General features: G+C 40.0%; 1 protein-coding gene across 1 annotated transcript; it reads left to right on the top strand.

Moving 5' to 3' along the window:
• Positions 1 to 3,371: 3,371 nt before the first annotated feature.
• LOC148844019 (plectin-like protein) lies at positions 3,372 to 53,497 on the top strand. Its single transcript, XM_088958870.1, has 6 exons — positions 3,372 to 3,616; positions 17,641 to 17,862; positions 41,086 to 41,228; positions 41,358 to 41,458; positions 52,904 to 52,977; positions 53,132 to 53,497. Exons 2-6 carry the CDS (start codon positions 17,685 to 17,687, stop codon positions 53,236 to 53,238), a joined length of 603 nt encoding a protein of 200 aa, XP_088814996.1. The 5' UTR covers positions 3,372 to 3,616; positions 17,641 to 17,684; the 3' UTR covers positions 53,239 to 53,497.
• The last annotated feature ends 3,668 nt before the right edge of the window (positions 53,498 to 57,165 follow it).

Below are 57,165 nucleotides of genomic sequence, written 5' to 3'. Positions count from 1 at the left end.
TAAATAATGGAGTAAAGGGCTGAGATCTAGTGGTTAGGGCTGAATGGTGAGGATTAGAAGCTAGGTGGCGCCCTATGGTTAAAAAGATAAAAAGAGAGTGCCATATAATGAATGATGGAGATTATAAGGAATGGAAGGTGGAGATTTAGCAGATAGGGGCGGCTAAGGTTTGTTAAGGATGAAAAGAATGAATTAGAAGGCGTCGTAGGATCTGTTAAAGAGAAAGGAGTATGCTAATACAGTACGAGGTGCGCCATCATGGGTTTAGCAGATAGGAGGCACCCTCTTGTGCTTAGTTTTTCACAAAAACACCCATTTCTCAGCTGGACTTCATACCAGTTTCCCAAAAACTGCATTTCAACTATGAAATTTCCCTAGTTTTTTACAAGATTTGCATAGAGACCCTCAGAGGTCACAATATTGAATTTAACTGGGAAAATTAAACAATTTAACTATTTTAAAGCTGAAAATAGCACTTAAGGCATCAAAATACAGATTTATCACACCCTCGAACTTAATCATTGCTAATCTCTTAGCAATGCGGCCTTAAAATTACACTGAGTAAATGGATCACTCTCCTTGACAAGATTATCCAAGTATCATGATTTTAGAATTCTTAAACTTTGTATAGACCGGTATTGGGTTTTAAGAGGTAAAACTGTATTGTTTTGAATATTACAAAAATTTGGCTTAAAAATCTTATATACCTTTCCATTTGCGAACTGTCTTGATAAGTTGAGATTAATTTTAAAAATTAGGCATGTATTATTCTTATGCACACTTATTTTTATTGCTACCTTTCACCGTTTGACGCAAATCTCGACACTTGCCTTAGGTGAAGAGACTCGGTTACTAAGTGTTAGGTGATCGTCTTTGGCATTCCCTTTTCCGTTTGACGTGAATCTTGACACTTGACTTAGGTGAAGAGACCCGGTTACTTTCCCTTTTTTTTGCAACACTTTCTCTCTCTTTCCTCATCTCCGACTTAAATGCCATTGTTCCTAATGACATTTACTGTATTGATGCAAAGGGACTTGGGCCAAAGGGAAGAATCAATAGGGTTTTCTTGAGGGGTTCAAAGTCTATCACTTGGTCTCGAATCAAGAAAGGAAAAACTCAACTCCTAAAAGCATAAACACTAAAAACTATGTTGGGTTGCCTCCCAACCAGTGCTAAGTTTAACATATTTAGCCAGACGCATTGACACACTTCTATCCAGATCATTTATGCCTATTTTTTCAACATTTCCACTCTCAAAGACTCTTTCTACATATCGTTAAAGTCTTTGACCATTGACTTTGAATGTGTTTCTGTTATTTGGGTCAACAATTTTAACTGCACCATACGGGAACACTTTTTCCACAATAAACGGATTTGGAGCAGCCTTCCATATAGATCTAAACGAATTCCAAATATGGAATATAAGTCTTTGGGATCTGTCTCAATTTCAACTTTAACATTTCCAACTACGATAGTCTAAGCAATTTATGCACATCTTCAACCGAAAATCACATCCCTAGGATTTATTTGTGTTACTGGAGGAATCAAACCGTCTAATCGAAGAAGGTCTTTGTTTACACCCATTCCTCTCAACTTTTCTATTGACCTATCTCAAATTGCCAGAGAACAAAGCTCCGACGTCAGTGCTAGTTTAACTAGCAACCTCTTATGAAGGAATCTCCAGAAGAAGCCATTCTTGCTGAAATCCATTGAGGTGAGGAAGTCACGTTGGAAGGTTGGGATGGCAAAATTTGTAGGGACAATGTTTTCAAACGACAAAGAAGAAATAGGGGAATGTGTTAGTATTAGATTTGGGGAGGAGATTTTGGTTACATTGGAAAGACTATGAGCTAGGGTTTTCCTCAACGCCATTGATTTACATAAGAACATAAAAAAAAAAACTAAATACAGAAGCAGAAGAGGGAGGTGGAATGGGTTTCCTATTTGGCGCTGCAATTTTCAAGGGTGTATTTGTTTGAACTACATGAACAAGGATAGAGTATTTTATTAGGAGATGGAAAATTGGAGAATTGAATGAATGAGAGAGGATATGATACTTTACTCAACTACGACCTTTCTCTTCATTTTGAGCATGCTCATTCCGTCCCGATGCAGCAAAAAAAAAACCCTAGTTATCTCTTTTGGCACCTGCTACAAGAGTTGTCTTCTCCGTCAATGACACTAATTTATTCAATTTCAACTTTTATGGCGTTGCGTTCGAGCGTCAATTTCAGTTTTTCCGATGGCACATTCGCTTGACATCACCGGCATGAGGCTTTGGCTTTTAGAATCTTAGGTATCTGCAAGTGTGATGGGTAATTAAGTCTTTTTGTCTTCTAATTAACGTTTAGTTAACGTCGGGTACTAAATCGTCACAAAATGAAAGTTCGGGTACTAGATTTTCGCATTTTAAAGTTTGGGTACTAAACTAACACTCGACCTAAAGTACAGGGTACCTATCGGGAATTTTCCCAAAATTAAATTTCAAAATTAATCTATCAGAAAAATTTTCATATTCATTTAAATAACAATTCATTATTGTTATTTTAATAAATCTACCAGGGCCTTTGCAATGCATGGGATGGGGCACTTTTCTTTATCCCTTGCCCCCATAGTCAAGACACTCCACCTCATCCCTGCCCGATCCCTAATGGTGGGGCAGGTTCTAGGCGAGGCACCCATGCCCTCTCGGGGATGGAGAATCCCAAGTTTTTCCCACAATGAGTCAACCACCTAAAAAGAATCTAATTTATAGATATTTTAGAAATAAGACTATGGAAATTTGGAGATATTTTAGGAATTAGATTATGAGAACTTTGGGGTATTTTATAAATTGAATTATGTGATCCTATGATTATAAGAATACGAGAAAAACATAGAGATACTTTAAAAATCAATATTAAATTTATTGATATTTTACTAATTTAATATCAGATTTGGGGAATTATATGCAAACCCTATCTTTTCTTGATCCCATTTTGGAGCAAAAATATTTTCCCCATTTCCACTTTATATTTTCCCAATCCCTATTTAAAATCCATATAAACTTACTTAGTGTGGGGTAGGGTAAGGCCCTAATTTTACAAGAAAAAGAATAATTCCTACAATTATAATAATTTTCTAAACTAATTAATGAATAATAAATTACAATATTTTATTATAATTTCCAAGAATAATTGAAATTGTTGTTGATTAGTAAAAATGTATAATAAATTAGTTGTTTACGATAACAGTAAATTAATGTTAATTAAAGTTTGGAATATATTCCAAATGAAAATTTTTAGATAAAAAAATCGATATATAGCGGCGGATTTTTAACGTCACCAAGTAAAACGTCGCTATATCCCTTTTGAGCGGCAAATGCTGCTAACAGTTGTGCACTTAAATACAGATGCATCAAAAAACAGAAAAATCAAAGAGCCCCGCTAAAGCTTCTCTCCCGCGCAAACGAAACCCCCACCTTCCATAGTCTTCTCTCAAACCCCACCAGCAAACTCCCCACCCCCACCATCAAACTCTTCTCTTTGCCGATTCTAGGTTTTCAAACCTCTCTCCCTCATCTCTCGCCATTCCTTCGGCAGCTGAGAAGAACCGAACTGAACTCAACTCCGGTGAGGTAGGTCACTGATTTCTCTCCCCTTTCATTTTCTTCCTTTCGTTCTTTCTCCCACACTTTTATTTTTCTTTTTTCGTTCGTCCCCTGTTTTTCTGCAGCAAACCAGACCATCCAAATAACTATTCTCGAGTACACATTCTCATCCCTGCAACACCAAGTTATGATTTGATTAAATCCTTTGTAAAAAGAAAACCATAACCAATAAGAAATACAAAAAGAAAAATAAGCAAGACTTAACCAATTTTTTTTGTAAACTTTTGTTATTGGATTATTTCATTGTGGTTAAAATCGTGGGTTTCATGAAGAATTGAATCACTTGCCCATATGGTTATATTCTTCTCAAAAAAGTTATTGCTGTATTTAGCATTTTTTTTTATGTTCAAGACCTAATAGAAATTTTAGATTAGGCTATTGCATTTTCATGCATTTTGTGCTTTTCCTCTTATAAGTTGATATATATGACCTTACACAGTTGAGATTTACTTCTTCAAATCTTAAGAAGTGGATCCTTTACTATTTTGCTTATTAGAAATCAATGCTAGAAATATGTTGCTCGAATCTCATGTCATTAAGAATCTTTGAGTGAATAGATTGGGTTCATCCAATGAAAGTATCATCACTGGTTGATGCAACCCTTGAATTCTTTTTCCATTTCAAATTTGTTCCTTCTGAGTTTTATGAGTTCAGCATTCTAAGGCTCTTACCATGTGAACATGGTGTCTTTTGGTATTATTTCTTTCTTCAGTTTCCATTGACTGCTCCTTTATGCTTTATTGTTTTATTTCTCTTGATAATTTTATTTGGCTTTTTCTCACTTAGCAAAAAAGGAGTTACTTATATCAACCCAAATTATGAGAATTGCCATGTGCTCCAAAGGCATTTTATACAATAAATTTAAGGTTTAGGGGTTTAGGGATTTACCCTTTGGGGTTTAAGGGTTTAGGCATTAGATTATAGGGTAAGGTTTAGGGTTTAAGGGCTTACAGTTTAGATTTAGGGTTTAAATATGAAAATCAAAAGGTGGTAGGATGCATGTCCACCAACAGGGTAGGGTCCAAGTATTGCCCCTTCATGACACCATAGTTACTATGTTCTTTGCTCGTGTGTTAGGTTCATCTAAGCACCAAAATTTAGCTAGGGCATCTCAATCACCAAATCAATCCAGTTGCGTGGCTAATCCAATCATGAGCTAAAAATTGTATGGCCTATATTCATATAAACTCATGCATTAACTGGTTAGGACTGCTTTGCTCTTGCATTTTCTAGAATGTAATCCAAAGAATTAGCCTCTAATTGCTACATCAAGCTAGATAAATTTATAGACCTTTTGGAATGAGCATGAATCAATTTTCTATTTTCTGACAAACCACCTTAAGACTGTTACTATATTTGGCTTCATCTTAGTGTCTTATGGGATACAATCAGTGGAATTTCTACATAAGAATGTAGTGATCTTGGAAAGGATGGTGGTCTACACAAAAAAGGAATAACCAAATCTGATCAGCACAAACTGCTAATTGGGGTTTACCAATCATGGTTGTTGCTAATATATATATATATATATATATATATATATATATATATATATATTGTTGGCTGATTTATTTTTAAGCCGGTTCTTCATCCTGTGAGAAAATCATCTTTATACATTTTTAGTTACACTTAACAAAGCAATTATACCTAACACAAATCTGATCTCCCATGGTTGCGCCCACGTTTTTGGGACTATAGATGGTAAGGTTTTAGTTATAAAGTAAAAACAAAAAAGAGTTGGATGCATTTATGGGATAAATAGGGTTGGATTTGGTTTGAGCTATGCTAAAATGGATTAAATATGGAATTTATTGTGGATCCACTCAGTTCCAAATCCACATCCAGTGAGGCAACAAGGCATATGGCCTATAAGTTTTTAAATATTGACTCGTATTTTGTTGGATGTCACAACTCTGCAGTTTCTATTAAATGGCTTAATACATTCTCTTTTAGTTAATGCGCTATCAATTAAGGAGGTCGTGAGTTCCTTGATGGCTAAAGCTGAATTTGGGTTGAGTAGGACAAATTCAAATATTTTATTCATCAAGTCCACATCTAGTGAGGCAACAAGGCATATGGCCTATAAGTTTTTAAATATGGCATATGGACAGGAGGTGATCTTGAAATAGTTGGATACATTGACGTGGACTGGGCTGGCTCTGTATCAGATAGAAGATCCACTACAGGTTATTGCATCTTTCTTGGAGGAAATCTTGTGACATGGAAGAGCAAGAAGCAGACTGTGGTAGCAAGGAGTAGCGTAGAAGCAGAATACAGGGCCATGGCACACACTACATGTGAACTAATGTGGTTGAAGAATATATTGCAGGAAATCGAGTTATCAATAAACAAACCAATGAAGCTGTACTGTGACAACCGGGTTACAATTCACATCTCATCCAGTCTAGTTTTTCACGAGAGAACTAAACACATAAAGGAGGAGTCTCTTGGCACCTAGGGAATGTTCTTAGGAAATTCAAAAGGCACTCCAGGGATATGCTGGTTCAAATTAATTCAGTTAGAAGTTCGACCAACAATTTGGCAGACAGCTTGGCTAAACAAGGGGTTTAAAGACAGCCAATGTTTTGGGCCTTTGTGTAATTTTTTTGGGGTTTCAGACACCTTTGTCCTCTTTGTTTCCTTCACAACTTCTGGTTGTACTGTTTTTCTAATATTAATGAGATTTATTTTTTGAGTTATTGATCAAATAAAAAAAAAGACCCTAACATAGACTTGCTTGGGTTTGCCTTTTGGTTGTACTGTTTGTACACATTTGAATATGTTTTATATGTTTTGTTTGATTTTATTTTTACATTTTCACTTTGAATATGTCTCATATGTTATGTTTATGTATTTTAATTTGAGCAATTAGGCATTTATAACATTTAGTTTAAAATTTAATTTTGCATCTTTACCAAAATCTGTTTGATGGCTTACAACCTTATTTGTAAACCACTAATCTTCAAAAGACAATTTCTTGAAAGGTGTAATTTACAAAGAACCTTTTGCAACAAACCAATTCAAAATGAAACCAAGCAGCAGACAAAGACTAATAAAAGATGCATACATGACATACAAAAGGCAAACCAATCTTCATGAATTTATTGTAGGCATCATGGGGGTTAAAGCTTTTGCAGTTTGCACCTAATTGAGCTAAGTAGACACTATATCACCAAGAGAGGGATATTTAAGCTGAGATGGATCAAGGTGGGAGTGCGAAGAGAAATAGGAAAAGTGAATTTGTTGTGTGTTTAAGAAAACATTGGAAGATGATCCAAGAAATGGGCAGGTAAAGCACACGGGCTTGAGGAAATTGAAGCTTCTCAGTGGAATTACAAAGAACATGAACATGAACATGACATACTTATTAGGGATTGCCCAGGTTTGCTATTTGTCCATGCGTATCTTGGTCTATCCAAACTGAATCCACAATATTTTTATTTGATTCGCACCATTGAAGTCCTCTAGGTAATAGTGGCCATGCCGGCCTCCAAACTGTTTAGGAATATGTGATTACATTCTCTTCTAGCACCATCTACCCATTGGAATGACAACTGGCAGCTCAACAAAGTAAAATTTGTTGCCAATAGTAGTGAATCCAAGGGAACATAGAAGACTCTGTGATAACTGTGTTCTTTCCTAAGAGAGAGAGAGAGAGATGAGAGTGAGAGAAGAGAAGAGAGAGAGGAGAAGAGAAGAGAGAGAGGTGTTCTATTGAGAATCAAAAGACAAGGGCTGGCGGCACCCATCTTGTTATTTATATTCACTTAATATAAGAAGATCAAAAGTTACAAGTATGCCCCTTGCGGTAATTCCTAATAATAAACAAATAACAAGAAAGAAAAAGGAAACTAGCTGATAGCACCTAGGATGACAACATACTAACAAAGAACAAATAAATAGGTTTCACAACACTCTCCCTCAAGTTGGGCTGATATACAACCCAACTTGTCATACAACTCATTGTGTTGCAAGTATGGAAGTCCTTTTGTGAGGACATTAGCAAGTTGTTCCTTGGAATTGACATAAGGGATGCAAATTTCCCTTTTTTCCAAAATTTTCCCTTATGAAGTGTTTGTCCACTATAATGTGCTTGGTCCTCTCATGTAGGATAGGATTACTGACGATGTTAATGGCTGCCTTGTTGTCATAGTAAAGAGACATGATTTGAACAACTTCAAGCTCCCTTAGAAGATTTTTTAGCCAAAGAACTTCAGCGACCCCATGTGCCATAGCTCTATACTCTGCTTTAGTATTTGACCTTGCTACTACACTTTGTTTCTTGCTTTTCCAGGTCACTAAGTTTCCTCCAACAAATGTGCAATACCCACTTGTGGACTTTCTGTCATCTACAACACCTGCCTAATCAGCATTTGTAAAAACTTCCACTTTTAGATGATTATGCTTACTGAATAGTAGACCTGCTCCTGGATACTTTTTTAAGTATTTAAGAACTCTCTTTGCTGCCTCCAATTGAGGTTTCTTAGGAGAGTGCATGAGTTGGCTTAGGGCCCCAACTGAATAGGCAATGTCTGGACGAGTTATGAACAAATAAATCAATTTCCCCTTTGGAACTGTTTTACATCTTTCAGAGGTTCACCATCACAGTCACCCAATTTATGATCAACATCCATAGGAGTATCTGCTAGCCTTGCGCCTAACTTGCCTGTATCTTGTAATAGATCAAGGGTGTATTTCTTTTGAGAAATGAATATGCCCTATTTTGAGCGGACAACTTCAATTCCAAGAAAATACTTCAGAGGACCTAGATCTTTTACTTCAAATTTAGATGCAAGGAATTGTTTCAACTTTTGTATTTCTTGTCAAATTTCCTATAATGATGATATCATCCACATACACTATCAAAACATGCAACACACTATTTAGGTTAAGGCCATGGGGAAGGATATTGATCCTTGGCTTGCAATGGAGGAGAATGATCCATCTGCAAGCCTCACTTTATCCTTTCCTGACAAAAGACTACAAGTCTAAAACAAATTTGGCTTACTGGTCATGTGGTTAGAGGCTCCTGAATCAATGATCCAAGGGGAATCAGTGGTAGTAGTGACATGGAACGCAGAAGCCACATTACTTCATGTAGATGCAATGAAGTAGGAGTACTGGTAACTGAACTATCCATTTGTCGCAAAGCCCTACCATATGACTCCAAGTGGTCTCTGAAGGACTTCATGAAATCTTCCTTGGGGTTAGAACTAGTAAAGTGGTTCTGGGTAGTACCAGCAACCTGAGTATCTTGGGTTGCCACATATGCTGCACTATTGCTGTATTCAAATTCTTTTGACCTTGCACTTTACTTTGTTCTTTGTTTTGCACTGCCCACTTGGGCTTCCCGTGAATTTCCCAACATGTGTCACATGTATGCCGTGAGTGCCGACAGTGGGTACAAAACAACTTGTCTTCATCATTAGCCTTCTTGGAGTCACTTTTCTTCCCTGTATTGTTATTACCCATTGCGACCAATGCTACTTGTTGCTCTCCCTCAGTTGTAACTATCACACTCTGCATACTTTCTTCAGATTGAACAAGGGCATATACCTCTTGACCGAAGGCAACTCTTTGCTTCATAAGATCTGAACTCTCAAGGGTTCATAAGCAGGATTCAGTCCCAACAAGAAAGCAAAAACCTGCTACTGAGAAACCAGCTTCTTATAGGCCTTAGCATCATCATCATGTTTCCACTCTATAGCCTGATAGTGATCCAATTCTTTCCATACAGAAGTAAGGGCTGAATAATAGGCAGACAAACTATGATTTCCCTGTTTATAGGTTGAAAATTCAGCTTGCAACTGGTAAATCTTGGCATAATGCCTGTGCTCAAAATAGGTGGTTTTGGCCCGTTCCCAAATCTCACTAGCGGTGTCTGCCCACATAAAATTCTTCTTCACATTGGGTTCCATAGCTACAAGGAGCCAAGACATCACCATACTGTTTTTTTGGTCCCACCTATCATGTTCAACTATCTCACACTTGGGTTCTTTCACTTTGCCATTTATGTAACTGACTTTTCTCCTTGCTGTTACATAAAGTTTCACACTTTTAGCCCACTTCAGGTAGTTCTTGCCATTTAAAGGGGTAATTGGCGTGGGAAACATCATGTTTTCACCCCCATACCAGCTGTACTATGAGTTGGTGTAACTCCAGATGATGCTGAATCATAGTTTGCCATTGAGGAAAAGGATGACAAATATACCAGACCATATCCCACACAAACAGAATGCTAAACTCCCAAGAATTTTCATTTTCGGAATGAGAAAAATACTGCTGAAATCAGTCCAGCAATAGTTCGGCCCTTAGAATAGCCCAGTAATCAGTCCAACAACTAGTCTACTAATAGGCTACTGAAAACAGTCTACTAACAACAATGGTTCGACCACAAACAGTCATTAAAAAAGGCCTACTAATAGTTCGACAACAGCACATGATTACAAAAAATATGTACCCCTGTCCAGCGCCTGTACGAAGGTGTAAACCTCAAAACCAAGGCCTTCACAACATAGACCACAGAAAAAAAAGGGGACACATACCCCTGTCCAGCACTTGTACGAAGGTGTAAACCCAGAAATTATTTTTCACAGCATTGAACTAAGAGAGGAGAGTCATTCCAGCATCGCCCCTCTTCTACTAGGGTTTCCTTGGTGTTAACGACCAAGGAAGAACCCAAAGAACAACAACCACAAGTATTTTGACCGGTCCGATTAGAATTCTTGGTCTTCCACGTCCAAGAGGTTAAGAGAAAAAAGAGAACTGAGATTCAGATGAGAAAAATACTTCTGAGCCCGGAATTATAGCTCTGATACCATGTTTTCTTTCCTAAGAGAGAGACGAGAGTGAGAGAAGAGAAGAGAGAGAGAGGTTCGACTGAGAACCAAAAGACAAGGGCTGGCGGCACCCAACTTGTTATTTATATTCACTTAATATAAGAAGATCAGAAGTTACAAGTATGCTGTTGTCGGCAATTCATAATAATAAACAAATAACAAGAAAGTAAAAAGAAAACTATCTGACAGCATACTAACAGAGAACAAAAAAAAAAGTTTCACAACAATAACAATCTTATGAACAGTCCATGTGGTACATGTGAAGTTGGCTACAAATTGACCCTAGCTGCTGCATGCAGTAGAAGCTAGAAGCCACATTCCTCCAAGGAAACCTTGAGTAGGGATTGCTTTGAAGCATGAGAAGACTGTTGAGTTGGTCCGGTTCGTTTTTATTTAGTTAGGAAGTTGTTGGGCTTTAGGCCCATTAGTTTATGTTTTTTTAAGTTGTGACTGTTCAGCTTTTAGTAGCTGCCCTACTAAGGGCATCCTTGTAATATCTCATCTTTTTAAGTTAAGTATAAATATAATGAGAGGGGGGCGGCTAGGGTTAATTTCACAATCCTAGTTGACTTCCACTCTCTTCTTCTTCTCTACTGCTGAAATCTTCATCTTCCTCCTCTTTCCTTCACAAGAAACTCGACTAAATCTGCAATTAGTGATCTCTACTTGGTATCAGAGCAGGCCAAAGGTTCCTTGAAATTGTTCTCTCATGCAGGCCTAGATCGACTGATTGCATGGTGACTTAAGAGGCTGATCGAAGCTCTCAGGTAAGCCCTGTTTTTATATTTTTTTGGTGGATCTGTGTGCCTTGTAACTGATCTAGGGTTTCTCCTCAAAATCAGGAAAAACTAGAGAAATGGGAAGAGTCATGTTTTTGTTGGACTCTTCAATTTTGACATAGGAAGTGGCGCCCTAATTTTTTAGAGTTCCTTGGAGTTTTTCGTAGGGGGCGATTCAATTCCTGGCTGATTTGGAGGCTTCTAGAGAGGGCGGCTGCCTCTTCTCTCTCTTCTCCCGTCCCACAGAAAAGGAATCCTTTGTGGGAAGAAAGTCTAGGACACCAGAAAGGTGTTGGTTCCAAAAGGTGTTTTGTTTGATCTTGCTACAAATTTCAGTTATTTTCTTTACATTTTTTGAGAAGCATGGATGGCCACAGAGTTGAAAATTAGCCCGAGAGTGAAATGAGATCAGCCAGAGGAGGTGCAGGAGACCCTTTCGGGGCTGAGACCATTACTACAATTAGGTTGGATGGTGCAAATTACTTAGAATGGTCACAATCCGCAAAGATGGCCATTGGTGCTCATGGGAAATTAGGGTATATCACTGGTGAAGAGGTGAAACCCAAAATTAGCAACTCCCGGTGGGTATAGGAGAATTATATGGTGATGACTTGGTTGTGTAATTCCATGTTGCCACATGTAAGTAAAAAATTTTTATGGGCAAATACAACTAAGGAAATATGGGACGGGGTTGTAGAAACCTACACAGAGGGAGAATGTTGCTAGGGCTTATCAATTGAGAAATCAGATTATTGCTACTAAGGATGCAACTACCTATCAGAAACATTTAGAGAAGTATAGGGTCTTTGAATTCCTTGCTGGTCTTAATCTTGATTATGATATTGCACGACAACACCTTATTTCCAGGGACAATGTTACTCTCTCCCAAGCATATGCCTTTGTGTCAGGGGAGGAGTGCAGGAGAGATGTGATGATGAAAACCCTTATTTCTGGTCAGTTTGCCACGGTAAGTGCTGTGAAACCTAAACAAAGTGGCAGTGACATCAAAAAGGAAGATAAAAGAGATTTGATTTGTGACTACTATAAGAAGCCTAAACATACAAGAGATACTTGTTGGAAGCTTCACCCATATCTTGTGCTGATTAGATTGAAAAATAAGAAGGGAAATGTGCACATGGCAGTTGCTGGTGACATTCCGGTCCTTCCTACTACAACTGCTCTGGAGTTTGTTGCAGCTGCTGCAGTAAGGGCCGAACTTGAGAGGTATGGGCTATTTCTAAACTAGCGGGATACGACCAGTTCTAGTTCATTCGCAAGCGGACAACAAGGTACAAGTGGCACTGGTGGAGTCCACTCTACTTCCTTTGCTCACACAGGTAGTTCACACGTCATTGCAAATTATGTTTCCACTTCAGGTAAGGAGGGACCTCATTGGATTATAGATTCTGGAGCCTCAGAGCACATGACCCAGAGCTCTACTATTTTTTCAACTTATCATCTCTGTTCTGGCAGAGATAGGGTCTCCACAACTGATGGATCCCATGTTCTTATTGCTGGGAAGGGAGTCAAGATTAATGATTATATTTTTCTACCCTCTGTCCTTCATGTTCTTAGATTGAACACTAATTTGTTATCTGTTAGTAGTTTGACTAAGAACCTGAGCTGCTCAGTAATTTTTTCTCTCCTGGTCGTTGTATTTTGTAGGATCTAATTCAAAGAGGACGACTAGGAGTGAAGTGAATGGAATCTACCTCCTGGATGTACTTTCTTCTCATTAGAGTCATCATGTCAGCAGGGATAGTGAGTTAGGGTCTTTGAGTCAAATTATGCTTTGGCATAATCTTTTGGTCATTTACCGTTTTCTTTGAGTTTTTTGTTTCCAAAACTTTTTGAGTCTGTTAGTTTGTCAAGTCTAGAGTGTGAATGTTGTCAATTTGGAAAGCATTGTAGACATTCATTTAAACCTAGTAATAAAAGATGTTCTTTTTCTTTTGATGTTATTCATTCGGATGTGTGGGGCCCTTGCCATGTTTCTTCTATGGGAGGCTATCGCTATTTTCTCTTATTTGTGGATGATTTCTCACGATACTCTTGGATTTACCTGATGAGATCCTGTGATGAGGTACCATCCTTGGTGAGGCAATTTCATCAGATGGTACTAACATAGATTGGAACAAGAATAAATGTGTTCAGATCTGACAATGTTAGGGAATATTTTGAAAGACATCTTGCTTCATATCTATTAGAATATGGTGTTGTCCGTCAGAGCAATTGCCCCTACAGTCCATAGCAGAATGGTGTTGTAGAAAGGAAGAATACATACATTGTTGAGACTACAAGAAGCATGATGATCACATCTACAGTTTCAGTTCGGTTTTGGGGTGATGCAATTCTCACAGCAGTATATCTGATTAACAGGGTGCCCTCTCGTATACTTGGATTCAACACCCCATTTAGTCTTCTTTTTCCTCAGGGGGAGATGTTTCATATTCCTCTCAAGGTGTTTGGGTGTGTCTGCTTTGCACATATCCTTGGTCCTCACCGCTCGAAGCTTGATCCCAAGGCAAAGAAGTGTGTCTTCCTTGGATATGCAGAGAATCAGAAATGGTATTGCTGCTATGATCCAGTTTCTGGGAGCCGGTATGTTACCATGGATGTCTCCTTTTTTGAATCTACGTACTTCTCAAAGAATCATTCTCAAAGGGAGTGTTTTGGGGAAGTGAGTCAGCAATCTATTCCTCTCCCAGTTCCAGTCCCTGTGTCTACTCCTGTGCTTGACCACCACTCTGTGGCACCTACCTTGCCACCTCCTTTGTGTTCTGCTTCTCAGCATTACTTACGACATAAACTTCCCAAGGAGGTTGATTCCACTACAGCAGGACTCACATCACTTCCTGTTGATTCCTTGGAGACTCCAGATTTGGCTGCCATGGATTCAGGTATTCCTCTAGGTCCCTCTACTGTTTCAGTTCCCAATGATCCTACTAACTCTGTTACAGATAACCTTGATCTCCCTATTGCTCTCAATAAAGAGAAGAGAAAGTGTACTGCTCATTGTATTTCACTGTACTTATCTTACAGTAGACTTTTTCCTTCCTACCGTGCTTTTCTCTCCTCTCTTGATTTAGTGTCTATACCCAAGGGTGTTAGTGAGGCTCTCTCCATACCTGAGTGGAAGACAATTATGCAGGAAGAGATGACAGCTTTGATTAAGAATGAGATATGGGACATTGTGGATGTACCAGAAGGCAATGAGACAGTTGGATGCAGATGAGTTTACACAGTAAAATATAAGGCAAATGGAAGTATAGAAAGGTATAAGGCAAGACTTGTTGCAAAAAGGTACACACAGACCTATGGCATTGATTACTTAGAGACCTTTGTGCCGGTTGCAAAGATGACCTCCGTTTGGATACTTCTTTCTCTTGCTGCCTCATACTCTTGGCCCTTGTTTCAACTTGATGTGAAGAATGCTTTCGTAAATGGGGATCTGCAAGAAGTGTATATGGATCTTCCTACTGGATTTTACAATGATACTGAAAAGGGAAAGGTATACAGGCTTAAGAAGTCACTTTATGGCTTAAAACAATCTCCCAGAGCATGGTTTGATAGATTCAGACATGCCTTGATTGCTTTTGGCTACACTCAGACTCAATCCGATCACACCTTGTTTGTGAAGTGAAGGGGATCTTTGGTGTCAGTCCTAATTGTTTATGTGGATGATATTGTTGTCTCCGAGAATGATCTGAGTGAGATTGATGGTCTGAAAAAGAACCTTCATAAAGAATTTGAAATTAAGGATCTTGGAGAACTGAGATACTTCTTGGGCATTGAAGTTGCAAGATCAAAACATGGAATTTGTATTTCACAAAGGAAGTATGTCTTGGATCTTCTTCAAGAGACAGGGAAGCTTGGAACAAAGGAAATCAACACCCCTATTGATCAAAACCATAAAATCAATGCATCAGAAGGTGAATCAGTAAAGGACATTGGGAGATATCAGAGACTTGTGGGTCGGCTGCTATACTTGTGTATGACAAGACCAGACATCTCCTATGCAGTAAGTGTAGTAAGTCAATACATGCATGTTCCACGAGTCCATCATTGGGAGGCAATTGACAGGATTCCTGCTTATCTGAAGGGACACCCGGGCAGAGGCATATTGTTTACTGATCATGGACAGTTGAAACTAGAGGCTTATACAGATGCAGATTGGGCAAGATGCTTTGATGACATGAGATCAACTTCAGGAGTGTGCACCCTAGTTGGGGGTAACCTTGTCTCATGGAAGAGTAAGAAACAAACAATGGTGGTAAGATCAAGTGCTGAAGCCGAATACAGGGCCATGGTACATGGAGTTTCAGAACTTCTCTGCATCTGTTCCTTGTTTGAAGAAATTGGTGTACACGCAGAAGAACCTATGATGCTATACTGTGATAACCAGGCAGCAATTAACATTGTCCATAATCCAGTCTAGCATGACCGAACTAAGCACATTGAAGTGGATAGACATTTTATCAGAGAAAGGGTAACTTCTAGAGAAGTTTGTCTTCCATACATTGCTTCTGATCTGCAGCTCGTTGATGTTCTCACAAAAGGCGTTGCAAAGAACAAGCTGGAACATGATCCACGCAAGTTGGGAATGTATGACATTTACTCCCAACTTGAGGGGGAGTGTTGAGTTGGTCCGGTTTGTTTTTATTTAGTTAGGAAGTTGTTGGGCTTTAGGCCCATTAGTTTATGTTTTTTTAAGTTGTGACTATTCAACTTTTAGTAGCTGCCCTACTAAGGGCATCCTTGTAATATCTCATCTTTTTAAGTTAAGTATAAATATAATGAGAAGGGGGCGGTTAGGGTTAATTTCACAATCCTGGTTGACTTCCTACTCTCTGTTCTTCTCCTTTCTTCTCTACTTCTGAAATCTTCATCTTCCCCCTCTTTCCTTCACAAGAAACTCGACTAAATCTGCAATTAGTGTTATCTACTAAAACATATCAGGGAGAATGTTTTGGGCCTGCAATCTTGAGATACATGCCTCAAGAAACCTATATATACACTAAAACAAGGATGTCTGTGCTTTTTTCTGTTTTTGTAACTCAAGTAGCCAATCACCTTTAAGACTTTTCCCACTATCTTTCCTCATTATCTTACCATCAACTCTCCTCTTTTTCATTAACTCCAATTATCTCCTCTTAAATCATGCCATTAAGTCTCTCTCCTCCAATAACTCAGGCTGTCTTGTGTAACAGCATCACATTGTAGCTAATTTTTTTTTTCCCTTTAGTAGTACTCATTAACTACTCCAATTTTCTCTCCTCATTAATCATGCCATTAACTCTCTCTCCTCCAGTAGCTCAGGCTGTCTTGTGTAACGACATCACATTTTAGATAAAAATTTTCCCTTTAGTAGTACTTCTTTTGCATCTACCTTTTCTGCATTTTGGATATTTTTAATGCAGCTACCAAGATACAACTACTGCTTTAAGGTGTAACAAGCAGGGTTCACGAGTAGCCGTGCTGTACAGTCCAGCAAAGCAATCCCTAAACTACTTGTTAAGTTCAGGGAAGAAAGGGGTGAGTTCTAGCAGTTTCAAAACCACTAGAGTCTGAAGAAACTGATGGAAACCAGGGCTGATATTCTTTGGTTTTGTGCAGGAAAGCTGAGAAGAAAAGAACAAAAATAAAAATGTAAATAAACTGTCTTTATTCCTTCCAGAAAAGCTCCTTTAATCTGTTCTAGCTTGCTTAAATAGACCTATAATGGGAAAACAACTAAGAAACCAATAAACTGTACAACTAGGAATTTCTAAACTAAAAAAATTCTTTTATGATAAGAGTCCTAAATTGACAAATAAGTATTATAATTGGAATCCTAAACTGACAAAGAAACTCATATAATAAGAATCCTAAATTGATACCCAAAAGAATTGTTTAGAAGTAAAACCAAAGATAACATGGGGTCTGCTTAGCTGAGCTAACAGGGATGCTGCCTTAGAGTTAGTATTGCCCCTTTGATAATACACCTTAGCCACTTGGGGTGGTCTGACTGTTCAAAAAACTGACCTATGACCTGCTTGGGGTTTGATGGAGGTTGGATGGGCTGCAATTGATTATTTTGGGCAGTACAGGTTGATGCTTGCATGAGTTTTCCTTCTAGATATTGACACTTTGTTTAAAAGTCAAAATTGTCATTTTATATTTGCAGTCCTTTTATTGCTATTGTTTTATTTCTTTTAACGCAGAACTAATTTGGACCTATTTTTTATCAACTTTATTCTCTCGGTGACAGATTATTGTTGTTGTCATCATTTTCATCAGCATCTAAGCCTTATTCTCTCCATTATAGATCTTAATATATTATTCATGTTGTTTATAGTTTCATTTTAGATTCTAATTTCACCTTGAAATTAAGGGTTTCAAGTCAAGAAGAGGAAGTGAAGAACTCCAGTTCTTTAAATGGGTGATTTTTCCGGAACAATTGATGTTGAAAGGCTTATTTCTTATGGTGATGATCTCATTGAAGTCTTCATGAATAGAAAGGATGTTAATAACTTTGCACTATCTTTGGAAGGAGTCAAGATGCTTCAATCATCTTGTGAGGCAGATTTTTCTGAGGTTAAGAATTTATTGGAAGGTTTGTTTTCCTTCCTCGTTGTCTTTGTCATCTTTTCTTTTACCATATTCATTATCTAATTTAATTCAGAGGTTTTAACTTTTAAGCTTGACATTTTTCCTGAAGCATTCTATCCCATTTTGCATGCTTGTCAATGGTTGACAATTTAGAATATTACTGTGATGAAATTCTGTAGCTTCTGGAAATGGCTTCTGCACTTCAATTTTGAGGTTCATGCTTCTGGAAATTCAGTGTAACAATATTGTTTTGAAGATTATAATATTTGTCCCAACAATTTCTGTCTTCAAGGAAGTTCTGGTTGGGTTACAGAAAGCTTTCCATCAATAGATCTTATACTTGATCTAAGTTACATTCCTCTACATTATTTTATTTATAATTTTTGAGGGTTGCAGTGGGGCATGTCAGTGATTTAAACCTCAGGCATGCCTAGGCAACAGGCAAGGAGCATTTTAAGGTCTATACCTTGCCTAGGCCTAGGTGCAGCCCCTTCAAAAATGCGTGTGCCTGCTGCACCTTGTGCCTCAGCCTAGGTTTGTCATGTGTACCTTAGGCACTGGGGCAAGTATGCTCACTGCTTGGACGGTATTGTATTTATTAGCGCCAAGGTTCATCACTTAGCCCTTATTTGCATTGATAATGGATGAATTGACTAAACATATTTAAGATGAGATCCCATGGTGCATGTTTTTGGTTGATGACATTGTTTTAATTGATTAAGCTAATAAAGGATTAAATGCAAAGTTAATCTCATGGACAAATGCCTAACAAGAGGTTTTGAAGTTATTAGGACTAAAACAGAATATATGACATGCAAATTTAATAACAATGGGAGTACAAATCAGGGTACACTTAGGATTGGAGACCAAGGGATAACTCAAAGTGACCTTTTTCAGTACCTTGGTAATTCACAACAAGGGAGAGGTTGGGGAGCATGCTGCCTATAGAATTAGAGCAGGATGGACAAAATGGAGGGGTGCATCTGGAGTTTTATGTAATAGGTGAATACCACTAAGATTAAAAGGAAAATTCTAACAAACAGTTGTAAGGCCAGCTATGTAATAGGTGAATACAACCATGAGCATCAGCTACAGGTATTTACCAAAGCTATTACTCATGCCAGACATGTTTTCTTGGCTGACAAACTAATGCTGTTCTCATAGCCTTGGTTTGAGGGGGAGTTTAGAAAGGATGAATAATATTCACATTAGTCATGTGTTTTTTATATTTCTTTTTTGGTCCCTTGGAAGGGCCTTTCTGTATTATACGTAATTTGACCTTTGAGGTGGGGTCAGTCGTTCATTCACTTGACTCCTCAAATGAGTTCTGTTTTTGCCTAGTTCTCCTCTTCTACTCTCTAGCATGTGAATTGATAACCTTGGATTAATTGAACCGGCCAATGTTTATCTTGTCTAGTTATATGACTGATAAAAAAGTTGTTAATGAGTTGGTTATGAAATGATCTTTCATTTATATCCATTTAAAGTCCAAGGAAGATTGGGTCTCTGTTGGAGGATTATATTTGCATTTCAAAACAACTGTCCTCTAGTTTATTTGCTTTTCGTTTTTTTTTGGGAACAAGCATTAGAAATAAGGAAAATGCATTGAAACTGTTTAGTGTGAAGTGTGGTCATTTAAAAGCTATGCTACCTTTTGCTTTTCTCATCATTGAGAATTTTGAATACCGACAGTATTGTGGGCTACATTATGCCTTCTAATCCATATCCATCTTGACAAAAGATGTGTATATATGTATCTATATGTCAGTTTCTGTGTATCTGTGTGAATGTTGTTAAAGTCTAGTTGATAGGGGCAGTTTGTCCTTATTTACCTTTGTTTTTAGTCTATTTATTTAAACATTTTTTCTCAAAGAAATTTATTTAAACATCTTCTTGAGGGCATTATTGTAATTTCTGTCATCTTTTAGAAGCTGAATATTACTTGGGCTGACAGCGAGAGAGTCTGGTTCGATACACACACACACACACACACACACACACTTTCTCTCTTTCTCCTGAAAACTTTTTTTTCATCTTTTCTTTACTTTTTCTATCAACAGAACCTTTCTACTGTGATTTCTTTTTTCTTTCACCTTTTTTTTTGGCTTTTCTAAGCTAATATTGGTATTAGAGCTCCAGGTTTTTTCTTACCTGGTCTGGACATCATTTCAGCCTCTCCTCTAGAGAACTACTCTTTCAAGGGAAGGAAAAGGATTGCAAAGGACTGATCACCCTCTAAGTAAAGAGGCTTTAATGCCTCAATTGGCAGTTCAAAGAAGCGCTGTTTTTGGGGTTTTGAATGGTTGGAGTAAGTTTCCATGACTTTGTGGTGATTGTGTAAGATGTTTTGGTGTGATAGTAGTTGAGTTATGTGATTATGGGGTCAGTTGGTGATTTAAGTAAAGCTACCAGTTTTTTGTGTTCTTCTGTGGTAGAAAATGAAATGTGGTGTGTGTTCAAAGGTGGTTCTGTGGTGTAATTTTTTTTTGGAAAGTTAACCATTAGCTCAATGTCTTACACTTATGGCTACATAAACAAGTGGTTCCAAATCTGCATCTGTGTTACAGTCAGACATTATGAACATCTAGCTGACTATTCTCAAGCTCAATGGTATGAATTATGTAAATTGGTTGAGGTTTATCTGATTTGTTGAGGCTAACTGAAATATATTAAGAACAACCCAAGAGTGGGTCTGAAGGATATAGTGAGTGGGCGCAAGAAAACACACAAATTATGACTTCATTGTGGAACAATATGGAAAATCAGTTAAGTGTTAATCTTATGTTTCTGGATACAACAAAATAGGTTTGGGAGCATGCTAGGCAACTATACTAAAGACAAGACAATGTTACAAGAATTTATCAACTGTATAAATAGTACTTCACTCTCCAATAGGGAGATAAAAGTGTGGAAAAATATTATGCTTCTTTGAAGAGCCTAAGGAATGAATTGCATGTTTACCAGCCTCCATACAGATTTGAAGGTGCAGCAAGGGCAAAGAGAACATTTGGATGTTGTTAGATTTCTATCAGGGTTGAGGTCTGAGTTTGAACCAGTGAGAGCTTAGATTTTAGGAAGTAGTGACCTTCCTTAACTTTTAGAGGTGTTTTCGCACATAGGAGGCATCCACCCCACATAGTGATATACTACTATGTTAGAGAAATCGACTTAGCAGGTGGTGGTTGTAGTTGGGACTTTCGTGGAAGAGGTAACAATTAGAGGTGGTGGTCGTGGCTTTAGGGGTAGTCGTAGTACTAGAAGGGAAGGAAGAGGTAGTGGTGGGCGTAAGTACCATTGAATTTCGGCGGTTGGTCAAGTCTTTGAAGGTTTGAAGAGACGATGGGGGAGAGAGGGGAAGAGAGGAGAGAAGGGAGAGATCTTTCTAAGAAACCCTAGGGTTAGGGCTATGTGGTAGTTTGATCTGGGAGGAGGCTTGTCCCTCCTTCTATAGATGGGATCTTGAGACTATAAGGAGAAAATCTTAAAAGAGACCGTTCTTTCTTAGGAAAGGGGATCTAATCTTCATGTCAGCTATCAACACAGGTCAAACCGACGGGGGGCAATTCCAATGCTCACAAGGGAATGCTCCTTCACCAAGTCTTGGGGCCAGGCAAGAAACCGAGGTGGTGGCAGATCGTGTTAACCCAAAACTGAACGGGGATACACCTCTGAGAGGTAAACAGTTGGGTAAGATAAGCAGCTTGTGTGTAAACCAAATGACGGGGAATGTTTCCCTCCAAAATGAGGAGACAGAAAACTCCAATTTCTCTTTACTGGGTTTGTCTTCCACCTGCCCTCCCTTGCATTCCCCTCTAAACTCCCGGTTAGTTTCAGGTAAATCTGTCAACTCTGTAAATTCATTTTTTTTCTACTGATGAGGTTGCCGTGTCCCTTGTTCCAGATTCCCTCCCAGTTCAGAGTCTAAAGCCCATAGTCAGAAGACCACAAGAAGTTTTCAGGGGGTGTTGGAAGGGGAGATGAGGGTGGAGGGAACTTGTAGGGATAAAAGAATTTGGAGAATCATTGACAGTATAATGGGAGCAATTGAAATAAATGAATTATGGAGGAAGGCTACAACTGGGACAGAATCGGATTATAGTGGGGAGGCTAAGGGTAGAGTTGAGGATATGGCTAGGAGTGGAGAGCACAAAGATATTGAAAGAGGGGAGGCTAGTAAGGAGGACTCAATAGCAGAATTTGTTGGCAAGCTAGGGTGTAAACTTAAGAACCCAAATGACCTAAAAGCCTTTCTACAAAAAAAGGAGGAGAGTAAGATTAAAAGAAAAAAACTGAGTGAAGTTGAGAGGTTAAGGAGAGATATTGAGGGGGATATTGGGGTGAGAGGGGAGAGAAGGAAAGGGATTAAATAAATCTCGGGTGAGTTAGGGTTGAAGCCTAAATTTGAAATGCGGATCCTAAGCTGGAATGTAAGGGGGATGGGTAGTGCGAGGAAGAGAGCAACTATCAAAGAGGCGATTAATAAGTTTGACCCGGATGTGGTGTTAATTCAAGAATCTAAGTGATCTGATTTCGACAATAGATGGGCAAAAGGTGTGTGGAGATCAAGGGGGATAAGGTGGGCGACTGCTCCATCATGGGGAGCTTCAGGTGGGATTGTAATTTTGTGGAAAGAGGATGTGGTTGTAGGGGTCGAGGAATTAATAGATCATTCAGTATTTGTGAAATTCAGGCAGGTGGCAGATGGTTTTGATTGGGTCTTAACAAATGTATATGGTCCCAATGACTACGGACATGGAAAGAAACTGTGGGAAGAGTTGAGTGATATTAGGGGCCTTTGGGAAGGACCCTGGTGCATGGGAGGGGATTTTATTGTGGTGAGGTTCAAAGAGGAAACTAATAATCCGAGTTAGAGGGTGACTACAAGCATGAGGAATTTCAATAAGTTTGTGGACACCTTTGAACTTAAAGAAATTCCTTTTCTAAATCACAATTTCACCTGGTCCAACATACAACCTAGGCTGTTTTGCTCCAAGCTAGATAGATTCCTATTTTCAACAGATTGGGAAGAGCATTGCAGGAATCTAACTTCTAGGGCACTCCCTAGACTTACCTTAGACCACTGGCCCATAGTGATGTGTAAGGAGGAATTAAGAGGAGATGGACCTACCCCCTTAAGGTTTGAGAACATGTGGCTGTCTCATCCGGGATTCATTGAGAAAATCAGAGACTGGTGGGAGCAATGTAATCTATCAGTAGAGTGGGAGGGTATGAAATTCCACAAGAAGCTTCAATTTCTAAAATCCTAGATAAAGGAGTGGAACCGGATGGAGTTTGGAAGATTGGAGGAGAGAAAGCAGGCTTTGCTAGAAAAATTAGAGGACTTGGATTTGAAGGAAGTAAGGGGTCCCTTTGGAGAGGAAGACAGAGAGTTGAGGTGGAGTGTGAGGAGGCAGATGGAAGACCTTTTGCTCCAGGAGGAAATAAGTTGGAGGAAATCTAGGTGCAAATGGTTAAAGGAGGGAGACAGAAACACGAGGTTTTTCCATTCTTTGGCAAATAGCAGAAGAAGGACGGACTTCATTTCAAAATTGGAAGTCGAAGGTGAAGTAATTTCCCACCAAGCAGAAATAGCAGAGGCCTTTGTAAATCATTTAAAATCTATTTTCAGAAGGCCGGTAAATGTGAGGGTTTGGCTGGAAGGGCTGGATTGGCCTACTCTAAGTGTAGCGGATAGGGAGGGATTAGAGATGGTTTTTGATATAGAGGAGATTAAGGAGGCAGTGTTTATGATGGATAGGACAAAAGCTCCAGGCCCAGATGGATTCACAATGGCTTTTTATCATGATTGCTGGGATATTGTGAAGCAGGATATTATGCGAATCTTTGAGGAATTTTATAGGAGGGGAATAATCAATCGGGGCTTAAACTCCACTTTCATTGCTTTGATCCCAAAGAAGAAAGAGGCTTCACACCCTAAGGATTTTATACCTATCAGTTTGGTGCATAGTCTGTATTAGATAATTGCAAAAGTGCTGTCTCTAAGAATAAAGAAAGTTCTTCCTTCTATTATTGCACCCAATCAAGGAGAGTTTGGGAATAGACCTATTAGATCATTGATCAAATCTTGATTGCAAATGAGAGTTTGGAAAGTTTCAAGAAGTCAAAGAAGAAGGGTGTGGTTTGCAAACTAGATTTGAAGGCCTATGACCTAGTTGATTGGTCTTTCCTGGTAGAGGTGATGAGGAGTTTTGGGTTTGGAAACAGATGGCGTAAATGGATTTGGGGTTGTGCTAAGAGCTGCCACTATTCAATCTTGGTGAATGGAGCTGTAAGGGATTTCTTTCCTGCCTCGAGGGGAATAAGACAAGGAGACCCACTCTCCCCCTTCCTATTCACTCTGGTTGTAGATGTTTTGGGTAGACTGATTCATAGAGCTGATGAGAGGAATTTAGTAAAATGGTGGAGAATAGGAAGGGTGCAAGTACCACTAACACATTTATAGTTCGTAGATGACACACTTTTTTTTTGTGAAGGTGGGGACATAAATTGGATAGGGAACCTGAAATTGGCCATACAATTATTTGAACAGATGCCCAATCTAAAAGTGAACTTTGATAAGAGCTGTTTGGTGGGACTGAATTTGGAGGAGAGAGAGGTAAGTGAATATGTGGGGTTATTAGGGTGTGCAATTTCGGATTGGCCATTGACTTATTTGGGTCTCCCCTTAGGAGATAATCCCATGAAGGACAGCTTCTGGAACCCGGTTCTAGAAAGACTTGAGAAAAGGCTTGCCTCATGGAGGAAAAATTATCTTTCTCTAGGGGGGAGAATCACTTTAATTAGGTCTACCCTAGCTAACCTTCCTGTTTACTTTTTGTTGGTGTTTAAGATTCCCGCAAAGGTCTCAAGTAGAGTGGAAAAGTTAATGAGGGATTTCTTGTGGGAACTAGGAGAGGAGAAGAAAGACCATAGGGTGAGTTGGGAGGTGATAACTAGAAGCAAACAGTTATGAGGGCTTGGGATTGGGAATATCATGAAAAGAAACATGGCATTGTTGGGGAAATGGCTATGGAGGTTTCCAATGGAAAGGGACAAACTTTGGATGAAGATTGTGGCTAGTATACATGGGCTGGAAGACATTGACTGGGATCCAGGAATCTTGGCAAGGACTACAACTGCTTCTCCTTGGAAAGTCATTCATGATTTGGTTATGGTTTTCTCCCCTTGGATAAGGTATGATCTGAACTCTGGTAATCTCGTAAAATTCAGGGAGCAACCTTGGGTTGGGGACTCATCTCCGATGGACCAATTTCCCTCCTTATATGCGTTGTCAGACCTGAAGAATGAACCCGTTTCTTCTTTCTTAGTTCCTTCTAATTCTAATTCCGGTTTTGGATGGAATCTAGGGTTGAGGAGAACAATAAGGGATACGGATTTGGGCTGCCTGTCGTCTCTACTAGCCACCCTTGAAAATATTTTCTTGGACCCGAGTAAGGATGACTCCAGAATTTGAACCCCATCCTCCAATGGTTCCTTCTCCTGTGCGTCGTTTTTTGAGACCTTGGTCCATCCTCTTGCTCCTTCTAGCCTTTCCTTCCCTGTTAATGAGATTTGGAGTAAACTCATTCCTCCTCGGGTTGGTAGTTTTTGTTGGGAAACTTTCCTGGAAAGAATAAACACAACCGACTTGCTTCAAAGAAAGAGACCTAATTCTTGCTTACTTCCCAATAGGTGTGTTCTTTGTAAATCTAGTGGGGAAACGACTTACCACCTTATGGTTACTTGTCCGGTTACTAAGACTATTTGGGAATGAGCTTCATTCTTGTTTGGATGCACTTGGAGTCCTCCCGTGAGTTTGCAAAGCTTGTTCTCTCCCTCGTTCTCTAAATGGCCTAAGAAAAGAGGGAAGATCATGTGGAGAAGCATTAGAGCAGTTGTGTGCTGGTCTGTATGGGAAGAGAGGAACTCGAGACTTTTTTCAGACAAGGAAAGATCTATGGAGAATTTAACTGAATTGATACACTTAAGGGTCAGTCATTGGCTGAAATCTTTGGAGCTTCTTTCGGAGTTCTCCATGGCTGATCTTTTGAGAAAGTGGAAAGAAGTTGCTACCTTGGCTCAATGCAAAAGGACCTCTAGACCTTCTTCCCCCTCCTTCAGGATTCACGAAACTGAATTTTGATGGTTGCAGTTTAAGGACTCCTGGGCCTTCTGGGATTGGGGGAGTTTTCAGAAATGAGGCTGGGATTATTTTTGCTATGTTCTCTAGCCCTATTGGTGAGGGTGACTCTCTTAGGGCAGAGATTTTACCAGCTTTGGAAGGAATCAAAAGATCAAGAGAATTAAACATTCGGTGCTTGATCATTGAAGGGGACTCGGAGGTGGTAATTAGGTGGTTGAAGGAAGACAACAATGGTTTGTGGAGCTTTAGAAATGAAAAGAAAAAATTTAAATGGCTGAGTAGGGATATTGAGGTGAAGTATAGTTGGGTGAAGAGAAGTGATAATTCCATGGCTGATGGGTTAGCCAAGCAAGGGGTGCTTAAGGATTATTTGTTTTGGGCCACTTTTTAGCTTTCCTTCTTGTTTTTTGTCGTGGGGGAGTTAAGATATTTTACCTCCTCTATCTTATACTCAAAGTTTCACAATTTTTATAATCTAATAAAACATTCTGTTATTGATAAAAAAAAACACGAGTAGGGCAGACCTGGCTTAATCCATTTCTCTTCTTCTTTTCTTAGTAGGAGGTTAGGTCTCCCTTGAAGAGACCTCTGCGGTGGGCAGTATTCCATCAAGTTGGTATTAGAGTTGCCGGCAGTGAAGGATGATGAACTTGAGATCCTTAGCAATGGAGGGACAAATCGATAAGATCGAAGAGGAGCTTTACAAGGTGTTCGAGGAACTGAAAGATTTGAAGGACTCCATCTTGGGGGTAGCCAGCCAGTTCCAACGATCATCCCATTCCAACCTTTGCGAAGGAGATAACGAAGGCTCTAGTTACTCTGGCCATCCACATGCTGGTTTTGGATTCGGGAGAATGGCCAAGTTGGTATTTCCCTTGTTCTCAGGTGAGGATCCCATCTCGTGGATATTTATAACCGAACGATTTTTTGAGATTAATGAAATTCCTGGGCATCAGCATGTGCTGATGGCTTCAATCCATTTGGAGGGGGAGGCCATTCATTGGCTTCAATGGTATCGATGTCCCAACCCCTAGATTGGGTGGTCGGAATTTACATAGGCCCTTTGTCACCGTTTCGGACCATCGGGGTTTGAAAACTTTGATGAAGCTCTATCGAGACTTATACAATTGGGGACGACGAGGGAGTACTAGAATGAGTTTGAGAGGTTGGCTTCTCGGGTATATGGATGGCCTGAATCGGCATTGGTGGGAGCTTTCTTAGGGGGATTGTGGGATCAAATCCGGTATGAGGTGAAAGCCCTACAGTCGGTCACTGTAAATGCGGTGGCTCACTTGGCCTGCTTGCATGAAGAGAGACTGAATAAACTCAAATAGGTGAATAAGCTGACTCTGGCCGGGCCAATCATCAAGACTTCCTTGACTAAATCTGAACCAGGCCCAACCAAATCGGTTGGATTGAATAATTAACCCCTCAAGTGTATCTCCTGGGCGGAGATGCAGTCACGCCGCGAGCGCGGACTGTGCTAAAACTGTGATGAAAAGTTCGGCCCCGGACATCGTTGCAAGAGACCCCAACTGTTTCTATTAGAATCGGAGGATCCTGACGAGGAGGGCCCCACAATTGATGAAGAGACCCTAGAAAATGAGGAAGAATCTACAGAGCAGGGGCCGAAGGTTTCCCTCCATGCCCTGATTGGCTCGTCCTCACCTCGAACCATGAGGTTGAGAGTAGTGATCGGGGGCAGTCCGGTGGTAATATTGGTGGATAGCTGGAGCTCTCTAAACTTCGTTTTAGAGCAACTAGTTGACCAACTCCATTTAGCGGTGGAGCCTATACCGGTTTTCTCAATCCATGTAGCTAACAGACATAGACTCAGTTGTGATGGGGTTTGTAAAGCCGTGAAAATAAAGGTGCAAGGGCGCTTACTCCAAGCTGATCTCCACCCGTTGGAGTTAAGGGGGCCCAATGTGATTCTGGGCATCCAGTGGCTTCGACAATTGGGCCCAGTAACCTGTGATTGGGTCCATCTGACCATGACTTTCACCATAGAGGGGCAGAAATGCACTCTTCGAGGCCTCGACCCAGGGCCCCCATTGCAAGAAGAATTCAGCCTTACAATCAAGCCGAGCCACCATTTCTCCCCACCGGTCATTCTTTATTTGGGAGGAGGCCCAATGGGGCCCACACTCGACTACCCCTCTGGGTTTGTAGGCCCAGGAAGAGACCTCATGGAATTATCCAGATTGCTGCAGGCCTACCAAGATGTCTTCCAAGAACCCATGAACCTTCCCCCAAAACAGGATCAAGACCATAAGATTCCCATATTGCCCGGGGTAGGACCAGCCAATGTGAAGACATACTGTTATCCACATTTCCAGAAGTCTGAAATTGAAAATATTGTAGCCGATTTGAAGAAGAGGGGACTGATACAACCTAGTTCCAGCCCATTCTCTTCACTTGTCTTGCTGGTAAAAAAGAAAGAGGGCACATGGATATTTTGTGTTGATTACTGGGCCTTGAACCGTATCACAGTAAAAGACAAATTTCCCATACCAGTAATTGACGAGCTGTTGGATGAATTAGGAGCTGCAACGGTGTTTTCTGGACTTGAGGGCCGAACACCACCAGATCCGGGTCCACCCTGAGGATGTGCCAAAGATGGCATTCCAGACTCACGACGGGCACTATGAATTCTTGGTTATGCCCTTCGGGCTGACCAACGCTCCATCCACTTTTCAAGCTTTGATGAATGATATATTTCAGCCCTACCTCAGGCGGTTCATTCTTGTATTCTTCGATGACATACTAGTTTATAGTGACAGTTGGGATGCTCATCTACAACATCTGAAAACTACCTTGGAGGTCTTGAGGCAATATCGGCTCTATGCCAAGAAAGACAAATGTCTGTTCAGCTAGACAGATGTGCACTACCTCGGCCATATTGTCTCTCAAGGCCGGGTTAGAGCTGATCCTGAGAAAATTGCAGCCGTGGTTAACTGGCCCATTCCAGATTCCATACGGGCCCTTAGGGAGTTCTTGGGCCTAACTGGTTAATACAGACAGTTCATAAAAAATTACGGCCTGATAGCTGGTCCCTTGACCCAACTGCTCAAAAAGAATGCTTTTAATTGGAATGACCAAGCCCAAGCTGCATTCCAGGACCTCAAACAGGCCTTGTCCACCCTGCCCACTCTTGTCTTACCAGACTTCTCTCAAGAGTTCATAGTAGAATGTGATACATCTAAGTCCGGAGTGGGAGCAGTCCTTATGCAGCAAGGTAGACCCTTGGCCTACTTCAGCAAGGCGTTGTCTGCCCAGGCCCAACTAAAGTCCACCTATGATAAGGAGCTGATGGCGGTTGTCCTTGCAGTGCTGAAATGGCGATCCTATCTGCTGGGACATTCCTTTGTCATCCGTACTGATCACCAAAGCCTCAAGCACTGCAGCAAGGTAGACCCTTGGCCTACTTCAGCAAGGCGTTGTCTGCCCAGGCCCAACTAAAGTCCACCTATGATAAGGAGCTGATGGCGGTTGTCCTTGCAGTGCTGAAATGGCGATCCTATCTGCTGGGACATTCCTTTGTCATCCGTACTGATCACCAAAGCCTCAAGCACTTGTTAGAACAACCAGTGCACAGCCCAGCTCAGCAGAAGTGGTTGTATAAGCTATTGGGTTTGACTACTGGGTGGAGTACAAGCCTGGCATATCAAACAAGGCGGCAGACGCTCTGTCCCGCGGCCTGGAGGTTTTCATGTTGGGTGAATCCCATCCCAGCTTTTCTATCTCGACCAGGCTCAAGGAAGAAGCCCACCTGGACGAAACCATACAGAAGATCGTTCAGAAGCATATAGCAGATCCAACTTCAGCCCCAGGGTTCTTAGTGGGGCCAGATCTCTTCTTTAAAGGGTGCCTAGTGATTGCAGCCCAATCAAAGTTTCTTCCGGAGTTACTTCAGTTGTTTTATGGCTTTGCCTTGGGTGGCCATTTGGGAATACTCCGTACCTACCGTCGGGTAAGCCATCATTTGTTTTGGTCAGGGATGGAGAAAGCCGTCCAGCAGTTTGTAGCTCAATGCACTACTTGCCAACGTTACAAATCTGACCATCAAACTCCAGCGGGATTGTTGCAGCCTCTCCCGATTCCGGCTCAAGTATGGGATGATATCACCGTGGATTTCATCACGGGACTCCCAAATTCCATGAGTAAATCAGTAATTATGGTAGTGGTGGATAGGCTAACCAAACACAGTCATTTTATTGGGCTGGCACACCCATACACAGCGGCCCAAGTGGCACACACCTTTGTCAAAGAGGTGACCAGACTGCATGGCACCCCACGATCCATTGTGACGGATGGGGACCTGGCTTTCATGAGCCGCTTCTGGACTGCATATTTTAAAGCCCAGGGGACTCAGTTGAACCACACCACCAACTACCACCCACAACCCGACGGACAGTCCGGAGTGGTTAACAGGTGCTTGGAGACTTATTTGAGATGCTTTACGGGGGAGAGGCCAAAACAATGGAGGAATTGGCTGCCATGGGCCGAGCTGTGGTACAATACCACCTATCACTCCTCACTGGGAATGAGCCCATTTAAGGCATTGTATGGGAGGGAACCACCTCTTATACTCCCCTATGAAGTTGGGTCAATAACAGTGGTAGGAGTGGACGAAAAGCTACAGCAGAGGGATGAGGTTTTGAAGTCCTTGAAGGAACATCTGAACTGGGCCCAACAGCAAATGAAGACCCAGTATGACAAGAAGCATAGGCCGGTAACCTACCAGCAGGGAGAGTTTGTGTTCTTGAAACTTCAACCCTACCGTCAAGTGTCAGTCGCCCAACGGAAGTGGCTTAAATTTGCACCTCGGTTTTTTGGGACCTTTCGTATAGTGGGCCGAGTAGGAGAGGTGGCATACGGATTGGATCTTCCGCCATCTTCTCACATCCACCCAGTCTTCCATGTTTCCCTACTAAAGAAGAGTATAGGACCTCACATGAATGCTAGCCCCACATTGCCTAAGTTCGATGAGGAGGGGCGTCTGTAGCTGGAGCCTATGGTGGTTTGAGATCTAAGGTGGGTTAAAAGGGGAGACAGTGCACAAGGAGGCCTTAGTGGTTTGGAAACACCTGCCCGAGGAGGATGCATCCTGGGAAGACTGTGATAATCTCAAGAAGATGTTTCCAGGCTTCAACCTTGAGGACAAGGTTGTTATGAAGGAGGGGCAAGTTGTTGGGGCCCCGACCCATGTGAAACCTAAGGCCCATACCCCTAACCAGCACGGGGACCAGCCCACAATGCCTATAAAGGCCTACGAGGAGCACAACATGCTGAAAGAAGTCAAACGCCCACCCATTCGCTACATGTACACAAGGAAGACACGTCAACCACGAACAGTCCCATGCACATGTCGTGATTTCCTTGTGCACTCTATAAATATCTGAGAATAAATGAGTGGGGCAGACCTGGCTTAATCCATTTCTCTTCTTCTTTTCTTAGTAGGAGGTTAGGTCTCCCACGAAGAGACCTCTGCAGTGGGCAGTATCCCATCAGAGTTTTATACCGCTCCATTGTGCCATTAACCCTATGTTTTACTGTGAAAACCTATTTACATCGAATTGGTTCCTTCCCCTTAGGAAGATCTACTAGTTCCCATGTGCCATTTTTATTTTAAGCATAAATCTCTTCTTTCATAGCGTCCGTCTATTCAGGTACCAAAAGGGCTTCTGCCACATTCTTAGGAATAGGAACACTGTTAATGGAATAGAGGAAGGCTCGAAAGGAAGGTGAAATGTTTCCATAGGAAACAAAGTGGAAAATGAGGTATTTAGTGGTGCAAGACCTAATCTAACTCCCTTCCAGTGAGCAATAGGAAGGCAAGGTCATTAGCAATAGAAGTATCAATAGCAATAGGGTCAAGGACATCAATGGGAACCAAGGTACCTGGTTGGGTAGGATCTGCCCCGGAGAGTTTGATGGTATTGGTGGTACAACTTCTAGGTGCTCCACAACTCTTGAAGATGGTTGGCCTTTTTGATGACGAAAGAAAACACGAAAGGGAGGAGGATCAGGAAGAGGAGGGAGCTGGACCAATTTCTCCTCATTCCTACACTCCCCCTAAGGAGAAACAAGGAAGAAAGACTCACTCTCAAAGAAAGAGACATCTATAGAAACATAATACCTTCGAGAGACGGGGTCAAAGCACTGGTATCCCTTTTGAGTCGGAGAGTACCCCAAGAAGATGCAATGAATAGCACGAGGATCCAATTTTCCACGAGTGGGTGACCGATTTTGAACGAAACAACGACAACCGAACACACAAGTGGGAATAAAAAGAAGGTGAGCCTTAGGAAAAAGAAGCTGATGTGGGGCTTTGCACTCTAACTAGTGAGAGGGCATACGATTAATGAGATAGGTAGCACAAAGGACAACCTGAAGGAAAAAAACGTTTTGGGACATTTATATGAATTAGTAACCCCCGAGCCACTTCAAGAAGGTGTCGGTTCTTTCTTTCAGCAACATCATTTTGTTGTGGTGTTTGGGCACAAGAGCTACGGTGAAGGGATCCATGCGAAGTAAAGAACTCTGTGAGATCATTATGAAAATATTCATTGGCATTATCGGATTAAAAAGCTTAGATTTTAGTTTGAAATTGGGTGAAGTTCATTCGCTGAAAATCTTGGATAAACTTTTGGTACTTCATCCCTTGTTCGCATGGGATACACCCATGTATATCTGGAGTAATCATCACTAAAGGTAATAAAATACTTGTAGCCACTCTCAGACGGTGAAGTAACGAGGCCCCAAACATTAGAATGAACAATATGGAAAGGAAATTCAGATTTTTATTCTTTGAAGAAAAATGAGTTCTACAATGCTTACTCAATTGACAACTTTGACAAGTAAGTTCTGGCACTGACACTGACTTAAACAACTCTTGAAGCACCATTTTTAAAGACTCATAAGATAAATGACTAAGATGACTGTGCCATAAATAGACCTGACTCTTAGACTCTGTGACTGTAAGACCAGCCTTATTCTCTAGCATGTAGAGCCTATCCACCATACGTCCTCTACCAATTGTCTTCCCCGAGGCTAGATCTTGGATCACACAGTAAGAAGGGAAAAAGGTAGCTGAGCAGTTTAAATGATTAGTGATACTACTAATAGAGAACAAATTAATAGGAAATTTCAGAACGTGTAAAACATTAGACAAGGTGAGGTCAAAGGGAAGAGAAATGGTTCCTTGCCAACTATGGTAGAGTATGATCCATAAGCTAGTCTCACTTTGTCTCTTCTAGAGAGGAGGTGGTAGGTTTGAAAATAAGAGGACTTACCAGTTATATGCTTAGACGCTTCGGAATCAATTATCCAAGGAGAGTTAGAGTGATGGTATGATACATGGAAAGCTATGGCAAACTTACCTGATGTAGACACAAATGAAGTTGAGGGAGGAGGAGCATCCATCTGACGAATTGCTCTACCATAGAGCTCTAAATGGTTATGGAAGGAATTAATAATATACTCCCTTGAGTCAGAACCAGAGGTGGGTGTTTGAGTCACAATAGTAATATTGGGCTTATTCTCCTGAGTAGCCATGTTTTCCATAGTGTGCTTTCTTGTACCTTGCTGTCTTGACTTCTTATTCCGATCTGAACCTTGCTTCTTACTCAAATCCTGAGCCCATTTTGGCTTCCCATGAAGATCCCAACATGTATCACGGGTGTGTCAGGGTTTCTGGCAATGGGTGCACCACAATTTGTCTTTGTCATCCACCCTTTTATGAAAGCCCCCCTTCTTAAAGATATTTCCCCCACTTGTAGTAACATTCCCTTTCGTTGCCAACACAACTGCATCCCCTTTGGAATTATTCATCAAATTCCTTATACTTTCCTCTGACTATACTAATGCATAAACTTCTTGGACAGATGGAAGATTCTTGCTACCTAGGATCAGGATTTTGATAGATTCATATGACGGATTCAAGCCATGGAGAAAAGCAAACACTCTTTGCTGGGAAACAAGTTTCTTGTACGGTTTTGCATCTTCATCACACTTCCAGTCCACACTTTAATAATGATCTAACTCCTTGATGGAGTCAAGTCTTAACAGTGCACAAAAAGACTCCTCTCCCCCTGTTTACAAGTGGATGATTCTGTCTCTAATTGGTAGATTTTTGCATAGTGACGCAGCTCAAAATAGGTTGATTTTGCTTGTTCCCAAATCTCATAAGCCATTTTTGCCCACATAATGTTCCTTCTCACTTGAGGTTGCATAGTCACTGAAAGCCAGGACATGACCATGCTGTTTTCTTGGTTTCATCTGTCATACTCAACACTCCCAGAATTAGATTCTTTAACTCTCCCATTCATATATTCTATCTTTCCCCTTGCAGTAATGTATAACTTGGTCCCTCTTGACTATTCTAAATAATTTAAGCCATTCAGGGGGATAACAGCCATGGGAAAGGATAGATTCACACCCCCACTCATTCCATTCTACATTGAGAAAACACCGGATGTGGCAGAATCTTCACCACTCATGATTACAGTTTCAGATCAATCTTAAAGTGGGCACAAAACCTTAAAAAGGAGGTTTAATACCAAGGAAGAAAAAACACCTCCTTTTTCCTTTTGAAACTCAACCTTTTAGTCATAAAAGGTGCTGTTACAGCACTAATAGGTCATCCCTTGACCTACAGAATCAAATATAGCTGCTGTACAACACTAACAGGTCATTCTTGACCTACAGAATCAAATATGATTGCTATCGCAGCACATACAGGTAATCTCTTGACCTACACATCAAATATAGTTGCTGTCGTAGCATGTACAGGTCATTCCTTGACCTACAAGTTCATCATAAAGGCTGCTGCCATAGCATACAAAGGTCATCACCGACCTACAACTACACGGGGATCAGTCAATCCCACAAATAAGGAAAGAAAAAGGTGCTGATCACCTCACATCCAACCAACTGACCTAGTACGGGTTCTGTCCTGGCACACGACCACAAAAAAACAAAGAAAAAAGGAGGAAGGGAGAAAAGTTACTTAAGTGCGTTGAAAAAAAAACAGGATCTTCAATAACCCAAACAGTAGCTGGGGAAGGAAGATCTGATAGTCTGATGCGAAGAGGTTCACTCGATCTCTCTTTTCAGATCTGATAGTCCTGCTCTGATACCATGTTATACAGGAGAGAAGAAGAGAGGAAGAGAGAAGAGAGAGGATAGAAGAGAAGAGAGATTTGAGAGTCAAAAGATGATGCTGGTGGTGCCAACTTTTAGTGTTTATACTAGGCCAACAAGACAAAAAATAAAAGAAGGGAAGTACGATAGTACCCCTGTGGTACTATACTTAAAGAATAACCAACTTTTAACACTATCCATATTGTGCATATAATGTGCAGGGGCCATACCATTTACCTGCTATGGGGGGTTGCAAGTATTTTGTTTTTTTCATTGACAATTTCTCTCGTTATACTTGGATTTATCTTATAAAATCTCAGGATGAAGTACCAACTATTGTGTAGAAATTCCATGAACTCATTCTTACCTAGTTGAACACTCAGATCAACATATTCCGATTTGATAATGTTAAGGAATATTTTGAGAACCTTACATCCTACTTTGATACCTTTGGTATTATACACCAGATTCTTGGTTCTTACACTCCACAACAGAATGGAGTGCAAAAAGGAAGAAGTATTGTCATGTGGTTGAAGTTGCTAGAAGCCTCATTTTTACTTCTCAGGTTCTTGCTAAATTTTGGGGGGATGCTATTATTACAGTTGCATACTTGATAAACTGTATGCCTTCCTCGAGTTCTAGGTTGTAAAACTACCTTTAGCCTCCTCTTTCCAGATGAAGATCTTTTCTCTTCCTCTTGGGTGCACTTGCTATGTTCATGTTCATAGTCATCGGAGACAAATTTGAGCCTAAAGCACACAAGTGTGTATTCCTAGGATATGCCTCCACACAAAAGGGATATTGCTGTTTTGATCCAATTCATGGCACTTGCTTTGTGTCCGGGGATGTTACATTTGCAGAGTTCATCCATTTCTTTGGTACTTCTTCTGAGGGGAAGCAATTGGAGGAGTTATTTGCTGTGGCCCCAATTGTTCCTCTTTTGGTTCCTCTTGAGTCTTCTGCTGAGTTTCCTCCCATTGCGTTTTTTCTTGAGTTTCCTTAATGTGTTCCTACTCACCCTCCTCCTTCAACTCATCCTCCCGCGTTTACTTCTCATCCTATTATTCAAAGGTGGTACTAAAGACAAAGACTTAGGTATGGGCAAATTGTTTCCCCTTCTTCAAATGAGCCTCTTGCACCTTCCTTCACTACTGAGATAACATCTTAGCCTTCCTTTACCACTTTTGATACCTTCCCAGACCTTGATTTTCCAATTGCCCTTCGTAAAGGCAAATGGAAGTGTACACTCCATTGTATTTCCAAACACCTGTCCTATAACCTTCTTTCCCTTACCTATTACTCTTTTCTTACCTTTGTTTCTACACATGTAATTCCCAAGTTTGTTCCAAAAGCCTTGTCCAAACTAGAATGGAGGGATGCTATGATGACTGAGCTAGATGTTTTGCATAAGAACAATACCTGGGAAATTGTGGGTTTGCTTGGGGGGAAGGAACTAGTTGGTTGTAAATGAGTGTTCACTATCAAGTATCATTCTGATGGTATTATTGAGAGGTTTAAGGCTCGATTGGTTGCTAAAGGATACATTCGAATGTATGGTATTGATTACCTGGAGACTTTTGCCCCTGTGGCTAGAATTACCTTAGTTCGGGTTTTGCTGTCTTTAGTTGCTACCTTTGATTGGCCACTTTATCAACTTGTTGTTAAAGACTTGGGTGAACTCAGATATTTCTTGGGAATTGAGTTGCTTTGTCTAAAGATGGTATCTTCATCTCTCAACGTAATTATGTCTTTGATATACTTGTGGAAACTGGCAAACTAAGTGCTAAACCAACTTTCACTCCTATAAACCTGAATAACAAGCACTCGACTATTGATGGTGATTGGTAAATTGCTGGCTGATAAGGGAGTGTTTCAGAGACTGATTGGGAAGTTGTTATATCTTCTTATGACTCGACCAGATATTTCTTATGTAGTTAGTGTCATAAATTAGTTCATGCATTCTCCTAGAGATACACATTTAGCAGTTCCAGAGAATGTTCTATGTTACTTGAAAGGGACTCCAAGGAAGGGTATTTTGTTTGCCAAGCAGGGACACATGAAGTTGGAAGCAGACATTGATGCTAATTGGGCTGGATGTATTGATGATAGGATATCCACTTCAGGTTATGTGCTATTAGTGGCAAGGAACATTGTGTCATGGAGGAGTAAGAAGTAGTCCATAGTGGCTAGATCCTCGGGGTTGAAATAGAGTATAGGGCAATGGCACATGGAGTTTTAGTACTATTGTGGCTGAGATCACTTTTAGGAGAATTGGGTATTGACTGTGAGAAATAAATGACGTTATATTGTGACAACTAGGTTGCTATCAACATTGCACATAATCCTGTTCAACATGATAGAATTAAGCACATAGAGGTTGATAGGCATTTTATACGGGAGAGAGTTACTTAAGGAGAAGTATGCTTACCATTTATTGCTTTTGATGAACAATTGGCTAATGTTTTGACAAAAGGTGTTCCAAAAGGAAAGTTGATTCACTATATAAGCAAGCTGGGCATGATTGATATCTATGCTTAGCTTGAGGGGGAGTGTAGGGAGATTGGGCCGAATGATGCTATATTGTGACAACTAGGCCGCTATCAACATTGCACATAATCCTGTTCAGCATGGTAGAACTAAACACATAGAGGTTGATAGGCATTTTATACACGAGAGAGTTGGCTTCAGGAGAAGTATGCTTACCATTTATTGCTTTTGATGAATAGTTGGTTGATGTTTTGACAAAAGGTGTTCCCAAAGGAAAGCTGATTCACTATATAAGCAAGTTGGGCATGAATGATATGTATGCTCAGCTTAGGGGGGGGGGTGTAGAGAGACTAGGGCCCAACATTTTCTAATTATTTGTTCTTCTTAGTTACTTTGTTTGTTAATGGGCTTGCTAATGTTTGTTTGTCTTTTTAAGCAGACTGATGAGATGGCCACCCACTTAAGGGCAGACTTGTAATTTGATTAGTTTTAATGAGATTAATAAAAGTTAAGAGAGGTAGAATGGGAGGCTATTGAACTCTTCTTTCTCCCTTTTTCTCCATCTTCTTCTTCCTTGCTGTCTTCTTCTTTTCTTCCTTTTATTGCTTAAATGTGAAATTCTTTTGTAGAACTTTATTCGATTAAATCACATGTTTGATGACTATTCAAAAATGACATGGTAAAGATCGCTTAGAGCTATTCTCCATTTTTCTTTCTTATAATGCTGAAGCATGAAATCAATTTAGTGTATGTATGAAAGTGTTTTGTTCTGATGTTGCCAAAGAATATTTTCATGGTTGCTTTCAGTCTTACATCGACTATCATGGAATTGTACATCAATCTTCTTGTACCTCACACATCAACAAAATGGGGTAGCTGAATGGAAGAACTACCATGTAATAGAAACTGCTTGTGCCCCATTAATCCAAATGTCATTTCTAAAAATTTATTAGAGTGATGTAGTTCTTCTTGTTTTCTTATAAACTGTATGCCTTCTTTCTTTGAGGGTTAGACCCCCTTCTCTGTTTTGTACCCATCTGGTTCTCCATTCTCTCTCCTCGTGCTTTTGGTTGTGTATGTTTCGTTCATAAATTGGGTCCCGACAATGACAAACTTGATTCTTGAGCTATTAGGTGTGTTTTCTCGGTCACTCTTGTACTCAGAAAGTATGAGTGCTATGATCCTACCCTTCATAAGGCCTTTGTTGTTCCTGATGTTACCTTCTTTGAGAGCTTGCCTTTTATATTTTTGGAAGGAATCCTCACCCTCTATTCCTCTTCCCATAGATTTTAGTGATGTTTTTATCTCTCTTTCCACAGTCAAGGAACCTCTTCACCCATTGATTCACAAAGTGTATTCTAGATGGGATTGGGAGCTCGTACAAGCATCATCCTTTTCCCCAACTCTAGCTTCTGGCTCTCTACCAATGTCTCCACCATCAGCAAATTCTCCTCAGTCAGATCTTGATCTTCCTATTACTCTTCGTAAGGGTAAGCGTGCTTGTATTGATCATCCTATTTTACATTATGTCTCCTTTGCTAGCTTATCTCTTGCACATCAAAAGTTTGTCTCTTTTGTTTTCTGTTTCCATTCCCGACTGTTCGGGAAGCTCTTGCCTCACCAGATTGGAAGACAGTGATGGATGAAGAATTTCATGCTCTTTAGTCCAACCACACATGGGATTTTATCTCCTTGCCTCTTGGGAAACAAGAAATTGGTTGTTGGTGGGTGTATACGGTCAAGCATTGACAAGGTGATAGTATTGAGAGCTTTAAGGCATGGCTGGTGGCAAATGGCTATACTTAGACATATGGTTGATACTCTGAAACCTTTTTTCCTTGTTGCAAAAATGGGTTTGGTTCGGTGATTATTTCATTAGCCGCTCATTACGACCGACTTTTCTTTCAACTTGATGCAAAGAATGCATTCCTAAATGGTTACTTCCATGAGGAAGTATACATGAAGCAACCTCCTGGTTATGTTGCTCAGGGGGAGGTTAGAAAAGTGTGTAAATTGCGAAAGGCTATCTATAGGCTAAAGCTATCACCAAGGGTTTGGTTTGGCCGATTTAATAGTGTGGTGTGGGAGTTTGTCTTGAAGCAGTGTAATGTTGATCACTCATTGTTTAGTAGAAGTACCTCATTTGGGAAGATTGTTCTGGCTGTGTATGTTGATGATATTGTCCTCATAGGTAGTGATACATAGGGAATTATTAAATTAAAGCACTTCTTGTAGCAACATTTTCAAATTAAGGATCTTGGCCCCTTAAAATGTTTTTTAGGTATTGAAGTTGCTCGCTCAAAGTGGGGAGTTTCCCAATCACAACAGAAGTATGTTTTGGATTTGTTGGATGAGACAGGGTTATTATGTGCCAAATTGGCTGACCTATGGATCCCAATGTGAAGATGCCTAACAGTCATGGGGAGTTCTTGAGCGATCCTGGAAGGTATAGAAGGCTGGTAGGTAAGCTAATTTGTCTAGCCATTACCCTTCTTGATATTGCTTTCAGTTTGGGCGTATTGAGTTAGTTTAAGCACAAACCCACTACTGCCCATTGGGAAGGTGTAGTGAGAGTGTTGAGGCATCTAAAGGGTGCTCTGCGACACGGTCTATTGTATAAGAAAGGGGAAAATCGTCTCTTGAAGGGTATTCCGATGCAGATTGAGCATGATACTTAATGGACAAGAAGTCTACTACAGGCTACTGTATCTTCTTGTGTGGGAATCTGAGAAGTAAGAAGCGAATTGTAGTTGCCAAGAGTAGTACTAAAGCAAAGTACAAAGCAATGACACACACTACTTGTGAACTGATTTGGTTGAAACATCTCTTCCAAGAGATAGGCATTCCTATTGACAAGCCAATCAAGTTATTTTGTGATAACCAAGCTACCACTCACATTGCTTTAAACCCAGTCTTCCATGAAAGAAGTAAGCATATTGAAATCAATTGTCATTTTGTGAGGGAAAAAAGGTGAAAGTGGTAGCGTGGTTACACCGTATGTGAGATCAGAAGATCAACTAGCTGATCTGTTCACCAAAAGCTTAAGCTGCACTTGAATGGATTACATCTGTAACAAACTGGAGCTTTATGATTTTTATGCTCCAGGTTGAGGGGGAGTGTTAACGTCAAGTTGATAGGGGCAGTTTTGTCCTTATTTACCTTTGTTTTTACTCTATTTGTTCAAACATTTTCTTGAGGGCATTATTGTAATTTCTGTCATCTTTTAGAAGCTGAATATTACTTGGGTCAACAGTGAGAGAGTTTGGTTCAACACTCTCTTGAATATTACTAGTTGATAGGGGCAGTTTTCTCTTCTTTTCTTGTCTACTTTCTCTATCAACCGAACCTTTCTAATGTGGTTTTCTTTATTTTTTCTTTCACCTTTTTTTTAACCTTTTCTAAGTTAATAAATGTTACTTTGTTCTGCTTGATGAAAATCCTCCATAGCAGAGTATCAGAGAAAGATAGATGAGTGCAAGCAAAGGATGGATGATGCAAAATCTGAGGTTATTGCTGATGCTGATATTGAGTTTCTTCAAAAAGAGTTGGATGAGGAAATTCAGAAGGAGCATTTACTTAAGGAGGAGCTTAGATAAGTATCCATTTAGTAACATTTTTATTCATTTCTATCTATTAATGATTTCATTTACAGTGTTTTCTTTGAAAACCTGGCTAGCAATGTCAGTTTTATTGACTAATTAACTTAAATTTTTGTCAACACAATTGTTAGTGATGAAATTAATGATCTTGAGCAGCAGAGGGTTTCTATTGAAGAGCGGAGACAGTTCGTAAAGAAGCTTGAAAAGGATAATTTGAGGGCGCAGTAAGTATCTTACTATTAATTAAATGTTTGCTTCTGAAAGCCTTTATTTTTATAATGATAAGATTGTATTTGTACATGTTACTATTGTCATAAAACATGCTGTACAAAGCTTTTTTATCTGTTTTATATCTTTCAATCTAAAAAATGAAGTGAACTAATACCTATAGTTAATGGTTGGGCCTTCTAGTCTTCCTCCAATGACATGAAATATGTCTTGAAATTTGAACTCATATAATATTTTAACTTTATTGGTGGATCACATTCAAAAATTTGTTTCTTTGTATGTATTTCATAAATTTGAATGTTTTAGTAACCGTTTCATTGTATATGGTGAAAATTTTATTATATATTTATCATGTTCATCATGTTTGTAACTACTATTTTAATAGACATATAATTTACACATGGACTATTTATAATGATATTCAACCCTTTTACAATGCTTAATAATGTATGCATTTGTTCCATAATTGTGAACATATTTTATCATGTTCTTTTTTGTGGACTGGTTTACAATGCAATCATCCTTGTTGGAATATTTACTTTGTTTTCTATGTTTGTATTCTGCTGAGTTAGGGTCTGTATGTACTCTAACTAAAATAGGGGCATAAGGGTCTTTTCCCTTTTAATTATGGTCGCCCTATATATAATAATATAAGCTAGCGTTGCCAGCTAGTTAGTTGACTCCAAAACATTTCTCTTCTAAGCCCTTCTCTTCTTCTTCCTTATTTCTCCTTGAAGGGAAGGGAAATCCATCATATGGATGGCCGAATCATGCAGGGTGGCTGGGCGAAATTTCAAAAAATTCTTTTCTCCCTTCCGGGAATCGTATTCCCAGTTTTAGAAAAATTGCATCTTTCAAGGATCGTTCTTGCACCAAACTGGACTATATTTGAAATTAAAATAAAGGGAGAGCAATACCTGATACGGAATCCACACGTGTAGCTCCCAATGTAGGTGTTCACGCCCAAAGAGGGTACCAAAACCCACTTCCATTGAAGATGGCGTAGCTTGAGATAAAGCAACATCAGCAGTGCAATTCTTCAGCAAGAACTGCAATCCAACGGCTTGGATCAAGCAAGGGAGGTGAGCACGAGTTTGATATAATATTTTCTTGCAAAATATCAGAACTAAAACTGATTTCTCTTAGTTCAAGAATGGATGTTGAATAAGGTTTAGGGTAGCAAGAGCAGAAGGAGGGAGAGAGAGCTGAGAGCAGAGTAATTTGGAGCAGTTCACCCTCCCCTATTTATAACCCTTAAAGAGCTGATCTAATATGATTAGGAGCTTCCTAATCCAAATCTTTATTTGGATATGGACTCTTTAGGTGCATAAGAGTTATCCTCTTATAGTAGAAGATCAAGACTGTAATCAGTATTGAATCCTAAAAGGTTTTAGGTTTGTAAAACAGAAGAGAAGGTGAGAGAAAAGGGAGAGAATAGAAGAGAACACAAGTTGTTGAAAGGAGGGACATATTCTAACTGATCTACCGCCGCCACTCTCTTAATATTTATAAGTTTATGTTTAGTACATGGTGAAAGGACACATCTGCCCTTGGTACTTACATAACAAATAAAGTAAATAAAACTGAAATAAATAACAGCTGAATTAGCAAACTGACTCAAATTGACACTACTATAACTGAAACAAATACTGCTGTCCTACGAACACAGTGGGGACCACTGTAGTGGGGCCCACATCAGTGTTCTCTACACTCCCCCTCAAGTTGGGAGTAGATATTTATCATGCCCAACTTGGATAGGTCTGTCTCTAACTTCTTCCTTGGTACAGCCTTGGTGAGGATATCCGCGAGCTGCATATTGGATGTGATGTACGGAAGACACTTCTTGTGATATAACCCTTTCTCGCACAAAATGTCGATCAACTTCGATATGTTAGTTCTGTCATGCTGCACTGGGTTGTGGGCTATATTAATAGCTGCCTGATTATCACAATACAACATTAAGGGCTTTTCATAGTCAATACCCAACTCTTCAAGTAGTGACCTCAGCCATAAGATCTCAGCCACTCCATTAGCCATTGACCTGTATTCCGCTTCAGCACTGGAGCGGGAAACAACACTTTGCTTCTTACTCCTCCAAGAGACAAGGTTACCTCCCACCAGGGCACAATATCCAGAGGTAGACCTTCTGTCATCAACACTTCCAGCCCAATCGGCATCTGTATAGACTTTCACCCTCATGTGATTATTTGTTCTTGAGTAATATACCTCTGCCCGGGCATCTCTTCAAGTATGCTAATATTCGTTCTGCCGCAAGAAGATGAGAAGTTCTAGGTGAGGACCACAATAGTTATGTGAGTCCAAATTTTATTATGTTTTTGAGTGTTATATATGCTGTTTTATGTTTTGCCGCCCTATAATGGCATAGTTGTCTTTGTACTGTTTTATTATTTTAGTATAAATAATAAGTGAAGGGGGCGGCCAGATTATTGCTCTCTTTTCTTTTCAACTTCTCTTCTCTTCTTCTCTTCTCTTTTTGTCCTTCTCTCTTCAAGAAACTACTTTTCTTTTATATTTTTTAATTCAATAGATTTCTACTGGTTGCAAGGTACAGTGTTGCACTCGTTGCTCGGATGGATCCTGGGAATTAAAACCTTTTTGCAAACCTTTTCAGAAAACACAATATATATATATATATATATATATATATATATATATATATATATATATATATATTCATATAAATATATCTTGCAAAACAAATCTCAAACATGGTTGAAATCGATTGTCGGAAGTTTTTGGTTTCCATCAGAGAGTGCAGCCCTGATCATTCACTTTGTCCGACAAAGGGGCTGATCTTGTCACTATGATCACCCACTTGAGTGAATTCTCAGACTGCCCCAACATACCTAGGTTTTGACCCCCATTAAGGATATCACTAATTGGTATATCAAAGACAACCCAATTCGATACCCAGTGCAGTACCATAATTGAGTCTAGGGGTTAGGTGTATTTTTCCAGTTTTGCCCACCTGTCTCCAAGGTCCAGGGCATAACTGGAAAATGGTCTGGGTTTATTGTTTCAAACAAACACACACTACATGTGCTTCAGGTCTCACTCTGGCAGCTGAGACAAGCTACCCAACCAACTAGGCAGCACATTAGTGTCAGCCTTGGCAGGATAACCTTCCCTAAGTCTATCCAACAGTTGAGAGCATTTTAAACTAACACGAGTCTCATAAGTGTCCAGTTTAAGGGTAATTACATAGAAACACACCAATTATAACATGAATCAATTACGTACTTTTATTCATTTACAATAAATGCATTTGTACATCGATCTGAATGGAGTTGAGGGCATACACTGTCTAACACTCCTCTCTTCTTCTGTTAATATGGTATCAGAGCGAAGGTTCTACTGGGTCTGAGAGCAGATCGAACATGTTCTCTCTTCCTTATCTTGTTGCCTTCTTCAATTGAGATAAGAAAGGCTGACCTATGACTGGTACAAACTTGTTCTATTGTTATGTTTTCTTTTCTCTTGGTCATGTACCAAGAAAAAACAAATGAATCATGACTGTTAAATGTTGTCAGAGAGGTTGTGAGGTTCTAACCTCTTTTTTTATGGATTGTGTGATCCCATACCTGAAAATAGAAAAGCTGTAGGTTGTGGGTGGCTTGTTTTTTAATCTTTGTGGTGTGATCAGTGATTTAAAAGGTTCGCCTAGGCGAATAAGCGAGACATTAGGTCCTAGGCGCAACCCTTTCAAAAGGTGTACGCCTGGTGTGCCTTGCGCCTCAGCCCATGCGTGTGCCTTATGAAAATTTGATGCTTTTTTGCTTTTTTCGAAGATAGTAGTTGTGCTGGGGGCTCCGTCCCTGGACCCTCGTGCCACACCCCTCGAGGCAAGCCCAAACAAGTCCATGTTAGGTCTTAAATTCTTAGTTTTCACACAAAAAATAATGATTTTATAGCTTTAATTGCTTTTTAAGAAGACATTTTATTAGGATGAATGAATGAGCAACATTATCAAATTGGGGGTTCTCAGAGTGTGGACTTGTTTGGGCTTGCCTTGAGGGGGCATGTCACAAAGGCGGCTTGTAGAATCAGGAATGTAATATGTTTTACATTACATTAGCTACTTGAAGTAATGCAATTGAGTGAAAAAAGATATTAGAGGTTTTACATGTTTGAAAATGTTTTATATGTTTGATTTTATTTTTAAATTCTCGTTTGAATCTGTCTTACATCTTATGTTTATGCTTTTTAATTTTAGATAATAGTTTTTTTAAAACATTTATTTTAAAATTTAAGTTTATATTTTTTATTAATATTATGTTTAATATTTTTTGATTTCTTTTGATTTTTTTGACTTTTTTTTTTAATTTTTAGCATTTTTTTTAATTTTTGCACTTTGCTTCAAGTTGACCCCGACGCCTTTTTTGCTCCTTGCGCTTTTAAAACATTGGGTGTTATGGCACTGTTTTATGACCCCTCTTGGTTGTTGATGTGTTTGGATGTTTTGGAAGTTGGTGAAGTGTGACTATTAGGGCAGTACAACACTGAAATCGACCTAAAATCTTGTTTTTTTTGGACAATCAAAGCTGGTCTGTATTAAGATTGTGTCCAGATTGCAGCTGTGCGTGTGGGCTACATCTTTGGTGTGTTTCTAGGACTGTTTTTGGTGTCAGGAGGGATCATAAGGGGTGTGTTGAATCTGAAAAGTGTTTGAATCATGTCCTTTGAGAATTCTGCAACTTTTGGAATTTTAGGAGGTCAAAATGGAATGAGTGGGGGGATGGATATGGGTTTCTCCATGGCTGTAATCCCCTTTGATGGACTGAACTACCTTGAGTGGTCTAGGGGAATTAAAGTTTACTACTAGAGGGAAAATAGGGTATATCAATGGTAAAGTGAAGGAACCAAAGACTAGAAGTGCTGAACATGACATATGGGACTAAGAAAATAATATGGTGATGTCATGGCTCTTGGTTTCCATGTTGCCTCAAGTAAGGAAGACATTTATGTGGGTTGAAACAACTTGTGAAATATGGGAACAAATAAAATCTACCTATTCAGAACAGAGGCATTATGCAAAGATATATCAATTACAAGCTGAATCTTTCACTTGCAAGCAGGTGGAGAAGAGTCTCTCGGTGTACTACTCAGATCTGGCATCAATCTGGAAGGAATTGAATCATTATTGTTTTCTTGGTAAAGAGGCAGTACGATCCCAGAATAGTGAGAGGAGAAGAAGAGAGAAGAGAGAAGAAAGAAGAAAGAACAGAAAAAAGAAATTGGAGAGAAAAAAAGTCAGCTGGTGATGCTAGCCTTTTTAATATTTATAGTAGGGCAACCATTCAAAAGATAAAAAGAAGTACAATTACATATGTGCCCTTGCGACACTAAACTGAAATAAAACTAAGTTATTCAACACTCCCCCTCAAGTTGGGACATAGATGTCAATCATGCCCAACTTGTCACATAAATCATCGTGCCATGAGTGATGCGAGCCTTTTGTAGATATATCTGCAAGTTGCTCCTTAGAACTAACATATGGGGTGCACACTTCCCCATTAACAATTTTCTCTCTAATAAAGTATTTGTCAACCTCTATATGTTTAGTTCTATCATGAAGAACTGGGTTGGCTACAATATTTATGGCAGCCTTGTTATCACAATACAAGGACATAAATCTATCAGTCGGAAAACCTGGTTCGCTTAACAAATTCTTTATCCACATAGTTTCAGCTACCCCATGGGACATTGCTCTATACTCGGCTTCAACACTAGTCCTAGCCACCACACTTTGTTTCTTGCTTCTCCATGTGACTATATTTCCTCCTACAAAGGAACAATACCCACTAGTGGACTTTCTGTAATCAACTGATTCTGGCCCAACCAACATCTATTCTCTCTGTTGCCTAAGTGTGTGGTCTTAGGAGCATGCATGAACTGACTAAGAACACCCATTGCATAAGCAATGTTTGGCTTGGTCATGGACAAATACAAGAGCTTCGCCATAAGTCTCTGGAATTGTTTTACATCCTTGACAACTTCACCACAACAATCACCTAGTTTGTTATTTGGATCAATGAGAGAGCCAGTTGGCTTAACCCTTAATTTTCTTGAATCCTGTAACAGATCTAGGATGTATTTCCTTTGAGAAATGAAGATCCCCTTTTGTGAGCGAGCCACTTCAATTCCAAGGAAATACCGAAGGGGACCTAAATCCTTCACATCAAATTGAGTGGCTTAGAAATCTTTTAGCCTTTGAATTTCAATCTTCTAGTTACCTATGATCACTATGTCATCAACATACACTATCAAGGCTGCAATCTTTCCTTTCCCCCTTTTCACAAATAGAGTACAGTCAGTTTGACACTGTTTGTAGCCAATCTACTGTATAGCCAAATGAAACTTGCTGAACCAAGCTCTTGGTGATTGTTTTAGACTATACGAAGATTTCTTTAGCCTGTACACTTTCTGCTCTTTGCCTAGGGCACTAAAGCTAGGAGGTTGTACCATGTACACCTCTTCCTCAAGGTATTCAGGAATGCGTTTTTAATGTTTAGATGATGAAGATCCCAATCAAGATTTGCCGCAGGGGAGAAAAGAACACTAATGGAATTCATCTTGGCTATTGGAACAAAAGTCTCTACGTAATCTACTCCATATACCTAGGTAAACTCTTTTGCCACCAACCTAGCCTTGTACCTTTCTATTGTGCCATCAGCCTTGTGTTTCATTGTGAACACCCACTTACACCCTACCAGTTCCTTACCCTCAAGAAGATCCACTAAATCCAATGTACCATTTTTATGTAGGGCATTTATCTCTTCTTTCATTGCATCTGTCCATTCAGGTACTAAGAGAGCTTTTGCCACATTTTTAGGGATAGGGACATTGCCAATTGAAGAAATGAAAGCACAAAAAGAGGGTGAGATGTTCTCATAGGAAACAAAATTGGAAATAGGATGCTTGGTGGTACAAGACCTAACTCCCTTTTTGCAATGGGGATGTCTTGGTCATCAACTGATGAAGTATCAATTGCAAGGGGATCAGAAACACCAATAGGAATGATAGTACCTAGTTTGGATATGATGTGTCCCCAGTGAATCTGATGGTGTTGGCGGTACAGTTTCAAGTTGCTCCACAACTCTTGAATTTAGTTGTCCCTTGCGATGACGAAAAACATGGAATGGAGAGGGGGTCAGTTAGAGGGGGAAGAACCTGAACTGGTTTCTCCTCCACCTTACTCTCCCGTTGAGGAGAAACCAGGAAAAAATGGTCACTTTCAAAGAAAGGCACATCTATAGAGACATAATATTTCTTGGAAATGGGGTCAAAGCACACAACCAAATACACGAATAGGAATAGAGAAGAGGGGAGCCTTGGGAAAAAGGAGCTGATGTGGGGCCTTGTACTCTAACAAGCGAAATGACATACAGTCGATGAAATAGGCAGCACACAACACAACATCCATCTAGAAACGTTTAGGAACATCCATGTGTATGAGTAATCCATGAGCAACTTCAAGGAGGTGACAGTTTTTTCTTTCAGTAACACCATTCTTCTGGGGGGTTCTAGCGCAAGAGCTACGGTGTATGGATCCACGAGAAGCAAAAAACTCTGTGAGGTCACTATGGAAATATTCTTTGGCATTGTCTGATTGGAAAATTTGGATTTCCATTTGAAACTGAGTGAATATCAAGTGTTGGAAATCTTTAACGATTTTTGGTACTTCATCTCTGGACCACATAGGGTACACCCATGTATATCGGGAGTAGTCATCAATAAGTGTAATGAAATATTTATAGCTAGACTCGGATGTTAAAGAAATAGGGCCCCAGACATTAGAATACACAATATAGAAAGGAAAATTAGATTTATTATTTCTTGAAGTAAAGTGATTTCTACAATGTTTGCTCAACTGACAAGTTTGACATGTGAAATCTGACACTGACACTGATTTAAATAAATATTGTAACAAAACTTTCAATGATTCACTAGAAGTTCAGGACTGTTATCAGTCTTGAACCCTAATGAATCTCAGGATTGAAGATAAGCAGAAAGAAAGAGGAGAGAAGAGAAAGAGGGAGAAGAAGCAGTAGAACACAAGGGTTGAAAGGAGGAGCAGAAGCTTCATGTTCTGCCGCCGCCACTTTAATTAATATTTATAGGTTATGCTCATTACATGGAAAGGACATATCTGCCCTTAGTCTTTACATAACAAATAGAGTAAAACAAAGACTGAAATAAATAACAACTGAAACAACTAAATGACCAATAGCTAACCCTAGGCAGACTAGAAAATCTTCTACCCTACGAACACAGTGGGACCGTAGCTGTGGGGCCCACTTCAGTGTTCTCTACACTCCCCCTCAAGTTGGGAATAAATGTTTATCATTCCCAACTTGGATAGATCTGCCTCTAGCTTCTTCCGTGATACAACTTTAGTGAGGATATCTGCCAGTTGCAAATTGGAGGTAATGTATGGGAGACATACTTCTTGTGATGAGACCCTCTCTCGTACAAAGTGTCGATCAACTTCAATATGTTTAGTCCTGTCATGCTGTACTGGGTTGTGTGCTATATTAATAGCCGCTTGATTATCACAATACAGCATCAGGGGCTTCTCATACTCAACACCCAACTCCTCAAGTAGTGATCTCAGCCAAAGAATTTCAGCCACTCCATTAGCCATTGACCTATACTCAGCTTCAGCACTGGATCGAGAGACAACACTTTGTTTCTTACTCCGCCAAGAAACCAGGTTACCTCCCACAAGAGCACAATATCCAGAGGTAGACCTTCTGTCATCAACACTCCCAGCCCGGGTAGTATGCCTCTACCCGGGCATCTCTTCAAATATGCTAGTATTCTTTCTGCTGCTAGAAGGTGTGTGGTTCTAGGAGAATGCATGTACTGACTGATAACACTAACGGCATAACTGATGTCTGGTCGGGTAAGGCATAGATATAGGAGCTTTCCCACTAACCGCTGGAACATAACTTTGTCTTCAAGCAGCTCCCCACTCTCTGCATTAATCCTGTGGTTCTGTTCAATAGGTGTATCTGCAGGTTTGACACCTAGCTTTCCAGTTTCAGCCAAGAGATCTAACATATATTTCCTCTGAGAGACAAAGATCCCCTGCTTAGATCTAGCAACCTCAATACCCAAAAAATACCGTAGTGTACCCAGATCTTTCACCTCAAACTCTTGATGAAGAAGCTGTTTGAGGGACTCAATCTCATGGTTGTCGTTTCCTGTGACCACAATATCATCAACATAAACTGCAAGTAGTGTCAGTGACGACTCCACCCTCTTGATGAGTAGTCTATGATCTGACTGGGCCTGTACATAACCGAACTTCCCAAGGGCTAGTCTGAATCTGTCGAACCAAGCTCTAGGTGACTGTTTCAAACCATACAAAGCCTTATTTAGCCGACAAACTTTCTTACCTGCCTCTGTATCATAGAATCCAGGAGGCAACTGCATGTAGACCTCTTCCTGCAAGTCCCCGTTCAGGAAAGCATTCTTAACATCCATTTGGTACAAAGGCCAAGTGTAGCTTGCTGCAAGAGATAATAGAACCCGAATGGTGGTCATCTTGGCTACTGGGGCAAATGTCTCCAAGTAATCTATACCATAAGTTTGAGTGAACCCCTTTGCAACTAGCCGAGCTTTGTACCTCTCAGTGGAACCATCTGCATTATGCTTCACAGTAAATACCCACCTGCATCCAATTGGTTTCTTTCCTTTGGGCAAGTCAACTAGCTCCCAGGTATTATTTTTCAACAGGGCATCCATTTCAACTTGCATTGCACCTCTCCACTCCGGGACTGATAGGGCTTCTTGCACTGTTCTCGGAATAGGGACATCAGCAACAGAGGTGAGATAGGACCTGTAGTAGGGAGATAGGCGATCATAGGACAAAAACTGGTAGATGTGGTGCAATGCCGTTTTCCTTTACGGAGGGCAATGGGAAGGTCAAGGTCATCTGCAGATTTCAGCCAAATCAAATAACATTTGACTGGTCAAGCAGTTGCTTCTTTTTCAGTGACGATGAGTTCTGTAGGTCTACTATTTGACCTCAGCTTCCATTTCTTCCTTTTCTTCCATATTTGCATCAGATCTAGATCCCAATTTGTAATTGTCAATTGCTGGGATCAAATCCTGAATCATATACTCTCATGATACCTGTAACATCATTGGTTGGAAGAAATTTTTTTGGCTATTCAAACATACAAGGTGAGAAGCAAAAAAATAGAGTTTTTTTCTGGAGATGGCCAAGGCCATTCTCAAAATACAGTTTTTTTGAGATGGTCAAGGCCATTCTCAAAAAATACAGTTTTTTCTGGAGATGATTAATGGGGCTACACAATGGGGGCTAGCCCATGCCCTAAACCCATAACCCCCCAGCCCTGGTGACAAACTGGCAACGTGATTTGATCCCAAGTCTCTTCTACATATAGGCTGGGCAGAGAACTTGGCAACTGAGCTACCATCAGTTGGTTAATAGAATTGTTTACCAGTCTAACTGTGATTAAGGAAATCTGAAGTTACCTAAATTAGCACTGCATTATGTGATGACACCACGACTAAAAATTTCTGGTGTACCAGAATTTTGCCTTGGTAGTTGGGACATCAATGCATATAAAAATAACTTTTCCGCCAGTGTTATTTTAAAGCCAACCATGTTTGTGCATGTAGCTGGGTGGTGGTGGTGGTGGGAGCATTTGCTCATTATTGGATTGGCATAACCTGGTGGGAGCTCAATGTGTCATGTACTTTTTTCGGAACTAATGGATCATGATCATGCTCTACTGGAATAAAGCCTTAAGTATGCTGCCATAGACCAATTGGGTGAATTAAAATCAATTCAGTTTTAAGGATTAAAAAGTTCATTACTGAATACTGGTCCTAGTAATCTGGGGTTTTGGGAAGGTTGGGCTGGATATGGACCTAACCTCTGGCATTTTCAGCACCATGTGGCCATTCTCAGACACAAATCATCATTCTCATGCTTGTTAGGCTGAGAGTTTACCATCACACCGGGCAATGGCCTCTTATATGATTCAGGGGATCATTTCTAAATCATTTGACTCCTAAGCTGTGAAAGATGGCAATAGCAGCCACTTGGGAAAGATGACTTCAAAGTGGTCTGCTTCTTTTCTTTTTTCTTTTACAAGGTTACATAGGAGTCTAGTTTTTAGCTGCATTTCCACATTTAGACTAGCACTGATCAGCATGAAACCAGCTAACTTAACCAATATCCTGAAACCTCAGTTTTGTTGCGTTGGACTTGATGTTGTTATTTTACAGCCAATTCCCTGTCTGCCTCAAACTTTTCTTTTTTCAGATTTTCGTGGCTACTGTCTTTTTTTTGTTTGAGAGATGATTGAGGGACATCAAAGGCTGAGACTCAGAAGAGAAAATGGAGGGATATAACTAAACTGTTAAAACTTTTGATTGTGCAGGAAGGAGCTTTCTATGTATGCTTCAGTCACAAAGATCATTCCAGATTTGGATAACCAGACCAAAGTTTCTGGTTGTATCCTCTTTTGTAATAGCTAGTTATGCCTTTAAGATTTAGTTCGCAAAAGCACACACAAGCACATGTATAATTTTCATGTTTTGGGTATTAGATTTGTGGTGAAGTTGCCTACCATTCTACTAACAACTGGATCTCCTTAAATTGGCTAAAGATATCGTGGACAAGCACAGAAAGATGGTTGAAAGGTTTGAATTTGACCCTATGAATGCATCCACCTTGGAGACATGTAATAGGCTGTGGAAAATGATGAGTTTATGACTGTTTACTCTGTTGTGATATATGTAATGAACTAAAGATGTATAAATTATATTTCTTGTTGTAAACACTGAAGACGCCAACTTGCTGGGAAATGAGCATATTTCTGGACTTCGCATGCGGTTCCCAATTTCCCATCCCTTTGCTGGAAGATACCTATTTTAGTCATGTAGATGAACGATTTATCCAGTAGATAATCCATTATGTCAACTGTGAAAGCAAGCCTATGTGATAGAAATAAATGATTTGTCTTGTTAAGCTATTTACTTTTGTTTCCCTTTTTTTCTTGCTTTTAGAACATATATAGGGGAATAAAATTCTAATTTTGAGACCCTAACTTTTCGAGTGTAATATGCAAGGCTCAGAATATTGGAAATGTAATTTTTAAAATACATTTGGATATGTAGGGAAATGGTGGAAAAGTTAATATATGTATGGATATTCTAAGGGAACTCAATTAAATCCTAAAAGTACACAAAATGCTGCAAATTTGAGAGAATGAAGATGCTCAAAGCTTTGTGGTTAATAGAAAAATCCATCTTTCCATTGCACTGCAAAAGAGATTCAAATTTCTACTTGATGAAAGGGGTGTTGGACACAACCCATTCGAGGAATAGACGAAGACTTTCCTTATGGCAATGGGGCAGATGTTCTTGGAAGAAAAAGGGAAGGTGAATGTGAGATTCAAGAAGACTGCTAAAGGCTTCCAAAGAGAGTTGCTATTGACTCACTCGGAGTCTAAACGATAGGGCAGGGAGTGTTGAAGATGTCGGCAGGGGAAGGAGGAAGGGTAGACAATGCATGTTCAGGTTTTGCTTATTCTTTTTGTAATTTTTCCTTACTTTGAAAGTTCTATATTGGAAAGTAGGGGGGTTTTGCTTTAGTCGGAGGTGGCTGGTGGTTTGCTCGGTGATTAAGAATTGGAGGCAGAATGTGGTGCTAATTCAGGAAATGAAATTGAATAGTTTGGAAGTAAGAACAATAAGAAGTGTGTGAGGAGAAGGCCGGTGTGATTGGAGATGCAAGAATGCTCGTGAAACTACAGGAGGGATACTGGTGGTCTCGAACATTGAGTTGGTACAAGTAAAAAAACTCTTTTATAAGGGAGTTTTTTTGTGTTCATTGAAGTTCAGAGAAGAGATGGTTTCTGAGGGTTGATTGTGGACGTCTATAGACCAAACATCGACTCCTTGAGACCGTCTTTTTAGGAGGAAGTAAACCAGATTGTAGGTGGTAGGTCTATCCCTAGGTGTTTAGGTGATAGACTTTAATATCATATGGTTCTCACATGAAAAGAAGGGAGGGGCCTGTCTATCTTTTGGGATGAGCTCTTTTGTAGAGTTTGTCAACATGAATGTTTTAGTGGATTTGCCACTAACTGATGCAAAGTTCACTTGGTGTAAGGGGACTAACCAAAGTGATATTGTAGACTAACGATTGAGACCTTACAAACTGAGTCTGCGGATCCGTTAAAAGAAAAATTGAAGACATGTTGTTAAGAATAAACCAAAAGAAACGGACAAACCACAGGTTCGCTGAGCAAGACAAGTGTCACAAAAAGACAATTCGGAAAACAAGCGATTGTGGCTACAGTTACGAATGACAGAACATGTCCCCTTGGACATAACACGTGGTAGGAGTCTAGGAGCATGGAATAAAACGAATTTGTTCCGTGAATCACACCCCGACATGTGTCACCATCTTAATGGATTAAAGATCTGTAGCCATAACAGGCTAGCAAGCTTTCTGGAATTCTTGATAAATGCACATGCAAAACCAAAGGTCCCTGATGTGATAGAGAAAGATATGGAGACACATACAGAGATACATCAGAACTTCAAATATTCTTGCAGAGTTCTGATCTCATTCTTTTATCTATCCTTAAAGTTCCCTTCTCGAACTTTCTTGTTATCTTCCCTTCTCTGTATCCTACTCAAGTTCTCCAGATCTAAAATCATTATCACAGTGCTATAGCCTTACTCTCGGACGAACTTCCAAGATGTCTCCACCTTGGTGCAGTTGGATCAGTTTTTGGTGTCTTCGGAATGGGAGTCAATCTTTTCAAATCTTTCTCAAGAAGCCTTGCCAAAACCTTTATCGGACCACAATCCAATTTTGTTGGCAGGGGAGGGTCGACATAGAAAATTTAATCCTTTTTGCTTTGAGAATTGTTGGTTTTAGGAGATGGATTTTGTAGTGCAGTTGAAGGAGTGATGGCTGTCTTTTGAAGTAGAAGGGTTGTGTTCTCATGTGCTGCGAAAAAGTTACAATTTCTAAAATTAAAGCTTCATGGTTAGAAGAAGAAACTTTTAAGGAGGTAGATCACAGGAAGGATGAGCTCTTGAAATCAATAGGGGAGGTGGACGTGAAAGAGAAAGGAGGGCCCCTCTCAACGAAGGAAAATTTTACTAGGGCAGAGGCAAAACTCAACTTTAATAAAGTGGCATATCAAGAAGAACTGAAATGGCACCAAAGGCCAAGGCAAACTGTCGTAAAAGGGAAAACACAATTAAGAAGTTACAAGCAAATGGTTCTTTGGTGGAGGATGAGGACACTCTTAAAAAAGAAGTTTTGAGCTTCTACAAAAACCTATATAAGGAAGAGTGGAGGTACAAACCAGGGGTGGATGGAATCCCTTTCTTTCCAATTTCCGAGGATCAAAAAGTTGATTTAGAAAAGCCATTTTCAGAAGAGGAAGTTTGGGAGGTGATAGTGGGGCTGGAAGGGGAGAAGACTCTATGTCATGATGGTTTCATAATTCTATTTTTTAGGAAATGTTGGGGTGGTCGCTTCGATGATTAAATTCATCGTTTTCAAAACCGGACTGGACGGTCGGACCGGAAAAACCAGTAACCGAACACCCCCCGGGTCCGGTTTTACTAAAAACCGGAATTTGTTAAAAAACGTTGAAAAGGTTAGTAAACCGCTGACCCAGATGGTTGGACCGCTAAGCCATTTGACCCAGGTTAGTATTTTTATTTTTAATGTTTTAAATAAAAAAACAAAAAATACAATTCCCATTATATCCCAACCATGTTCAATCCCAATTCCTTATTCCCTTTAGCTTTAGGGTTAGAATTCTAGTCCTTCCCGAGTTCCCTCCTAAATCCTCTCAACTTTCACACCCTACCGACCGACCACCTCCGACAGCCATCACCTCCGGCATCCAATGATGACACAGACCGACGGCAATCGGTGAGCTTGTAGCGGCGAAAAGAGTCACCCTCATCAGCACTTGCAATGACGTCCAATGGAGAAAAGATTCATCAGCACTTGCAACGGCAGATGTCGAGCTTGCAACGACACTCGACACTTGGCAGCGGCACTCGACACTCAGCATTGGGCATTGGTGAGCAAGCCCACTATCAACTTCTTGGAGCAGCACTTGTAGGCTTGCAGCGGCAACTTGCCTGTGACCAAGCCCAACTACCCGAGCCCACCGGCGGCGAATCCACTGTTACACCACCATTACCGACACTCAATAGTGAAAGCCTGAAGGTATAATTTTTTTTTTGTGATTTAATTGATTTTTTGATTTTTTTTGGTTCATTTGATTCATCAGCCCTTGTTTGTTCTTCATTTGGTTCATCATTTTGCTTTGTACCCCACCTAATTAAGCTCACTTGACCATCGATGAATTTTTTGACTTCTGATGATGAGATCTGCTTATAGCTAGACAAACAAAAGCTTCAAATTTGATTAGGCATATGGAGGAGTAGACCATCTTGTGAAAATCTAAAGGAAAAGTAAGAGAGCTTTCGATTTTGACAAAATTCAAGTTTATTTATATTCTCTACATTGATCTAGGGTTTGCACTTAGCTTAATTAATTCCTTTTGCATTAATTAGTCAGAAATAAGCTACTCATCAAGGAATTTGTTGTCATTAACCCTGTATATATATGCTTGTTTAGTAAGCATGACTTAATTTT

The sequence above is a fragment of the Nelumbo lutea genome, chromosome 8 (assembly GCF_056320005.1).
Source record: "Nelumbo lutea isolate HS-2025 chromosome 8, American lotus-T2T, whole genome shotgun sequence".
In the NCBI taxonomy this organism is placed as follows: domain Eukaryota; kingdom Viridiplantae; phylum Streptophyta; class Magnoliopsida; order Proteales; family Nelumbonaceae; genus Nelumbo; species Nelumbo lutea.
This window is presented reverse-complemented; position numbering and strand designations above follow the sequence as displayed.

What these genes read in the sequence shown, in the direction of transcription:
- LOC148844019 (XM_088958870.1), top strand. Translation starts at nt 17,685, where the DNA reads ATGGGTGATTTTTCCGGAACAATTGATGTTGAAAGGCTTATTTCTTAT. An exon ending in AAGGATAATTTGAGGGCGCA is followed by an intron (nt 41,459 to 52,903) that starts GTAAGTATCTTA and finishes TTGATTGTGCAG; the next exon opens with GAAGGAGCTTTCTATGTATG. An exon ending in CCAGACCAAAGTTTCTGGTT is followed by an intron (nt 52,978 to 53,131) that starts GTATCCTCTTTT and finishes AATTGGCTAAAG; the next exon opens with ATATCGTGGACAAGCACAGA.